Genomic DNA, 72,089 nt, shown 5'->3' with positions numbered 1-72,089 from the left:
CTCTTTGAATGCGCTTATCAATAGTAACAACCACGTGTATATAGTAAGATTAAAATTTCAGTGAGAGAAATAAAATTTTTGTCTTATTTCAAAAGTATATCGTTGAAAATTAACTATATGGTGTGTGTAAAAGAATTATATTCAATCATGCAATATACGATTTAAAAATTCTGAATTTTTTACATTTCTATAAAAAAAATTATTATTTCTATTATCGTAGAATATATTTAGCAAAAACGATTATATAACAATAATAGATAATATTTTTTGCAATAAATTATTTACAATTCTTAAGATGTTTATTAGCATAAAAAAATTATTAAATTGCTTGTCAATTTAACATGTGATATTACTACTCTAGTTCTATTCGTGACTGCGTTTTAAGACCAAAAAAGATGTCATCATAAGATCTTATGTAATACTTAACTGTTTCAGAATGAATTTATATCCAATTCTGCAAACGCGCGTCCGACATCTTTTTCGGTAAATAATTTGAAGCAATTCGCTGCTGCTATTAATCGAGATATATATATATATATATATTAATAGCAGCAGCGAATTGCTTCAAATTATTTACGACGTAATCATGTATGCAGACTTACAGCGAGAAACATCCCTTCTTTTGGATGCGACTTTAAAAACGCAACTTATCGTAGTACTGTGCGGTGTTAAAAATTTCAGCATTTTTGCATATTAATGATCTTCGCCCGAAACAGACGCTTACAATTCCGAATACCCCACTCAAATATGACGTTGTCTGTACATCGTGTAAACGTTACTAAATTCTTGAAAGAGATATAAAAGCAAAGATATGGAAGCATCACGAAGATGATACTATCAGGTCGGTCTTCTTGGAAGCTTGCGTGCCTGTTTGCGGTTGGCATGAATTATCAGAAGCTTTGTACAAGGTACGTATCGGAACAAGGTATTAATTTGATGCGGTTGATAATTACACAAAAAAGCATAATCAATGATGGAAAACACGAGGGAATCGCGTTTTTGACGGCTTCTATATCGAAGCACGATGCTCGAACAGCAATCGCTAAGAGAGCTGATGCTATCTAAAAGTGAAATCCATACCGCATTAATTCTGAATTAAAGGAGTCAATGTATTTCAGAAGAACGTAGTACAGAGCAATGGTTTAAATGTCATAAATAACTTAAATAACGATGGGAGATACGCGTAATAGTTAATCAACTCAATAGAACTTACTCAGAAGTTTATGAAAGTCAACGATATAATCGTATTAACGAGCAATTGGCATAAGAAAATGACAAATAGCTATAAACTAATTTGTTTTTTTTTTTTGTATATTATATAACTACGTAACAAATCCAGTTAGACGGACACCTATCATTGATAATTCACAGGCTTGCCATGAGGTAGTGTTTATTATGTGGCAACAAGTCGATTACTTGGAGCGTGAAATTGTAAGACGTGAACAATATGTGGTCGCAAAGGCTATAATTAATGGCACATAAAACACGAAACTGTATCTGCTCAGTAACATTTCTGGTTACTTTATCTACAATTATTTTATCTACAATGTAACATTTTATGTGATGTTATATAATGTATACTGTTTTTATTTTTTGTCGATAAAGTATTTATTGGATTAATGCACACGTAAAATTCTGAATTTACTAAATACATTTGTATATTGTTATAGTATTCCAATATTTACGTAGAATTTCGACCGTAAAATAACAGAAAGTAACTTCCGCGGAAAAACCTTTTAAACACAGAAGAACGAAAAAAAAATATCAAATCCCTTTCTAGCCCGACGCGTTCTGCGTCTTTCTTGTGGGATTCAATTTATAGGGTTTTTTTCTTCTGAACCTACGCCTTTATTCGTCGATTTTGACTGGTAGTCCTGCGCGAGGAAGCTATAGGGCGCAAACGGCGCTATGGGGAAAGAAGACGAACAAGAAGTCGGATAAGCTCTTCTCTTCAGAACAGAGAGCTTGCGCTTTATTATTTCGTTTTACGCGCGTTCATTTCGTCCCGAGTGTCCGAGAACCTCAACATCCATACGAACAGTCCAACACGAGGTTCGTTGAACGTCATAGTGTATTTCCTGTATATTTTTGCAGACGTTTCGCGGGACATATGGATCGTAGAGCGCGACAGGTCTCGCAGTTATAACAGATATGACCGCAGCATATTTAAATCAGAAGCAAAATTTTACAGACCGAGATAGATTTATCTCAATTATCCTTGAAATCACGGAGGAACATACATAAAATCGAACGTTAATATATGTTTAAAATGTTTAAAGAGAAAAGTTTATCTGATCGTGTAATCAAACTTGCGCGACAACCTATGGCACTTTTATTTAATGATAACAATCCTGCAATAATTCTCTTCGAGATGAATAATTTAAAAGTATATAAAGATATGTAAAACATATTTTCTGATAAATTATAACAAATTATATAATATCTAAAATGTAATATTAATAAAAAATTCACAGTGTTACAATGAGATATGAGAGATACTCTATTACAGCAAGGAAGAATAGCAGGAAAATTTGATTGTTGATACATTTCAATGTATTGAACAGCATGAAATCCAGACTCGTTATTTCATTTCGACGGATTATATTCGTCGCTGACTGTCCGCGACGATTCATTGGGCGCCATTACACATTTGCTATATAATTTTGTGAAGGTTTTACGGGGCGTCCATTAGATTTTGGTGCGCGATATATTTCAAAGCGGGCGAAAAATGACGCAGCGAGTGGAGTTCGTTGCAGGAGTGGATTATAGCAAACCCTAGTTGAAATAAATGTGTGATCGATGGATCATTTGCGATATATGTCGTTTTATGTCACGTAAATCGAGATAATGTTTGAACGACACATTCGTGTGTTAAAACTGACGTTTCTTAATTATACTTTATTACATGCAAGTCCATAACAAACTTTTTGATACTTAATCAAATCAGTGAACGAACTAGTTCGTGGAAGCACAACTTGCATATCGTTAAGTATATTCGCAATTTATTGCCATATATTATATTCATATTTCAATTATGTTATTTATTCAATATTTTCTTTCAAAACTTTCAACGACAGTTAGTTTCTTCTTAAAAATCAGAGACATTTATATTGATGAATGTACTCCCAAAGCAATTATTTAGTATCGAATATCGAGGAATTATTATGTACGTTCGGTAAAGTCTCCCCTTGAAACTTATCCGCGATTTTTCCATCATTCGTGCACAAAGAGCACCGAAACCGTTTGAAAGCACCACACCCTCTCCCTCTCCTGCCCCACGATAAATGCTATCGGGGGATGGCTCTATTCTTTTAGGCCACGAAGTTCTTACGATCGAAAGTAAACATCTAAGCACTCTACAAACGTACCCGAAACTGTATGAAGCGGGGGCGAGCGACCGGGAGATTTCTACTGCCTCAAAAGCGCGCCTCTTGTGCTCTCGTTCGCTTTAAAAAGGGTCTCGAGGAACCCTCTTCAAGTTCCGTCGGTCTTTTATGGTGACAAAGTGGATCGATCTCGTCAGTGTCTGTTCGCTCGTCCCGCCATTGGATATCTCGCGAAGGCCCAGATTCCCCGTTCAATCCTCCAAAAACTTTTCACTCACAGTTTCGTATCATACGAAGCTTTCTTTCGCCCTGCTTTTTCTAACCTACTCATATTAACGGTGTATATACAATTCAGAGTGCAATCTAATTATGTTACGTTAAACCGAGAGCAATAAAAGTATCTTCTCGATAAATTAAACTTTCAACTCAACTTTTCTATTCGAAAGAAAAATGCAGAAAGAGCTTTTAAGTATGCAATATAATTCGGTACATTTTAATTTTGCATTAACCTACGAGTAGTCTTGATTTCTTTTTTACGTAAACGATCACCTGGGGTACTTTTATTCCCCAATTACAATCATTTAACAACTTTATTATTAACAACATAGTATATTATTGTTTTCCGATTTATTAATATTTGAAAATATTAATATGTATTTAATCAGAATTTTCTGAAAAAAGTAAGTAAAAACCAAACAAATATTAAACAGAATAAGAACGTTAGCTTATTATGATAGAAATATAATAGTATATTTCTGATTAAAAAAAAGATTTTTTTTAATAATAAAAAAAGATTAACATAATACCGTTTATTGCGGGTTTTCGATGAAACTGCATTTAAAGATTCATGGAGAATAGTTATTAAAAAAGAAAGAGAAATATATTAAAAAGTGACCATATAAAACAATATGTTAAACAATGTTTTAATTAATTAACATTATTTTGTCGTTAAAATTATGTTTATAAAAGTACTCCAGGTAACTATTTCGGGGTAAAAGAATTCGATGTGCTCTTTGCACATTACTTAGACACAATTTTAAATTATTAATTTGTCTCAAATAAATCATTCTATTAATGTAACGAGAAGTGGACAATTCTATTTGCTCAACACACCAAATGAAATGCAGTAATAAAATTTTAACTAAACTTGGAAAACGTGTCATTATTGAGATATAATTTTAAATTATTAATTTATTTCAAATAAATCATTCTATTAATGTAATGAGACGTGAGGAAAATTCTATTTGCTCAACACACCAAATGAAACGCAGTAATAAAATTTGTAACATATATTTGAAAAACGTGTCACGATGCCGTTCCATTTTCCACAGCTTGTAAAATTATAATCAGGGATGGGAAGTAAGTAACGCCGTTATTTTTATCGTTACTTTTTATAATAACAACTTGGTAATGACGTTGTAATTTTTTATGATGGTAACAGTAACTAACTAAAAGCTAAGATTGGGAAAAAATCATTTTTTAAAGGTAACTTGTCACCATCACACATTATTTATAAAAAAAAAATGACTCATTATTTGCAACGAGTTAAAGTAAAAGTAATAAGTCGACATTAGAAATAATGAATTATTTTTTTCAATAATTAACGCAAGTAGTGACAAGTCACTTTTCAAAAGTGACTTTCCTAATTAGCTTTTAGTTAGTTATCGTCATAAAAAATTGCAACGTCGTTGCCAAATCGTTATTATAGAAAGTAACGGTGAAAGTAAAGGTTCCCATCGCTGATTATAACGCAACATTTGTTTTAAAGCTTCATATATTATAACATTGTGGTTGTGGTATAAAGCTAATGGTTGCCTAAGTGTGGAAAGCCGAGAAAAGCATTATACTCGGAGCAATAGCAGTTTATCGAGTGTTCAGAAGGTATGGGTTACGCAAATAAGAGTGCAAATACCTGTACAGCGTACGAAAGTAGATACTTCGAGTGTACGGTACCGTATGTTTATTCAGAAAATTGTACCGAGAATCTCTCTAGCCGCAAATTCGCTCAAAGTATTTCGCACTCATCGAGTAAAACGCGTCTCATTTTGTAGTCAGTAATATTCGTACACGGCATACAATACGTTAAGTATGAACATTGATGTATCAATAACAGGATGCATGGCAATTTTGTGAGCCTAATGTTCTCGACAGTCACTCTCCTCGTCTGCGAGTACGCGTTTTTCTCTTCACGGTTTCCAAATTTCGCACCGGATAAATATCTCATAATTCTCACATGAAACGTGTTGTTTGATTGTACTCGAGTGTAATTTCTGCTTGCAACTAAGCATTACCTTGAAAAGCACTCATTACGTCTTCTTTCTCAGACGGGTATTTGCACGCTATTCTAACGAGCCCCGACCGCATTCTCGCGTCAGAGAAATCATATTGCTGCCATGAAAGGACTTGAAACCCATTAGAGAGAACGTGTTTTGATATTATAACATTAAGATATCGTTGCAATGTCGTTCTAGAATAGTAATCTCAAAAAAAGCTAGACTACTAAGATAAAATTTTGCCAACACTTGCTATAAAATATCTTACTAGCGTCATTAATTGCTTATTATAATGAAAATATATGTAAAATAATTGAGCATTTAGTAATCAAAGAAAATGTATAGAATAATTTCAGAGAATAATTATAGAATGATAAATAGTAAAAAATAGGTATAGAAAAAAAAGTTTTGCTAAAGAATCTGAAAATTTAGCTAGATACAGATTTGAAAAGAATTTTATTTTAACCGTCAAAATGATTATGTAGAACGTACAAAACCAGTTGCTAGAATGTTAAAACCTCAATTAAAACCTTTTGCAGAAACCAATTCCGTCAACTCATAAATGCTTTATATAACTATTTTGACAATCCAAAATTATTTTCCAAATCATATCTAGCTAAATTTTTTAATGTTACAGTAAAACCGTTGTTTCCGTACAATAAAAAAAATGCAATTAGTATTGAATGCCCAAAAAAAATATCCAGTTAAAAATGGAACAAACAAACCAAAAAATCAATGATTATATCAATCAAAATTTCGGTTACCACAACTAGAATTCTACTAGAATTAACCAGAAAATTCTGATTCGTCCATTTTTAACTAGAATTCCAATTAATTCAACCAAATATTTTTCTCAATATAAGATCTTTTGAATGAAAAATAGCATTGATACTGTAAGACGCAATAAAAGATCTCGCATGATATCCCTTGAAAATCGTTCCCTCTTCAAATAAGCCTTTAAATGCTCGCTCTCAAGAAGCCGCGTGTGTACTTGATAGGCCACTGACCGACCGATCGACCGACCGATCAATCGACCGACAGGCCGACCGATCGGCTATTATTTCAGATTCGAAAATTGCACGCGGCTCGCCGTCGCGCCGAGCCGCGGCGATTCGCGTTTCCCGCCGCGTCGTAATTGATCTCCAGGTCCCGCGGTCGGAACGAGCTTCGCCTCCCGGGTAGAAAGCTAACGCGTTATAACGACAAGCAAAGCGCTACGCGCACGAAATCAGATGTTAATAGCGTTTCCGTGCTAGGTGAATTACACAGTGCCCGGCGTAATTGCAGACGTTCGCGTATCGCATACGTGTACGTCATACTTAACAACTCGAAGTGAACTCGCGGCAAGGACGCGAGTTTATGTCGCGCCGCGCCGCAACGAAACGAAACTCCGTCTCAATTTGGCGAGCACGATGTTGCGTCGCGTCGCGTCGCGGCCAACACACGCTTCGGCTAATTCGTTGCAACGCGAACTGCATTAGCCAACCCGAGTAGAAGACGCCACTCGGAAGCGTGTTACCTTATCTCCACTCTTTTAAACTTCGGAGAACGCCTGCCGAAGTTGCGAGCAAACGCCCGCCGTCTGCAGGAGGCCTGTCAGAATCGTGCCGATAAACTTAAGTAGAGGCGTCTGGCGTTCCGCGGACGCACTTCAAACGCGCTAAATCGACGGCGTGGCCTTAAATCTGAACTTTCCACACGCGACCCCGACTACGGCCGATCTCGTGTGCGTCAGTTTCGTTTCGTGGAATCAATCGGCGCGAAAGGCTTTGCCCTTTTTAATTTTACACGCTCGATGAAAGAATCAGATAACATTTCGATGAGTACGAATTTAACTGGAAAAGTATGGGATATGAGATCGCAGGGATATTCGAAAAATACGGAGAAACGTATATCAACAAAATTGTTTACGTAACTTTTGATAAATAAAATACTATGAAAATTACTGTATTTATTGAAAGTGTATGACGCATGCAAATTTGATGTGCCAAAAAAATTTGTCACAAAAGTTATCATCAAATATACCTGAGATATTCTACACAGTAAAGATAAATATTGACATTAAATTAACGAATAACAAGCAATAAATAATCTAGATATTTATAGTTTATTCAAAATTTATCGATAAACGGCTATCTCATGTCTTTCTCATGCACAAGTGATGAAAAGTAGAAGGCAACATGTGTCGAGTAAAAAGCATATTTCGACATTCACGTTGAAAAATAAACCGTTATTTTACTTTTTAATTTTTTAGGTGGAACATAAAAATCATAACAATATCATGAGAACGTCATCACAATCTTATTTATCACTTATAACATTTTATAAGTTTATTTTTAAGTTTACTTATAAAGTGCGGAAAGGATGATTTTGCTGTCTAATAATTTAGATAGCTAGAGATCAGAAAATAATTTTGTCGGACCATTAAAACAAACGAAGAAATTCAAGTATGAGTAATGTTGAAAAAAATTTTGATATTCTAGCAACCAGCTCGAGTATTTTACATAATTATTTTGATAATCCAACAAAATTTTATCTTCAGATCCTTATCTAGCTAAATTTTTTTAGATACTCTGGCAAAACGTTCTTCCTGTGTGACAAATGAAATGACAGATGATGACGTTCTCTCTCTTTCTGGTATTATAATTATAATTCTATCATTATTCTTTGTTTTACTTGGATAAAATAACTAGAATATATCACTCTCATGTTCCTTATGATAATTCTATGATAATTTGGCATTTCATAAAAAAACTGTCATATTCGTTTATTACCGTCACATCAGGGTAAACACAAATGCCGGCGACATTACTCACAAAACTACAGTCCAGCAGCAAGCAAGCCTTCGCGAGTTGTTGAGAAACTGCATTTGCATATCGCAAAGACTCATGATCTCGATCAACAAAATCTCCGATTCACGAGCACATGTTACAGCTGCACTTCGAAATGCGATTACACGACGTCACGCCAAATTTACAGGTTATGAAATCGAGAGCACGCCTCGAGCATCGGGCATCGTAAGACGAATTTCATGTGTGGTCGAAATTGTTTACCACCGACGAGATACGTATTCAAATTTCCATAACGCTCACATATCTACTCACCGATCGAGCCGGCGATGTCACTTTTCCCGCCGAGTGCTCGAATCCTTCTGCAGTTCCGGCAGTCGGAGCAAAATCCCACGGAACGGAGAGACGAACTGAGGCCAAGGGGAGAAGAAAGGAAAGCCGATCACCACCTCGTCATTTCGTAGCCCGATCCCGATCAGACAAATATACGAATAATGGGATCCACCGCGCCTCGTACGCTCGAACCGTGATAAGAGTCAACCGCGCTGCGCCGTTACGTACAACCGTCCAACTCGGTGTCTCGCGCTCAACTGGTCTCCGTACTCTCCGTTCGTTGGCGCGGATTTCTCGCCGGCCAATCGGAGTCGAGACTGCGCGGCGCGGCACGACGCGCCGTAACTCCGCTCTCCGCGTGCTGTATACCGTGCCTTAGGTTTAACCCCCGTCAGAGGGGGACTGTACTGTACGCTCAACGCTCATCCCCTTTCGCTCGCGCACGCGAAACCTCTCTCGATTGTCCCGCTTGCACTCGCGCTCGCTTTACGAGGGACGGGAGGGGAATGAAGCGAACTGGCGTGCGAGCGAGCGAGCGAGCGAATGGACGGACGAGGGTCGTTGGCACGGCGCGTGTTGTGCGCGTCGCCGTTACCTCAGGTGCGAATTTCAAGACGGATTTGAATGACCTCGCGCGTCGCGTTCGCGCGCTGGCGTAAACACGACGTTTGTTTAGCCGCGAGATTACGGCGTGTCGCTCTCTCATGCACGCGTTGCATTTTGATTGCCGCGGTATTAAGGATGTTCCCCGTCGTCGCGGGAGAGTCGCGCGACTGCGTACGTCAATCAAGGGTTAAAGAATCGAAAGAGCCTAAAATCTGACAATGAGATATAATTGAAAAGCAATAGGAATAGGAAATAATAAGAGTACGGTTTTTAATAGGTTGAAAGAAGGGTGTTACGAAAAACTGTTTTCGCTCGGCTCGGGAAAAGTAAAGGAAACATCATTTCTTATAGTTTTTGGAGCGAGGAATCCGATGGTGTTAGTTAAAATTACGTCGCGACGGAACATGTAGAAAATTGAGTTAAATCGGGTAAACGCTTCTCTCCCCTCAACAATGATTACCACCCGAGATCTATAGTTATAGAGAGATATGTGTTCACATATTTTTATACCAATTTATGACAATAACACAGGACTCTTTCTGAGTTTATTTTTAATATAATAATGTTTTAATAAGACAAAGAGACAGACTGATTTTAATAATACATTGTAAAAAGAATGAAAGTTATTAAAACATTATTACATTAAAAATGAATTCAGAAAGTCTTGCGTTATCGTTGTAAATTGACACATAAAAAAATATGTGAACACTGTAGATCTCGGGCGCTAGTCATTAAGTCGGAGAAGTCAACGCGTGAATATGTTCGCGCAAGTATAGGAACTTTCTGCGTCTGACGTTTTCGTTATTAAATGCAGCATTTTTATAAAATATTCTACATTTTTCATAAAATATGATATATCATAGTACGTGCTATCCATACACGTAGCGTAGCGTCATATCTCGCGAATGATTGCGACGCCACACGTTTTCTCGATTTAAACTTGATTTTCTGTATGTTCTCGTCATGTGACGTAATTTTAACCATTATCGGATTCCTCGCTTCAAAAATTATAAGAAACGTTACCTTTACTTGGTCTGAGTTAGGGTGCTATTCTGTACACGCTTACCGATAGTTGCCGGTGTCGTTATATGTCTCGCGCAGATATTTTGTATGATAAAGAAGCTGTGCACGACACATAACGACACCGACAACTGTCGGTAGACGTGTACAGAATAGAGTCTCTGAGCAAAAAGCCTTTTCGTAACACCCTTCTTTGTTTTTCCCTGCAGTTCCTATTGCCTGTGTTTTTCAATTGTGTATTAGGCTTAATGCACAATTAAAAGGTACAAGCATCAAGAACAGGGAGAGAGAGAGAGAATAAAAAATTTTAATCTGTCAGGATACCGTGTACATATATTATATTACTCTAAAACTTTTAGAGTGAATCTCAGTCTGAAAAGTGTCACTCTTAAAGGTTGATAATTTAGCCACTTTTTATCAAGACTGACTCAATTTTCACTCTTTAGAGTGAAATTTCACTTTAAAAAAATGTAGAGAACAGAATACACGGTTTCTTACAGGTTGAAATTTACTATTCGCCTGTTCCTATATCGCTTGTGCTTTTCATCGTCTTAAGTTTGAAGTAACACAAATCAGTGGAACACGGATTGACGCATGTTCAATTCAACTGCGACTGTTCCAGTTATTGTTTCAGATTTTACTTTAGAACTTGGTTATTTCTGCACGCGTGTTTATTAAGTATAAGTACGAAAAACGTGGTTGTTAAAAAGTTTTGTCAGTTTACGATTGCTGCCAGGACCACACTGAGTGCTATTCTTCGACTCTGCACGAAATAATATTGGTATACGTATTCCGGTTTGTCTCCCTTGCGTGTAGGTCACGCGACAAAAATCCGCTCTCGGTTGCATCTGAAAGGAATACAACGGTACCATATTTAAACAGAAATATATTAGCGTGCCGCAGTGGAACCGACGTTACAAATTGTAGTTTAAAGTCACTACCCTACATTCTCTCTCTCTCTCTCTCTCTCTCTCTCTCTCTCTCTTCCGAAATAATAAACTCGCAGTCCCGCGCAATCTTCGCAAGCCATTTTATGAGGCTAGAATTCTAGGCGCATAAAGAGTGTACTGTACGGCGTTGCGGAATTTACACGCTGGTAAACACGAGGACACGAAAAATATAGAATATATTTCATTTGCGTGTAGTAGTATTTATCGCACACCATCCGCATACACTTATCGTTTCCCTTCGTTCCCGTTTTTTCCTCGACACTCCCTTACTCCCTCTCTGCTACCTTCCCTGATAATTCCACCGGGAGCTCAACATAAAGCTTTTTTCACCCCGCACTGCGACAGCCTCTAATATCTGTACGCAGCCTTCCCGCCCCGAGTGATGTGAATTTTTCCCGGAAACGACTTTCCATTCGACCGCATGTATCCGCAAGGTATCCCCCAAGGCGCCCACTCGCGAATTATTCGAGTAACCGGGGTAATTCCGCTGGGAATCGTATTGCATAATGTTAAGAAAACGCGGCAAAAGCACCCGCTACGTTTCTTCGATACGCTTCTATATATAGTAATAGCATCTCTTCATTATTACATTGTTTCTTACCCGTCTCTCTTTCATCTGCTGTGTCAATATATTATAATTCGAGTATCTTCCTTTTCTAAGGTCTATGAACATTTGCATCTGAGAACGCGCGCGTATTTTTCAATATTTTCATAAAATTTCCAAAAACCGATATCAGAGAAGAAAGGAAACATTTGACGAAAATTGCGAGAAGCGTTTCAAGGCGTGTTTCTTTAAATAACTGCAACGATTCAAGATATCGCGAATTCGCTATCGGAAAATACGTCAACGACAGTTAAACTCGCGTGAAGTGAAGCTCGGGCGTTATCGACCTAAGTTGGGGCTCCCAGTAACTTCCGTGTACGCTACGGGAACAAGTGGAAACGCATTCCATGCATAACAAAAAGTAAGGCACCGGGAAAGAGAGAGAGAGAGAGAGAGAGAGAGACATCCCGGAATGCAGCGCAACCACCTCCGACGCTTGGAAACTTGGTACTGCGATGTCCTGCGTTTCCAGCGAACGCGACGCACTTACGGACGCCGGGATTGTTCCTGGCAAGTAGGATTTAAGTAAGTTCTTAACGAGCGTCTGGTCGTTGTTATCTAGCAACCCGGAGTGGCGCTAATACGGTCGCGTTCGTCCATTCCGACCCGATAGACTCGGATAGACCACCGCGGGGAGCAGCCGGATGGCTTATCAGATCGCCGAAATAGAGTTTTAGATTAGATTCAGAGACCGGTTCGCAGACGCCTCGGCCGGCCTGTGCATAAGGACTTTTTAATGCATTCGCCGTTAAGAACTCGATTCAAACTCCCTAAACGAGTTACGGCAAAGTTCTTCTCTCTCTTTTGCGCGCGTAGCCGCGGACGGTCGCCTTTAGATCGTTTCTTTCTTTTTATCGGGCGATCTCGCGTTTCCTGTTCTCTTTCTCTCCGTGTGCTACCTCCTACTCTCCGTGTTTCTCCGTAAAAAAAAAAGAAGCACCGGAAGCCATGGCGAATCAACTGGCCGTTGTCGCTGATTCCGAGACTATTAAGGCCTTTCGGCGCGAGATGTACCCGCTTGTTAAAAGGCCAGTGAGTTTATCTTCGATAAACGCCAATAATGTTACAACGAAATTTCAACTCGTTGTCGAAATAAGGTACAAAGTTCCATTAAAATAATATTGCGTTAACAAATTTACATTTCCAAATTGTTAGATAAACTGTATTGTATAACCGTAACTTTTGGACTTCCATAATACGCATATCATGACAATAAATTTTATGATATTTGGGATATAAGTGTTTATAAAGAATCAAGCGATTATAAGTTTATTACGTTAAACTTATTTCTATAATACATTAAATTTGAACTATTTTTAAATAGCCAATAATTCTTTTTATCAAAATTTTTTTCTTTTGTTTATACAAATTGCTGTAAACTATACGCTTATCTGATAAGCTACAATTATAAATACAGTTTGTATAATAATTTTAAGCATTTCTCTTTGAATAAAAAAAAATTATGCCTTCATTTGTTGCATAATAACTTGCACATTAACACAATTTTAAATTTATTGCATTGCTACATGCAAAACTCGTTTTCATCGCATATGCATATGCTTGGAAACAGCGATCGATTTCCATTTCTGCGAAGAAACGCTTCGCTTCGTCGAAACGCATTTCTAAAAGGCGAATTCGAAACGTCGACGATTCAAATTTAGCGTTAAAAATGAGTTCATATCATGGAAAAGGATTTCCTACCGTTCCTGATCTATTTGCCAGTAAAGAGCCTCGATCATGTCCTGTAAATGCAGCAGGATTGGCCGTTGACATTCTGCATTTTACAGATCTAAAATATAGCTGGCGGTTATTCTGTATTGCAGCGTAACATATTTGTACGCATTAGGGAAAGCACGGGTTTTCGATATTACAAAACGTCCTCTGATAACATTGTACAGCGATTCATGTGAAACGTTTGTCAAACGTGCCGCATATTCGTTTTGATTCCCGCTCGTGCGATATTTCTTTTCGCCACCATATTTGCTCTCCACGATTATTAAACGCACCAACGATTTTTCGCTAAAATTAAAATTGATATTGAATTCTGTGGAATGTCAATCCTCATCGAGAGAACACAATCGCTTCATACTAAAATATCAGGATTATTTATAAAAGTTATTGAGAGAGAATTTAGAATTGTAGTTATATAAAAATCTAATGTTACTAAATTTAAATTATCATAAATTATTTTCTATGGAAACGTTTAATTACGTTATAAAATATTTTTGAAAAAGAATGAAAGAAAACATGACAGATATAAAAATAATTCTAGATGTATTCATCGAAGAACCGTTTATCTTTCCTTCTCGTTAAATAATTTCTGTCAATGACTGAAATCAATTGCAAATACATCTTTGTCAGACTTGAATGGTAAACTGCACGCGACAAAAACAGAACGACGGCCGCTGTCTCGATCGGATAAGGCCCGAACGCATTTCGCCTCGGGACGTCGCGATCCATTTCCTGCGCGTAGCTTAAACGCTGCCGATCTCCGTTGTGACCTTATTTCGCAAAGACGAAGCAGGAAGTGGAGTAGGAGAGGTATAGGAGGAAGAGAAGGGGAGAAAAGAAGAATAACAAAGAGAGAGAGAGAGAGAGAGAGAGAGAAGAGCGCAAGTTCGCGTGCCCTTCGCTAAGTCGTGACACGACAGAGCGACCGGGAGTCGTTCAATGCTCATACCGAGACGATCCCGTCACCTCGTCGGTCGTCACGATTCCACCAAGGCTCTTTGACGATCAGGCAGGAAAAAGATTGGAGAGTGACGAGGCGAAGCCATGAAAGAGGAACTCGAAAAACACTCGGCCATTGATATAACGAACGTGACCGCCGCGCCTCCGACACTATTATTCGCACCTCGAGAAAGGCACGAGTGCCGTCCCACGCGTCCGCAGCTCCGGTCGCGATAAATCGACGTTAAGTCGAAATTACGATCGTATCGGTCGGTTGGTAGCGACGGTGCGTGCCCGAGCAAACCGTGCGGGGCTTATAAGTCCCGTTTGGGCCACCATCTGGACCGGCCGGACGATCGCACGTCGCGTAGCGTACACGTACGCTCTTGTATTGATGATAATTGCGCGTCGACGAGACCATTCGTCCACTTTTTCTTTTCACGTGAGCCCCGTTGCCCCTCTGACGGCGGATGTGTCATATTCCGTTTTATTTCACACGACCCAAGTGAGCGAGGTTGGCTATGAGTTTCGTTGTAATGCTGCAATATAGTCGTTAAATGAAATAGGTTTTTTTTCTTTGTTGTATATGTATATATATTTTTTCCGTTGGAAAATATTTTTAGGAAATCTTTTGTAATTAAACTTGAAAATTAATTATTATCTTGTTTTATTTTTCGATATTTCTTGTTTATTACGAAAGTTATAATTACTAATGTACACCCCGAGAAAGGTTTTTTCGATTCAAAGAAATGTGTCTTTGCTATACGGTGAAAGAAAAAATTTCTTTGATTTGAACGTCATTTCTTTTTTTATTTGATTTAAAAAAATTATTTTCAAATCAAAGAAATTTTTTCTTTAACCGTATAGCAAAGAAACATTTCTTTGAATCGAAAAAACCTTTCTCTGGGTGTAATGTTATTTGATAACAAAAAATTAATGTTACAAAAGCTTTTGAGATATATTTTTTAAATTAATTTTTTATATATTTGCAAAAATTGTAGAGAAAACATTTCCTAATGGCTTTGACAGTTTATAGGATAGATCTTTATCTATATAGTTATCATAAAGTAGCTTTGCAACTTTTCACTTTGCGTTTTCTATCCTTCATGTGTTTTATTAATTAAATGTGATTTATATATCCTTATTGAATGGTTATTATTTAAAATTATTTATCGCTTTCAGGAATATTTGCTTGTGGAAATTATTTCGATGATTATCTTACATATTAGACATCTTATATATTAGATAATATGTAATATAAAATAGACAACCTGTTAAAATCTATATTAAATTAATGGATAAGAGGAAAAATAAAAAAAGGTTTAATTAAAATGCGCTACTTAATTTAATTCTCGTTTATATAATCCACTTCAATAGCATAATTGATCGCTATCGCAATTCTGCGATATGTGATACTTGCAATATAAATCAAGTATAGACATTTGGGGTATATAAATATCATATTTGTCAAACTTACTGTTTAATTAATAAACGTGACCGCGCACCGATATGTTGTATGTCAATAAGTGTCGCTATGATTTTACAAACTCGTGAGATAAAGCCTTTCACGTTCAATCATTTCGTCACAGTTGTTCTGTAAACTATCTGTGGAATACTGTGTACTTGTAATATAAACATTTTTTAATCGAGAACAAGTTCGAATGCCAGTTGAAAATTATTTTTATATCTAATGAATTTTTATTAGAAATACATAACGCTGTCTTCAATTGTTGTAGAAGTTTATTGTTTTCTCTAAATTTTTTTTATTTAAAAATTAACTACAAATTAGAGAGAAAAATGTCAATAAAGCCACGTTACATTGGACGACTAATTCAGAGATAAATCTTTTTTTAGTATTTGAAAACACGAAAAAAAAAACTTTCTTATGCGCTTATGTCGCACGCATGTCGTGTACAGTGTCACTTATGCTAATTTCAAAACCTTTTGAATCCCGACGTAGGGTTCCGAGGGTACGAATTGTTCCTACGGATCTTCGTGTCACCGTCTCGTCACTGTCACGAGGGATTAAAATCCGGTTTTCGATTCATGCTGCACCCTGCCAATGAAAATAATAACGTTGGGCGCGCGCACGACGTGTTTGGCGCACACGCGGCACGGTGAGCGTATTGTAGGCCGAGCGCGATATATTCGTCATTGGTAGAATGACGCGCGCACTTTCGTTCGCTTTGTGTCGCCAATTTGCCATAGGACAAATACGGCGCTTGCCGTATCACTGTCGATTTAATTGCAATTTCCCAAAACGCGAGTGAAAATTGCCCACCCGGATTCACATTCGAGCCCTCAGGGATAGAAATGATGCTTCTTCCCTCAAGCCGAAAGCGCGTTACCGTCCGCGTCACTAGTGCACCGTTTTGCGTGATAAACGAATATTAACGTTTCAAATACTAAACGAGGACATAAATGTGTTTTAATTTTAAATATCGCTATTTACATTGTACACATATAATTATATATATTGTGTATACTTTAATATATCTATTAACATGTTTAGTTGTGGAATTGTTAATGTGACTTGATTACCGATAATGGTATAAATATTGACACACACACACACACACATATTATACATAAAAGTTCTATAGATATTTTATATACAATAATGAATAAAATATGAAATAATATTTATTCAATATATATAATTTATACGTATACATGTATAAATGTTTTCTGTTCTCTCTCTTTTGTTATCTATTTATATGTATGTATCTATTTGATAAGACATAGGAGAATTACATTTCAGTAAATAAAATAAACATTTTTTTAAATAATGATACAAGCTTTAAATATTTTTTATATTATATATGATATTTAAAATAAATAGAATACACCTCGTTTAATAAAAAAATGTGAATGACTGTTTTTCTTCCTTTATGGAACGTTTGGTTTGTATCTCCGACATATTTTCAACGAACTTTATGTGCTGTATAATTAACGGACCAAAATACATAGACTATGCACAGAGAATTCATAATTACCGAGAATGCCGATTGAAATTTCACTTGCTGTATAAAGAGTTAAATACAGCCGAATTCGACTGCTCTTCAGTAAATATACGCTGTACATTGTACGCCGTTTTGAAATCATTTTAATTGCACACGCATTTGGTCGCGTACGATTGTTATTGGTCAATAATCATCATCAGCCAGCTTACATAACGCTGTCATATATCGATCGACATTCTCGGCAATTATGAAGTCTGTATATGCGTTATTGTATAGTCTACATATTTTGATTTGTTAATCGTTGAGCACACAAAGTTTGGGGAAAATATGTCGGAGACACAAGTCAAATATTGCACAAAAGAAGAAAAACAGTCATTCATATTTTTTATTAAAAGAAATATTCCATTTAATTTAAATGATATTTTTATCATTGTTGTAAATTTTAAAGAACACAATAGAGGTAATTGGATCTCGCATTGCGTATCAAAATTTTACCAAAATTTGAAATTGTACGTTATTCATAAAATAATAATAATAATAATAATAATAGTATCAAGCCATGTGAAGATCGCAATTCCACATTAGTTGAACGCGGCGAGCGTTGTTATAAACAGCATCATTATCGTTCTCATGAATGCCAAATAACAGCGTTAAACCATCACGAAAATGCAACATTAGCAGTAGCGTTGCATTTATTAAAAATGACTGAATTTATTAAAAAATTATTAAAAATTTTTTTTATTATCTCTCTTTAATGTAATATAAGTATTCCAATTTGAAAAGTGATATAAAAATTGTCTAGTATAAACTTTTAAACACTTAGAAATAAAACTTACTATATTATTAATATGCAGTTTGTATTTCATATACGCAAGTTATACGATCCTCTTTCCTCTTTACGTTTTTTCTCGTAAATTTATATGCCATTCCACGAAGTACCATCCAATATATAATCACAAATATGGTTATTTCCTCAAAAGAGAGTGCGTTAGTCCAACAGCGAACAGTATGCGAAGATTAAAAGACGGCACGTTTCTTGTAACATCATAAATGAATAGAGGTCCTAAAAAAGAATTTCGTGTATAATTTGTGTCGTAAAATTTATAATCGAAGACAGTTATAAATTTTACGACAAGTAATTTAACTGACTATCTTAAAAAACAGTTTGTTAGCATGCAATAAAAGATGTTCAAAAATATATTAGTCATCTGTTATGTTGGCAAGAATAACATAAAAGAGAAAGAAGAAAATTTTTAGTTCTAAAATATTATATAGTTTCTGCTAAAATTTTTAGATAAGGGACTAATTTATTAGTAATTAGTATATGTACAATATCAATTAGATTTTAATTTTTTGTTAAAAATTAAGTTATAAAATAGATGTTAAATTTAAAATATTGGAATATTGTTTTTATATTTTTTATTTATTTATTACAAGGGAGAAAAAAAGAACTTCATTACATCGGGATCCTGAAAACGTACTCACTTTGTAAAAATTTATTAAATATATGAAAAGATTAATTACTTATTAAATGTTATTACATAAAATATAAATTATATTATATGTACGTGATTTCTCTATTAATTTGTATATCGAAATTAATGAAACATTTATAAGAGGATACTTGCGCCACCTTTCCATTGAATAACGTACTTTTTTCAAACTTGAGCATGTAAAATATCATTATTAGATTAGATAATATACATGTCAGAGAATTTTATTAATAACTGTCAAGATAATTTTGCATTTTTAAATTTTATTTATAACAAAAATGTATTTAAGAGCGAACATGCCTATGTTATAGATAGAACCCGTTTACTAGCGCCTCTATGTGCACAAAGCGTGTAAATTGAACTATGTAACCATTGATATTTCCGGTGGGTAACACATTCATATTCGATTTTGTATGTGTGTGTTATATATATTTTAATTTAATACATACATTGCTCTATTCCGCGTTATATCCACAGAATATAATTGCGCAACAATAATGCATTATAAAAATAATAATTAAAAACTGAAATTAATTAGATCTAAAAAATATATTAAAAATGTAAAAAAAACGTCAATTATATTTTAATGGTACATACTTTTATGCAAAATATATAAAAAATCGGAATGGAATAAATCGAATATAATACTATTGCTTTATTACAGAAAGATGTACAAGCAGTTTGAACTTTTTAGACTGTTTCGTTTTGAACCGAATATAATAAAAACTTTGACTAAATTTGGAATTTTTTATACAAATTAAAATTTTTAATTTATGAATTCAAATAAAGTATAATTTGGTAAAAACGGATGATCAATCTTGGCTCTCCTATTCCCTTCCTCTTCAGTAATAAAGAATCAGAGCGTTCATTGAGCTGTTTTATCTGAATATTCAAATTCATATTCGCATTGTAAGATAAATAAACACTGAAGATAAATAATATTCTGTTAAATAATTTCTTACAGTTCAATGAATGGATTATCACACACTTTACGATTTATTTTGCGAACTCGTTCTCAGCGATTAATTCCATTGGATTAAGAGAGCTTTGGAAATATATATTTTATAACTTGTATTCTAATTCGATGAATATGCAATTTGATTAATATTTGTATAAATATGTGTAATAGTAAATTTTACAACGCATTAATATTAAATTTTACAGGTAATCCATTTTTAATTCTTTTTTTAGATAAAACTTTCAATGGTTAGTTAAATTCATCAAATATTCATTTAAAAAAAAATTATTAAATTTACTATTTATATTAATATCTATATAATAGAAGAATAAAATTTAAATCCATTTGGATAAAAAATGTTCTTGTGCAAATTAATTTATTATTAGCGTTTCTAATATTATCTAAGAGGAATAAAATTGCATAATTAATTTAAGAAATCAAGAATTCTAATTTTAATTTTAAAGCAATTTGGTGTCTTAATATTATAATTAATTTTTTTTATTTATTTTTAATAAAATTTATTATTAATATATATAATTTAATTTTACAAATTTATACATGTATCAATTAAATACTATATTTATTCAAATTAATACAAGTTGTAAGGTTCTCTCATCAGAGAGAAACCTGAGAGAGGACATGAGGGCCTTTTTTCTGTAATCGCAAAATGCCCTCGCATACTACTGCCCTCTGAAGAAGTGGATATAGACTACAATATCTATTTTTTTCGATGCTTCTGATGAAAATAAATCACTGAAATCGTTGAAATCTCTATTAATTTGATAGATTTATTTCCATCACAAGTACCGCAAAAAGTGGATATTGTAAATCATACAGGGTGTTCCAAAAGTAATGATAAATCTTTCTCACAGGGGCAGAATGGAAACTAAACTGAGAAGAAAAGTCCTCTACCATTTTACAATTTTCGCAATAGTTAACAAGATATTAATTATTAAATATTGTCGAAAATTGGTCTTCAATAATTTTTTACTCCAACTTTACAAAAAAACTACAAGAAACAAAAATTGTTTTTTTCCTCTTATAGAGCTCTAAAAATTTTTTCAGAATTTTTTATCAACTTTTCAGTACTGCATTTTCTTATTTTTACCAACATGAAAAAATATGGTATCAAAAAATTCTAAAAAAATTCTTAGAGCTCTATGAGAAGAAAATAAACAATTTTTGTCTCTCTTGCAGTTTTTTTGTGAAGTTGATAGTATTTGGGTAAAAAATTATTGAAGACCAATTTTCGGAAATTTTTAGCAATTAATATCTCGTTAATTATTGCGAAAATTGTAAAATAGTAAAGGACTTTTCTTCTCAGTTTAATTCATTCTGTCCCTGTGCGAAAGATTTATTGTTACTTTTGGAATGTATATATTTAAATTTCCCTGTATATTTAAATTCACAATGCAATATGCGAAATTTGTTGAATTTTAAGTTCCATACAGCACAAAAATTCGCAGCAATATCGCTACAAAATCTATGCAATATTGCTGTAACATGCAATGTTACTGCAATGTTGTAGCAGTGTTACTGCAACTTTTGTGCAACTTTGTGCTGTAAGGATACTAAGTTAAAATATGATATTTATTGAAATAAACTAGTGATTTGTAATTCCTGTATTCTATATGTCTATTGACGAATTCGGCACCCGCACACATGCACTGATTCTGCTCTAGTGTTGCCCTGACATGATGCGAGTGCAGAACCACTTTGGTACTTACGCTATGCCATGCCAAATTGCACTGTCAGAAACGTCGGTGCAATGCAACATTTCTTGAATCCGTTAAGTTCATTCGGTTGGTCCGAATATAAATTCAGCACTACACTGTGGGTCAGTTTTCATTTGCCGAATACGACAATCTTAATGCACTGATACAGTGCGCACAAGCCGAATGCGTGACACTGAAAAAGTTCGCACTCAGTGCGCACCAGGGGTGCTATTCTGTAACTCGTTATGCAGTCGTTATGCACTGCACTGGGAAAATTTACACTCAGTGTAATAAAATTACACTAGTGCAAGCGACCGAATTCGCTATAAGTAAGGAATTTATAATTAAATAAAGCAATAAAGCCTATACACCAGAGAATATAAAAAATATAACGAATAGATTATTTTACTTTTTTTGTAATATGCATTAATATTTCAACAATTAGACGGTTGGCGCACAGCCTTCAGGTTTGTTTTGACGTGGTAGGACGGACGGGCGACGCGTCATGTTTACGCAGTTTACGCGCAGTTTACGACACCGTTCAACGCGTAGTCATTCACTTACCGACGCTCGTGTAGGCAGGTAGCCGTGCCGCTCTTCTTCACATAATTCTTTTTGAAACATATTTGTGACAAATATACTGTACCAGATAGGCCCGTTTTTTATTATCTGGTTAACTTGTGATTAAACTTAATCTGATGTTTCATCTAATAGGTTTCATCCATGACATCATCACAGATGAAGCTCATTGGATAAAACATTGGATTAAGCCTAACCACAAGTTAACCAGGTAATGAAAAACCAGGCCATAGTGTTGCCAACTGACCGGTAATGAACCGGCCTGCCGGTATTTTCATTCTCTGGCCGGTTGCCGGTAGATGTATTTTATTGAGTATATGAATTAGTTTATCAACTAATGTGCTGACAAAAGGTAAGAGGTAAAAAGTGGTTTGTTAGCATGATTTTCTAAAATAATTGCTCACGTAAAGTGTTTCTGACATCCCAACATTAGGTATTCCTCAATTTTTATTGCTCTCTTTAATGATTTATAATTAAATAAAAATTGATAATATATTATACATTCTTTAAATAAAGATAAATGCAAACATCTTTTTTAAATTATGAAACAATTTGAACTAAATAGAATAATACATATGAATAGCATTCGTATACATTTAGCGAGAAATAATTTAAATATAATTTACCTATTACATTTTCCGAATTAAGAATGCTAAATATAAGACACGAGATTGACAGAATTAAACGATTCGAAAGTAACAAAAAGCCGCAAGGCATCAATCTTTTATTAAAAACATTGTATACGCGGATTTCGTGTAATAAAAAGTTATTACAAACTAATAATAGCTTATCGTAACACAATTAAAATATCTAAAATATTCGTGAGCTGAGTATGTGCGTGACGAATGTAAGAAATAAAGCAAAAATCGTGTAATAAAGCAAAAATATATTTTGCTGATCTAGCTAGAATTATAGCTGTTTTTTTGTATCTGATAGAAAATTATGTATCATACGTATAGAATTTATAGCACAAATCTAAATTCTATTTTTGTCATCTATATAATTAGATGCAATTATACATATCTAATATCGCAATGCTTGTTAGAAATTTATCTATTTTAATTATTTTTCACTTAGATTATTATCGCTGTAACTGTAAGATCACTTTTTTAAGTGCTTATTCATCGGAGAATATTAAAAATGTAAAGGATATATTATTTTGTAAAATACGCGTTAATATTTCGACAGTTAGATGATCGCGTCATGTTTACGCGCAGTTACCGAGCGGTCATTCCATTACCGAGGCTCGTATAGTCAGGTAGCCGTGTCGTGTGCCGCTCTTCTTCACATTTCTTTTTAAAACGTAATCGTGAAAAATGCTAGATATCATACGAAACATTGTATTTTATCAATACTCACAGTATACGAATACTAGCTTACATGATTATCCAGACAGCACAAAATACTAAAAGATAACGAAAAGAGATCTTTCTTAAGTTGTCTTTTCGACAAAGCGAAAAGATGTCTGAAAAATGACGAAACGACATCGTTTTTAGATTGTCTTTTGAGCAAGACGAAAAGATGTCTTACAAGACATCATTTAGTTTTGTCGAAAAGATAACTTAAAAAAGACGTCTTTTCGTCATCTTTCTATGGTTGTCATTTTCGCAAAGCAAAAAGTCAACTAAAAGATATCTTTTCGTATTGCCGAAAAGATAACATGAAAAAAATATCTTTCCGTTATTTTGGTACTTTTTATCACTTATTCGCGAGCAATACGCGGGATCGCCACCAGATGGACGTGGTGGAGTTCAGTTTCTCGTGTTTGAAAATCATACAAGATAGAATAAAAGGTGCATTATGAGAAATTTTACTCGTGTTCTAATGAACACTAATAAAATATTTTTTTGAAATCGAGTCCCCTAAAGGAGGAGACTATGATGAAAGATAGTGGCTCTTGCACATATAGGACACGGCAAACATCGCAGGACCCAGAAATGGGATGTATATTGTCAGTCATGCAATTTCATTTCGTTTTGTGTAAAAATTACTTTAGGAATTCGATGTTATTAAACGTTATGTGCCAAAATATAAAAACTAAAAGAAGTATGTACGTGAAACGAAATTGGTGACCGTGATTGTACGTATTAGCCATGATGGAAGACATACGGATGCACTCGCATATATTTCTAATAGCCAATGAGAACGTGATATCATTTATTATGGTTGCTACGGTCCACTTGATGCTATAAATGCTTCGAAGCATTTTTTTGAGCAATTAGATTGGCCAATTAGTAAAATTCTTTCTTCCGATTGATCGATCAAACGCTCGCATTTGTAGCGCCAAATGGATCGCACCCCTACACTGTTAAATCTATAGTGTCCAATTTAACTTAGTGTGAGTCGCCACTGATCCTACTAAATATATCGTTATTTTTTACTAATACGATAATTAAATTTGACACTATATCGTGTCAATTTGATACTATGTAATGTCAAATATAACTATTGTTTTAGTATAAAATAATGATATCATTGAGTAAGAGCAGTAGTGACACTCACACTAATTGTAAGTTAAATTTGACACTTAGATTTAACAGCATAATATGTTATAAATTGCATTGTATACGCTATACGCATAAAACACTAAAATTATTAAAGATATACATGTAAACAAAAATATTAACGATGAATTTATATTTTTTTAAAAAAACAGTATAATGATATTGATGATAGAACAACAATATACAATATCAGTTATTAAATTATTTAATATTATTAAGATCTATATACATATGTTTCATTTGTTGAGTGTAATGGTATTCCTTACACATATAAAAGATACTTCCAAATTTCTGTTACATTGCAAGTACGTTATCGTTTAAATTATATTACAAAAATATTTTTGAGTATGTGTATTATAGTTGTTCAACATATAATTTACTACTGTATAATAAATACAATTATACTTCTTTCTAAGTAGCACTTACTCAGCCTTCGGTTAAAGTTTCGAAATGCGTTATTGAATAATTCTCTCGAAAGTATAAAAACGATCGAAACTGTGCACAGCCTTAAGACATTTGTCAGCATCGTGTTATGGAATTAATAATAACACGATGACCGAAACATATTTATCAAGAAACATTCACAGCGACTTTTGGTAAGGCAGGTTGCGATATTAACATTGCCATGCCTTATACAGACTGAGTTGCGTGAATACATTTTGCATTGCGTATTTTCGAAAATTATCCAAACGTAGATCAATGTTAAAGTTGAAACTCCACGTGTATCATTTAGAATTCATCTTAGTATTAAGCCTTGAAATGAAGTCCATCGCTTGATTGTCTCCTTTTCGGTGTTCCAATGCACGAATGATGTCTGTATCTTTAAATTAATATAAAATTATATTTTATAGAGATCACACACACACACAATTTACATGAATAATAGGATATTTATACTTATATAATAATAGGATATTTATACTTATATAAATATTCGATAAATATAATTAATATAATTAATATAAAATCATATTTTATAGGTCATTTACATGAATAATTTATAATAGGATATTTATTTTTATATAAATATTCGATAAATATAAGTCCGTATTCAAAACACGCTTATAATCATATTAGCGCATATTTAATATACAGTTTATATTACATATTATAGAATTTCAGAAATAAAAGCACACATTTATCGATAAAAGCATGTTCTGAGTACGGACCATATTCTGTATTATTTTCAAATTAAGAAATTAAGCTGTACACTGAAAGAAAGGATTAGCTGAATATGGCATAATATTTTTAATTGATTGCAGCAGCTAATTCTTGGTTGCGTTAATCTATCGAAATCTTATACTGACATTGTGGATAGGCAACCAAAAATTGGCTGCTGCAGCCAATTAAAAATGCTATGCCATATTTTACCATCTAATTTGCTGCAGAAGCCAATCTTTTCTTTTAGTGTAAGAATATGATATTATATTATTATCACAAAAAGTGTGATCCGATAATTTTCTGAAACATAATAAAAGCTTATTTATTATTTTATACCATTATTACATACCTTTTTTGGTCGGACGAGAAAGCTTTAAATGAATTTGATTTAAAATTGCGAAGCTAGTTTCTGGTTCAGTGTCAGGAATCTCATTAAATGTTAGGAAAGCTTCAGCCATAAATCTTGCTCTAAGAAAGTCCTTGTCTTTTAATTCAAATGCTACTATAGCGTTCTCTACGGCTCTTTGTTCCGGAGTAAGAGGACTGTAAATGTTAGAATTATTTCATAGTATTTTATTCTATCTTCTACTTTTACTTTATATCTGTAATAATTTTAAACAGTCATAATTGGCTACTAACATGTTAAACGTTTCGTCGAAAAGGGGAAACTGTGTTTCCTTCTGCACATGCGTCTTAGGCGTTTTAACTTCGGCAAATTTCTCCTCGGGTAATAATCTGATCTTCACATAGGAATCGCATTTACCTGTAATAGACATAGAAAAATTATATTTTTTGTATAACACGATTTATAACATTTGAAGAAACCCACTGTGAAACTATTCATGCACGGTGATGATGATTATCAATGCTGACGCAATACATATATTCTCATCGGTAAGGTTCATTAACACAAATTTAATTATGTAGAAATAATTGAATTTAATTATAAAAATGTAAATTATATTTTTCAGATATATAGTAATAATAATAATTTTAGAGAACCTCATAGATAAGAAATTACAAATAATCAAGATAAACAATATTCCCCATAACAATCTCCAATCTTTTTAAGTCAGGAAGACCACTATATTCATTAGAGATCATTTTTCTACTTTTATAAAACATTAAAATTTGTTCGTGCCATGCATTCCCAAAATGCTATTTTCGCGGTTGCAAGCAATTTGATAGAGAATTATATACAATTGATGAGGAAGAATTCCACTTTGTATTCTACACTTTTACATACTTGTCTTCCCTTCTTTGACTTTTTGTTTAGATTTTGAATGTAGTTTACGCTCGAGAGTAGACAGCTTGCTTATAAAATTGCCTATAAAATCGAAAAAAAAATTGTCATTTTTCCTTCTAAATTTCGCGATTTTTTTTTACCAGCGATTGAATTTATCAGAACTGATACCTATCATATTTTCCACCAAAAAGACACATAAATGTTTTATTTATTATTACAGTTAATTAGTTTGTGTGAAATATCTGTTTCGTATTATTTGATTTTACTTATATCATCAGAACTTCTATTTATCAGATAATATCTTCTTCTCGTAACTGTAAAACTTCATCTTGTGTTTATTTAAGTTATTTATTAATTTTCGTCTAACAACACTTTTATTGTTTTTGCAAACATTAATTTTATACGAGTACGTAAAAAAATTCTGTTAACTTTTTATTTTATATGTTATAAAAACTTTTAATTTGCTTACCATTGCTATCCATACATCGGAGATTTCTGGCATTTAGAATCTGGATGTTCAACGAATTATCAACAAAATATGCTTTGATGCTGACAAGACCATAAACAGGTTCTTCCATTTTCTTCTGTTCCTCCATGCGTTCTTGATGATAACGATGTATGAGCTCAGCAGTCTCGAGTCCATGTAATTGTAAGAGACGTTCTATTTTTTCCAAAACCTGGATGTTTGCTGTTTCATCAGCACCGAGATTAAAGAATCGAATGAGCGTGTGAAGAGTTTTATGCAAATTCGAGTAAAATGCTGGTGGTCGTCGTTTCTGTAAGCAACAATTTTATTATTTTATGAAATAATTGAAACTCTTTATGATAAGCAAAGAATGTGATTGTGTTCTTGAGTGATTGTGTGCATTTACCTCTAAATTAGTGTTGACTAGATCATACAACGTTTGTGATATGATTTCCCAAATCACATGGAGAACTCTGTTAAAGTTGTCCTCGTTGAGATTATCATGCAAAGTTGCTAGATTACTGTCTAAATACTGTAGCAGACGATCCATCGCGTTGCTGGTTGTGTCAATTAATTCGGCACCCTCCATGAGATATCTGAAAATACAAGCAAATTACTTATTAAGATATTTTAAAAAGTAAATAAATTTAAAAAAATTAGTTACCTGTACCTTTTATAAAATTTCTTATAAATTGTTACAAATTAAGGGTATTTTAATTGAAAGAAAATGATACATTTTTAATTATATTTACGTACCTATTCATTGCAGGAGCCATTTTATTGGCTACAATTTCCAATAACTCTATGATCTTGTTCTTCACAGTATCTGTGGCATTGTTAATGATAAGCTGAAGAGTCTGTCGACAACGATCAGCCTCTTCATGAGTCTTGTGCTCTCCTAAAGCATTTATAATATCCTGTAATCCCAAGTCCTGAGCCAGTGGTGCAATCGATGTTCTGATATAATCGATATTATTAATAGCAAAGCACCATGCTGTTGATATTGTAAATCTTTTTTCATACACGCTGCTCTGAGAAAGTTGTTCTAATTCCGTTGTTATCTCCGCTTTTTCTGCCATTTTATCAGCATATGCCATGGAACATTTACAAATATCCTACAAAACGATTATTTTATTATAAATTTTTTAAAGTTATCTTTAATATAATTTCAATTTTATCTATTTGTCTATAATATATCACAATTTTCTTATTAATGACAATACACACTATACGTCAATTATTATTTAAATACGTCCGAATTTTCAAACTTACATCAATAATTCTTGCTATGAACGTATAAGAACCTTCAATATCGGGCCACGCTAGCTGCGTCCAAAAAACTTTAATTTGATAGAATGTTGTTAATGTATCTACAGCGCTTGAACTATACTGAACGCTACTGTCGACTGCTTGCAAAGTATCAATTTCGACTGCTCTATCGATGCGTTTAAGTGCTTTATATACTGCAATTTCCAGCCAATGCGCGACACCGCCCTTAAACCAATCGTAATAATTCTGTATCTTCATATTCTCTAGCTGTCCTTCGGCACAAAGTACTTGGCCAAGTCTGTAAATTGTATGTAGAAATAAGCGAAATGTTTAAAATTAGCGAAATGTTTAAATGCTTAAGTAGATAAATTTTTCAGAATTATGTGAACTCACGTGGCATATCTTTGAAGTATAAGATAAAGCTCGAATAGAGTCGTGCCTAGGCTCAATTCCGCATTATCAGTGCTATCAACTTCAATTCGTTTCAATCTGGCACACACGTCCTCTATAATGATCATGCACATATCACTGATTCTCTTTTCATACGCATAATACATCATTCTTGCATATGGAATATTGATTTTCCTAAAATTTGTAATTAATACTTACATATCGTTTATTGAATAATTATACCCTGCGAGCATATAATATCTATAAGATAGATCGACTTACTTTATGAATATTTTGTCATAATAATCAATAGCTCTCTGTAAATCTGCTCTAATCAGTTGAACTACTTTAATATGATACCTAAGCGCGTCTTCATCAGATTCTGTTTCAGGCGAATTATTGCTTAATATATGTTCAAACCTAGAACATAAAGTGTATACTTAGACTGCGTTCCACTTAACGCTCACAACGCTCGTGGAATCATTTCATCCTTGTCGTTTATTGAATGTTAAACAAGGACAAACGATGCTCGCGAACGTTGCGAGCGTCAAGTGGAACGCAGCCTTAGTATAGCTTATTACAGCAAAAGAATAAAAAATGTTATATTTATGCATTCTGTTTCGCTTACCATTCAGCACAACTTTGTGTAATAGTGTATTCTAAACCTTGGAGTATATCTATTTTCAAATTTTCAGATTCAGGAAACCAAAAGTACATTTTGGCGGGAAAGAAGTCAACATCTTCAGGAACTTTCAAAGAGGATATGGATGATAATACCCTAAAATGATTGAAATTTTTTTTTAAGAATTTGATTTCAATGATTCGAAGCATTCCTTTCTATATTAAAGATCATTAAGACATCCTCATTAATACAATCACGTATTATGAAGTTAACAAAATTGCAAGAATATAAGTAATTACCTTAAGATGGAAGTTAATTGTATTATCGTATTTTGGTTCCCTAAAATCAATTTTCTAATTTTTCGTATAGTGTTTAGGCATGAAAATACAATTTTCTTTGTGGCTTTCCAAAAGAGTTTTGTTTCATCAACGGAAAACAGACCACTGTCCATTGGTCTAAGCAAATTGATTATAAGTTCATTAAAGATTGTGAAACTTAATGGATGTTCCTCGTGGATCCTTGCATATTCAATCCATTGTGCCAAAGCGAGATTTCTGGCTAGTAAGCCACGTTGCGCGCTATGTTGAAGAATGAGTGCTTCGGCTGGTCCCGACCAACGACCACACCAACAATACTTTTCAATTTTTTCCATTTCAATCTCATGAAGCAGCAACACTCTTAGCAGGTGTCGGTGTTCTTGTGCGGCCACTTGTGCATTATGTTCTGCACTGAAGGCCAATCGGAGCTTTACAACGCCACGACGTTTGGACTTATTTTTCTTGTCTAGAGCGTACCACATAGTATGACCCGTTGTAGGTATATCCTAAAAAAACAAATAATATAAACATAACATATATTTGACATATTTATTTAATATCAAAAATATAAATAGAATGTTAATGTAATGTAATATATTTATAAAATAAAATCTATGTACGGAAATATGCTTTAATCCTTTAAATAAAATTTTATATTACCTTCAAGGATATCCGACATCGACCAATAAATTCATTATTATGACTACCAGTTGTAGCTGTTACTGCAATTTCTTTGGCTAATTTAACTAAGCCACGAACACCTTTAATATCTTTAACTTTACTCATTTTTTCAGGCACAGTTTCGGCAGCATCAAAATCCCTAGGAAATGCATAAAATAAGATTAATTAATAATTAATAATAATTATCATTATATAGGGAGCGATGTGTATGACTTATGACTTACCATACTTCAAGATATAAAATGTCATTTTCAGGGTCCTCCAGCGGCCTAAATAATAACATGTATAGTATGAAATAGATACGATATTATAATTACATCTAATAGTTATTTTTAAATTATAAAATAAACTTAGATCTTGGCTCTAACACAGTATTTAATTATTTATATAAAATTAATTATTAAAATTAACTACTAATATATTAAAATATTTAATATATTTATGTCCTCTTTTAGATATTTTAAAAAAAGGTTAATAAAATATTTTAATTAACCTTTTGTGGACAGACGCGCCTATTTTGGCATAATCTCTTTTATTTTGTAAACTGCTCACTTGATTTTATAAAATTTAGTCAATAGGGTAATTTAATAATTTATTTGAATCTGAGATCAAAAAAATTAAAAATGACAGATCTAATATGACGGATAGAATTCTTTTAAAATAATCTGATTATCTTAAAACTCGATTTTACTGAATTTTTAATTACAAAATAATATCAAATTTTTAGTTTCGAAGCTCATCACTGATACATAAATAATGGGTTCTGATTTCTATATTAATTTGACTTTCAAACTCCGATTATGAGAAGCTAGATTTTCCTTCATTGAAAACTATTGCTCTTTCGAAATTCGACATTTTCAGACTACATTTAAATTCAATGATGACCAAAAACCTATCCCTAAACTGAGTTTCACGGTATCAGATTATGTTTTTTAATTAGAATTTTAGAATTCTAAAGGCCAGAATTGAATTCAGTGATCCTAAAAATCCTTAAAAAGTGAGATCTTCTTTTAAATTTCTTTGTTAGAAAGCTTTCGTCCACAAAGAGTTAAAAAATATAACGTAATATATTAAAATGAAAATTCTTTTATAAAAGTAGAAAAATATATATTTTGCTTACAGTTCAAAGTGTTCTTCCCAGATTGGACTTAATGTACATGTTTTTACGGCAGTATTGTATCTTCTGGTAGGCGCTGATTCGAGATAAAGGGCGCAGAAAGGATCACTTTTACCATTCGAATCTTTGGGGACTAATTCTTTGGCTTCGATTACTTCAATGTTAAGATGCAGTTCTGGTGGCTAAATATGAGCAAATGTGACAAAATTTTTTAATTATATATATGGTAAAATTACAATGCTATGTTATTTGATATATGTAAAATAATTGTAAAAATAAATTACCTCAAGATTTTGCGTTTGTTCCAATACTCTCTCGTGTGTTTTATTATCAATTTTGAAGGCACTTTGTAAATGGTTCAAAAGAGTTTCTTGGTTACATTCTTTAGAAACGTCGAAGCCAATTTGATGTTGTGTCATATACACTAGCGCAGCATAAAGCTCTTCGATCTGTAGACAATACATTACAATAAATAATGTTTTAAAAACTTTTCTAGAAATACGTATGTAAGTACAATGACTCACGGAACTCTGATTAAATCGTACCATTGTTACAAATTTCTTTTGGAAATTTGTGAACGAAGATATCTGTAGTATAATACCATAGATATTTGTTTAGTTAAATGTTATATTGATATTGAAAGATTGTTTTTACCGCGCGCGCGCGATTACTTTCTTCGAATCAATTAATTATAGATAATTGTTAGTACATTTGGTTATTTCCGTAAATCATTGTATACGTATAATGACAATATAAATTTTATCAGTTAATATTAATTAATTAATATTTTACGTATTTTGTTTTGTTTAATTTAAATCTAAGGTAGTGCTTTTAATTGCCTAATTATTCTTAAAATAATAGTTTACCAATGATATTAAATAGTTTTGAGGGAATTTTCAAGTCTTTGTTGAGGGTATTATTCGTAAATCGGAGAATATAAAGTTTTTAATCGAAATATCTATGTACATCATCTAACTTATACATAAATAAAACATTTCATTATTTTGCAAAATTCAACATTACATTGTAAAAAGAATTTATTAAATTTTAATAAATATTTTTTAAATAATTCTAGTGGAATATTTATTTTACTTACGACAAATAAATATTTAGATAGATGAAAAAAATGATAGTTAAATAAAACTAATGGTTCTTGTATTTAATAAATATGTGTTTATATCTTAATAAGTATATTCCTACTATTAAAAAAAATATTTATTAAAATTTAGTAAATTTTTTGTCAATATATTTTTGGGACAATTATTATGTTCAGATAGTGAAAATGATACATGATATAAATTGTAAAATTAGAGAACGATAGTAGAATTTATTGTAAATATAATATGTATATTTATTATAAATATGTATATATACATATATATATATAATAAATACAAACATAAATATACAATAAATACAGAATAAAACACAATTTTTCTAATCACTAATCAAAATTAAAATTTACAGTTTAAAATTAAATTATATTATTAATTTGCATATTAATATTTTTTCAGAATAAAGAAATTAAAATATTTTAGAAAAATAAAATTATGCAATTAAATAAATATGCAATGTTTAAAAAGAAAAAAAGTATAAAAATCAATAAAACACTAATGTAATTTTCAATAGAAGTACAAATATTTATATTTTTTCGAGTAAATGATTTTATAAATGTTTTATTAATCACAACCGTCTGTAATGTTCAGACTCACCGTCATGGATTGTAAAAGCGCATTAGTCCTACGTTCAATTTCAGCCTTTGGTATTCCACAAAATGTATTTCTCTTACGGTTGAGGGTGTTTGTCCCTATGGGCGGATTTGTGCTCACCATATTAAACCTCATTTAATTATTCACTTGTCGATTTAGAAACAATAACCACACAGACTGTCATATAATTATTGGGTTATACATTCTACACTTTTCATGTAGTTCTCCTGTGATTCGCACTATTTGTGTCCAACGCAATCATTATTAAATTTATTTAGCCGAATCATAATTCTTTTACTTTAAGCGGTGCACCGACAATTTTCTTAGACGATTCGTTTCGAACAGCTGTGACGACGATAACGGACAGAAGATCTAGCGAAAAGAAATCTAGAACAGCACGACAATGACCCGTGGAGATGCAAGACAGAAGATCATGTTGTTCGGCAAGAACAATGACGTTCATGCACCAGTGGTCCTGGTTTCAATTAGACGTTGGACCTGCTCGCGCAACACATTCGGACCTTGCGTGAGGACAAAGAATTCCGCGCACTGACCCCTGTACACTCACATTCGATGGAAGAGAGAAGAGGGGCAATAAAAATTATTGCTTTAGCTAATAGCTAAAGATAATTTTCCAAAAGTATTTTATGCGTTATTAACGACAGAGAGAGGATACTAATTTATCGCATGCACGATCGATGAATTTCGTTGCGGTATTAAACTCACAGCCAAAGATGAACTTTCACGATGGCCACGACCTTTCTTATCGACAATATACTGAGTCGTTGCATATTCAATCGTTTGTATACATAATTAACGATTGCCATCAATCGTAGCACGCATAAATCGTGATATTACACAATTACATCTTACACAGTTGACATCTACAATAATGGTCTATGATATAAGCATGCACGAGTATGCCAACTGATATGAGAATGAAAGACAAGAGTAAGAGTATCGTTATTGAAATTTTCATTATACCATATCTTGTAATTTTATTTGTGCACAACAGTCGAGAATAAATTACTTTTTTATTTTTAGCATACCTATGTAATATTAAAATGTGAAATTTTCTTGAAGATAATTTTTAGACATTTCTAGATAAAAGAATTCATTATCGAATCAGCGTAAAAACATGTTATTAAAAGCTTATGTTCTTTAAGAAAACAGATAAATTTTAACAACGCTGTGACAAATTTTGGATTGTTAGCAAACACTGAAGATTACCTACATCAATATGTACTTTAGTAACTAAAAGTTAAGAAACACGTGAAAAAGACAAATTTTATCATAATATAATTGGATCTTACATTGCTGCTTTAATCGTGATTTTTAGTAATTCTTCAATGTTTTTAGCAGAAAGATTGGTAATATATATATGCTTAAAATAGCTAGTTTTAAATCATCGATTTTAAATAGATATTTTCTAAATAAACTATTTGTACACACGTGCTATAATATTTTTTAAAATAATATAATATTATGAATTTTAGAATTAATATAGATGATTTACGTAAAATTATTAAAATTCGAAATTATAATTTTTACGAATTAAATAAAACTGTTCAATTAAACATTTCTAAGAAACTATATATTAACTTATTATAGATATATATTTATTATATTTTTGATTATTTTAATAGAGGCATACATCACATGTCATTATATCGAATTGTTGAAATTTTCTTGTTTGAAATTAGAGTAATTTTTTATTTACTTTACATGTTTTGCTGTTCACATATAGGAACTTTTAATTTCTAATCAAGATTATCAAATTAAGAATTTTGTACGACAAAACCAGAATTAGGACACCTTCAATATCAATGTTTACTGGCAAATACAGTTGCCAAGAGCAAATGTGTGTGTCTGACAGTGAGATTAAATTTATACTACGTCTGAAATATATACTAATAAAACGAAATCTTCTAAAATTATAAATATTTAATATGTTTAATAATTCTATATTAATTTTTATTACACGTGTCATTTCTGTCGCGCTAATATTTTTTTGCTGTGTGTTATAAAGACAGAGTGTGTGAGGAATGAGCATCATGCGTTTGCGTGCATAAATAGTCTGAAAACAATCGGCGAATCTGGACATGAAAGAACTATGTCGTATCCCGTTTAGAGTGACCCACAGAACAAGTGCAACCACAATGCGTTCATACGTTCGCACAATTACGTCCAATGAAAGTTGATATACTAACAATTAGTTCATTGGCCATCAAGGCACATCGAGATACTCGTTGTATGATAATGGATTGTTTGAATGTATCAAGATACTTTCGTCCTTCGTATTCCGTCCTCATTTAATTTTCATAGAATTAAGCAATTTTGAGACGGTCCAACTCCTTACGCCCACTTCAATACCAATTCTATTTTTCGACGAGGATGAGTTCGTTTAAGACGTTAGTTACTTTGTATTGTTATAATGATCATAATTATTCTTCACAATACTAATAAAATAATTTATAATGTATTATTTTTATGTGCAAACTATGTTATGATAGATAAGAAATTTATTGATGCTTAGAATTTAGAATTGTTTAGTAGAAATATCTTGTAATCAAATAATCACAGAAAGCATTAATTTATGTTCGAAGAGATCTGTTAATAATAAAAATAAGAAAATTATATTATAAAAATAAGAAAACTATAGATATTCAAAGACAGATGATACTGTGTTACAATTTGTTTCATTTTTAAACTGTGTCCCTGACAATTTGCCAATTTTTCAAGAGGCTATCGAACAGAAAAAGAAAGTATTTTAGCCTGGTTTTCTGAGTGGTGATTTATTTTTATAACTTAGCAAATTCCAAATATTGAATTGTTGTAATTTGTAACTGTGTTAAATTTAATAAATTATAAAAAATTATTCTTGTGTTACGTATAGTTCAAATTATTATTATATTAATTGGCATTTATTAACAATTTTTTCTATTATTTAAATAATTCTCTGATTTATACTAAAGTTTTTTTTAAGTTTTTGTTACAGTTTAATTTTATTTTTTAATATATACATATATGCAATTATTTATTAAATCATGTGTATAAAATACAGTTTAATTTTATTTTTTAATATATACATATATGCAATTATTTATTAAATCTTTTGTTTAAACATAATTTAATTTTAAATTAAAATTAATTTATAATATAATGAAAATATCACACATATTTCATCAGTAAAATATTTGGAATTGTCTTGACAATACACATTTACTTTTCTAAAGGGGCACATTCATACCACAGTAAGTCAAATTGTTTTTCACTTAATCAGAGTACACATTTCTTACATAACTCACCGAAAGTTTTAAATATTAAAACTCTCTCTTTCTGCTAATTTAAATTTAAACGGATTAATTGAAGGAAAACTCACTACCCTCTTAATTAATTAAATCACTCATTAATTGTATGTAGAAATATATAAATAACTTCACTGTGTTTCATTCTTCTAGAATATATCTCTTGACATAAATATATTTTGAGAATTGATTATTAATTGAACGACAATTAGCGATGAAGCTAAAGAAGATGGTCAGGATAATCAGCGTGAGAAGACAAGACAGGAACTTTACGAAGGCGAGCACCATACTGCCAGGAATAGATGGACCAACAGATCAGAGTCGTCGTACGTCGACTAGACGACTTTGTATTAGTGCATTTGCTAACGCACGAACACGTGGATCTCATTTCAGATGGAGTTTAACTGCTCGATTAAGCGTAAAGCATAACACCCTAGTGTACAGAGAGTGTACAAACGGGTATTATACAGAGAAAATTGCTATCGATTTTGTATCAAAGTCTGACTTTGAACCTTCAGAATAAGTGATTGTTCTTGAATTAATAAAAATTTATTGAATCATTTTATTGCGCACACATGACATCATGCAGAATAAAATATATGAAAGAGTATATTCACTATAAATTAATGAATTTCTTGTGACGAAACTATTTGTGATTACAGAATACAAAAATAAAATATTATTCTGCAAATATAAGACTATGATTTATATAAATTAAATCAATATTTTTATACTTAATATTGATTACAGTGTAAATAAACATAATGTGTTAATAAATAATTTAATATATTTCATGTCAGACTTACACATTTTTCTTCTTTTATGTCCATTTTAGGAAAAAGTGGTTTGTTGACTTCGGTCAAGTGTATTATTTTAAAATAAGCCGAATTAAAGATAAAACTGAACAAAGAAAATTATAACAGCGGTTCGCATGGCAACGTAAGGGAGCGTCTAACTTCGACTAGCTTCCCTGCCAGACTGAGACCTTTGGTAAAATCAATATTGTTACCGGTCATTCAATTGTGGTAGGACATACAACACCATACTGAAAATATGAAGTTTCGATCCCACGAACAGAAGCATAAATGATGAATGCATATTGTAAATACAAAAAATTAACTATATTATGCAGTAATAATCCAGAAAATATACGCTTAACGTAAAATCACGCATAATAACAGGTTTATAAAATATTGTTTATTAATTTATAAGTGTTCTAAATCTATCAAATTTTAATGTTTAAATTCCTCTAATATGTTGTAATAAATAGTCTTTACACATACAAGAAATGATTTTGTTAAAGTGTCTAAAAATATTTAGCCTGATACAGAGATAATACTAAAAACAATTTTATTCAACTATCAAAATAATTATGTAGGATGCTCAAACTGATTGCTAGAATGTCGAAACTTTTTACATCATTGCGCATTATGCTTAAGTGTCCTACATAATTATTTTAACAATTTTATAAATTTTTTTTTATAATTATTTTCGTATTTGTATTTAGCTGAATTTTTTTACTTTATAAAAAATCGTCCTTTTTATGTAAAACTTTTTTCCAACGTTTCGTTTGTTAGAGATATAGATTAACGATAAGATAAGTTTTAAGAATTTAATTTTATTTAAAAAAAATTAATGCAATTATTATTCTAAGTTACTTTCCCATGACAACGAATCTGTTTCAAATTAAACGGTGTATAATGTATTATATAAAAGTTCTTCAGAATTATAAGCAAAGTTGTTTTGATTTTGAACAGACTACCAGTTATCTATTGACGTAGGTGAAGCGGTATGGAGCTACTCGAAATATTTTCAGGCAACACTTCACATACCGTTAACATGTGAGAATTCATTCTCTTATCGAAAGTAGTCATTAATATTCTAGAAGTAAGATGCTGAAATAATCTATCTAGACTTAGAATCACAAAATAGAACGCTATTATCTCTAATAGAAGATCTATCATACTTTTGATTTTGACAGTGCATTATTAATTTCAAACTTTGTACTTGAATTGGAAATTTAAAAGAAAATTCCCAGATAGCAAACTGACATAATTTGGACGTCTTTAATATCATTTTGACATCAAAATGATGACAATAATGTCAGCTTGTTACTTGGATTGCAGTGTGATATTTTATCATTATTTAAATAAAAATTTGTCTATGGACTAAAATTTATAATTTATCTCATGTGTCATATTAGTAATTAGTTCAAGATTTTATTACTTACGTTTAAGCCCATCGATTCGGCCAAAAAATTTCGAGCATGTTCATTTTCATCTCTGTCACTGTCAGTTTCTAGCAAAGCCTCAGTTGGTTCATCGATACTTCCTTCTTCATTCAAAGTGCTATCTTCTTCTTCTTCTTCTTCCTGCGTTTCAGCCTTCTTTTCTGGAAGTGAACCTTCTGCTTGTTGCTGAGCACGAGCTTTTTCTGCGAGCAGCGTGCCGAGATTTTCGAAAAAGCCGCCATCTGATTCTTGTATTCTAAAATGAGATATTATTTCAGATTAATAATGAATTAATAATTTCTGAACTTTAATTACAAAATTTCATATCTTTTAAATATTTTTATAAAATTTTTTATATCTTTAATACATTAACTAAAAAATATCCTAGGGCACATATATAATTAGAGTATATTCTAGTTTATTCTAATACATATAATGAAGTTGGTGTTTATGAGCGAATATAATATATATTTAGAAGCGTATAAATTTATACTTTTATACTACTATAACATAAAATTATGTAATATAAAATTTACATATGGTAAATAATTTAATAAACTTAAAAATAGCTTATAACGCTTTCAAACGCTATGCCCAGTGAAAAATGCTTCATTAAATTGATGTCGAATCGACGTAAAATTGATGATTACGATGATGATTTGACATTGATGTCTAATTGACGGTCATTTTTCGTTGGGTAAATCGCTGATTTTATTATTATGATTATTTAGAAATAAAATACTTGTCAGTGGGATATTCAAAACGAAATGGGTATATAAATCAGGCTTTGGGAAAGAAAAAAGGTGGAAATATGTGGGAGAAACTTTTAAAAAATATATCGGATAAGCACATACATCTATATAATTATGCAAACTAAAAAGAATAGCTTATGGCTTCAAAAAAGCCATAAAATATTGCAATATTACTGTGCTAAAACGCAGTGCAAGCTTTTCTACTAATGGACATTGCATACACATGAACATCTCGTTTTCACCTTTTGCTAATAAAGTTGAATGCCGCAAATTTCCAATAGAATCTCGCGACGGTCACTTCTTTCGCTTCCGGCTTTTGAGACATTCGCAAAGCAGCAATCGCATAGTAAGGATGATTCTCGTCCAGTTTTTCAAAATGCGCCATTTTCATTTTTTTAGTCCTTTAGCAAAAACACAACACGTCTTCTAATGAAAATTTAGGCAAGAAAAATCGCGTTATATTATTAAACAAGATTAATTCTTATTTCTTGCATTTAAATTTTATTTAAAATTTGTCTTTGACAGTATTAAATATATTACTTCGAATTGATATACTATAAAACGCAATAAAAATAATTAGATATACTTTATAAACTATATAATATCTTTTATATTAAATATTATTATCACTCCCTTATGACAACAAGATACAAAAAAATGTGCAAATTATTTAATACTATTTAATACTGTTTTAATATTATTGTCAAAAACGTGATAAAAAATATAGTTGTCTAATGTCATTGACTTTTCTGTTTAAATTAAAAATAAGTTTATTATGATAAATATAATTTTATAAAATATTAAACTGAGTTATGAAACTAATAAGCAAATCTTTTACAAAAAGTTTGAATGTTTTCTTTACACTATTCAACTGCACTTCGACAGACTTCTGTTACATAATATAACACCTCTTTTGATAAGACATAAAACAATTTATTGTGTATTAGCAAATATCACTTCCAAAGAACTTTTCCAGACAATATAACATGTAAGAATCAACTAAAATAAAACTGAAACGAATTGACGTTTATGCTCACATTTCAGTAGACTGAATTATTTTCAGGTCTAAATTATCTTCTAGAAGTTACATTCACGTTCCACGGCTTCGTTTGCACTGACTATCATAACACTACGGCTTGGTCATATAAACTGGAAACTTAATTATACAATATTTTCCTGGTACAGAGATAAGGATTCCCACATGAGTTACTTGAAATTCCCATATTCGCTAATTATAGCCTACAGATTCTATGGAATTAAATCAGCTCGTTTAGATTTACATGAATATTTTTGACAAATGCATTGATCCATGTCAGTCTACGTACTGAATAAGGATTTGAGTGGGAAACAGGTAGGTGATTTAAGTAGGAGGAACCAGGATATGAGTGGGATTTGATTACATAAATAATTAGCAAAGACGTAGTTGAAATACGTTATTTGCAATGGTTCGAACGGACTTATAATTATAATTATTACCTATCATAATAATAATGATAATATTTATATGTAACTGACAAAAAATAATTGTGATTCGAGGATTTACAACAATATTTAGTTGCATGAAGTTATGGTATTATGTAATATTTACTGCTGTCTATATGAACTATCAATTTTTAATAGTATTTCTTTAACATTCTTTTAGGAACTTAAAAATACATTATATAATTAAATTTAAACACTTATAATTACAAATGCATTATGTAATTAAATTTAAACGGTTACACATAACCATTCAAATTTAATTACATAATGCATTTGTAAGTTCCTAAAAGAATTAAAAAAAACAATTGAATAAGATAACTTGAGAGATATACTCGAATTTATAACGTACGCTAAATAACTATTAAGCTCGGCACGTTTAATTTACAGTTCTTTGTGTTTACCGCTCATTCCAATCAATTTCAAAGAATAGTTTATGCATATGCATAAGAAAACAAAAAACAAAACAATTAACTGAATGACTTTGATCATACGTATGTATGACACAATCGTATGTCCTTTTTAGAAAAAAAAGCATAAAACAGTAAAACATAATGAAGAAATTTAATTTCTTTTTAATTAACAACTGTATGTAAACATTAAGAACATATTGTCATATAAGTTTTGTGACTTGTAAACAGTTTACGAAGACGAAACAGAAATACGTTCTCAAATTACGAAGCAAGAAGAACAAGAAATAGATGTTCGTTGACTTGCGTCACTGCTGCATTCCTTTTTTTCTTAAAGCAAAGCATTGCATCCTTCTGAGCCTCTTTTATTCTTAACTCAAGAACGAAATGATTCATGGTATCGCATGCCACTTGAGTATTTTGCGATCGACCAACGTTTGAAAAATGTAGACTTATTCGATCTTGTTTTATATTTTTATCATCTACTTTTAATTTCTTACGGCATGAAAATTTAGAAGGCTAGATGATCCAGCGGAATTGTCTTTCTAATCAATAATCGATTTTAATCTAAACTGGTCTTGAACGAACCATAAATTGTTTTACACTTGATGCTAATTTATGGTTTATTTATGTAAAATTGATGAATCTGTTATACGAATATATATTTTTAGAAATTTATTTAAAAATTATACGTTATTATATTTTTTTGTATTATTCAATATGTAAATGTGTTTGGATTCAATTACTTTGATTACTTTATTTAGATATGTTTGACTTAAAATAGTATTTTGCATTTCAAGTTTATCCATATAATAAGGATAAAGTCTATTGTGATATAAACTATGGCTTTCAATAAGTTGAACGACTTCGAAATAATACAGCCAGACGTACGTTCGTGTTTTCAATCTCAAATTTATCAATACAATATATTACCTGTGACGTAAGTATGTGATGATGTATATATTATTTTACCACGAGATAAAATAATCATTTAGATTAAACGTTTTTAAAGTAATTTGTCGAATTCAATTTTGTTAAAAACATTTAAAAAGTGTTTTGTGTTTTTGGTATTTCATAAATATATGACATTTAAAATCTTATAATAAATTTAAAATGTTACGAGTTTACAAAATTCCAACAGCACAATGTTACATAATATGTATAATACAATTAACGTGTACAAAACATATTTATTGGAAAAAAAAGTCATTACTTCAACCTCGAAGCACTCGTCAATCACTTTAGCAAACTTCAGCAACTGCTTGATGTATGTATTGATGATATCATAAAAACTTCGAAGGTTTCAATTATAAGATGCTATCTGAAAAACAATCTAACTTTCAACAATTCTCGCAGGTCATTCACCTAAAGCAATGATCTAAGATGCCTTTCCACTTCTTCCTCATCAATTTACCCATCGAGGAAACCCAGGGAATTCCCTCGACCACTTGTGACGTGCGTGCTATTTCGCGCTGCATGACATTAAATTATGTGAGAACCATGGAAAACGCAATAAAAATAGAAACAGACGCGACATTATGTTTTCTAAGAGAATGGATCATCATAGAATATAGTATACGTTTATAACTTTTTTGTCTTGTTCTAATTAATTTTGTTCTTACAAAATTTTATTTTTATTATAACAGCATTTTATGGTAATTAAATATGTTTTATACAATAAAAAAATATGTGCATTAAGTATGTATCATCTTTACATACATATTATTTTGCTTAAATTACAATTACAATTACAATAAAAATTAAGTATGTTAATTATACGTATATAAATATACATACATATATATATATGTACATATAATAAATATGCGTATATAATAAGTATATGACATGTAGTTATGAGTGAGCAATACAATTAGTAAACTTAGAAGTGCTTAAAAATATATTTCAGCTACCGGATACAAATTGCAATGCGTGCGTTATAATAAGTTATTTTTATTAATATAATCAGATTACACCTGACCAAATTCCTTCACAGATGGTTGATTTCATGTTCCTCACGTAACGTCAGTAATTAAGTATCTTTTATAAAGACGTCATAGGAGAGGTAACTATGAATCATATAACGTTGTACCGACCTTGGACACCAGATCTCGTGGAACAGCCGCACGTATATATAGATACACCTATACGTTTTGCCTACAGGTATAGAACTCAGACCTGTTAGTCGCCGCGTAGTCCCTCCTCCGAACTCTCAATGTTAGTCTCATTCTATTAATAGATCCTACATACACGCCTAGTTACAGACAATTTAATTTGAGGTTTTACCAAGTGTCAAGAGCACATCTTGTTTATCATAAAGCATTATCATTAATCATGAAGTTTATGAATATGCAGGGCTCATCGTTATCGACGCTCCAGTTTCGTGCCAAAAATAAGTCATACTTTATAACTTCACGTTGCTTTTCTTGATGTTATAATTTAATATTATTTTCAAATATCTTAATAATTTGAACGTAGATAAAAATTTTATATTGTCCATTTAATCTGTTAATTATTGTAACATGTTAAAAACAAATTGTATCAATAACTTTTTGAATATATTTTTCCTTTATTTGAAAAGATTAATATTTCTTATATTAGAAGTTTTTTATATACTTTATTCATAAATGTAAGACAAAGTATTACAAAATAATAATGCATACTATGTATAAATATTATTTTATTCTTATAAATATGCGTTATTTCAAGTCAAATATTGTTATAAATACAGACATTTAATTTTTGTATAAGATTATTTTATTAATAAATAATTTTTAACATTTATAGAATTATTTAACAGTGTTCTATTACTTTATTACTTTTACTTTATTACTATAATATATTTAATAATTTAAGTACATTCTTTCTCGTTCAATAAACAATATAAAATTTTCTGTAGAAATTTTACAGTGTTTTCCGTCAAAATATGTGAAATACAAAATAATTAAAAGTCAACATAAATAATGATCGAAATGCACTGAAATCCCTTTACCTTATCTCGTGCTCCGATTTCTCTTTCTTTTCGTTTTCCTCTGCTAATTTCTCTTCCACGATCTTGTGGTAAAAATTTTTCCACATAGCTTCTTCATCCATCTTCGCTCGATCTTTTATCACCCAATGAATCAGAACGCACTTATACGCGATTTAGTATTTTCCAAGAACTTCACCGTTATTTCAAGCATTCGATTCTTAACTATAATTGCCGAACTTGCAGAAAATTGTATACCTACATTAATCGTGCACTCACAGAAACATTCCTTGTCAAATATTGACCCCTTGTACGTAGGAAATTTAAGTATATTTTGCAACGGAAATATGCCGGCTGGAGTTATAAGCTTGGTATAAGTGCAACTAGTAAGTGTTCCGTTTATTCTTGAATGGAACATTCAACCATTCACTTTACTTCTTGGTCGCCCGATAGATGGCACCTATTATCAAGAAAGTATTCTCAGTTCTTTTACCCGTTATGTATGTTTTACAAAACGTTTTTGTATTTAAACAATTTTGATTTTACAATATTATTTTGTCTAAGAATATTTTTCATTTATTTGGAAATATAAACTTTTTTTAAATAATGACACGGTGTAGAGGATTTATTTCTCATATAAACTGAGTTATGTTTAAAATTAATTTATATTAATTTATTAAATGGAATATATATTTATCTATAAGTGTTTTGCTGGTATTTCCTATGTAATTTAATTTTTTGACTCTTTACTTTTTTGTGTGTTTCAAGCAAAAAACGACAAAGGATTAACTAACTAGTTATATGATTGATATTTAAAGAAATCAATCCTAGAAAATTAGTAAATATCTACAAAAGGTTAAAATTGATTCCATGTTAATTCTTCTTAGCTAACATTTAAATAAAAATTAAGTAATTAGCGGAAGAAATTTTCACTCGGTTTATTTCATCTGTGATTTATCTGTTGTAAATGTGATGTCAGATTAATTAAGTAATCATCTGAAACGCGCAGTTGTGTAAGTGACTCAACATTCGTGGAGTTTGTTTTGTCATCTCGATGATATCATCTATTATGCAGGTGATCTATTTGTAGGCATATATAAGATTAATATCGAAGAATCACGGACGCAGAAATGCATTTCTTACATTCAACATTACGTAGGATATTGTGTTACTTCTCAACCAAAATTTACCCCAGCAAGATAATTAATTTAATTAAAAATATAAAAATAAATAAGAAATACAAATAAGAAATATAAATATAAATAAGAAATATTTTTTATTGATAACACTGACATAACAGTATATTCAATCAGTCAGTACACTTTATAAAAAACAAAAAAATTTTTTTAAATATATAGTATCACTTTTATCATTAATAATTCAATGACTATCTAAATAGTTCTATTTATATCTTTTGCGATTTTATTTTATCGTAGACACTAAAAGACAGTAACGCAAACGCACTCCATTACTAATTCTAGGCCAGTACCTGTGCAAGAATTGATTCCTGGTAAAAGCTGCCATCCAGACTGACGACGCGATCGTTGCGATTCTTGAACGCAGGCGCCACGCGCCATTTCGCTATACATACATACATACATACACTACGAATCCGTTGAAGCAAACATCAATAATGTTTCTGCAGTATTATTGCACGAAAATACTAGCGTTGATCTTTATCAGACATTAATTTATTTTTTCATAAAAATTATAAATATATTGGTTATTGTTCTGTAATCTCGAAAATAAACTTTGTATTATCATTATTGCATCATGTTATATATGAGGCAGCATTAACGTCCGTTTAAATGAAAGCATAAATTTTCTATTTTTATAATATGCATCAATGGATAGTTTGCAACGAGATAAGTTTAACTGAACGTACAAGAAATATTTTTTATTGTCCACGATAAATTGCATGACGTTCGTTTGAAAAAATCTACATAAAAGCGAACCAGTTATCTGCAAACATAGTTAGCTCAAACATGAGTTGCAAATTGATTATTTTGTTTCTATACTTTGGTAGTGTATTATTTTTAATTTCATATCACAATAACAAATAAATGTACAATCAATAATCAATGTTCTTTTCTTTCTATAATTTTTTTTCAGAGATTAATGTATTTTGTGTGATGACGGAAAGTATTTATCATAATGAAACGTTTTCCACGTTGACAGTATCTCGAAGGAATCAACCGAATATTGTATCATTTGTTTTGGTAAATCCAAAACAGATTCAACATGCAAAAATAATAATAAAACATTTCTTAGCGAGATTAACTGGGTCATTCGCTCAGCCAATAACCCTGAGATTGTCGTCTTCCGATGGAGGCAGTTTGGCAAGCACAATTAGTGAAATAAGCAAGATTATACGTGCAAAAATTATGGAATTCGCGCAAATTAGCGGCCTAACTGCATCAATTCGTGAATATAAACAAATATTATGGAACTCTACAATTTCTAAAAATTGGTTTACCGAAAGTCTTGTTCAGGGATCGCTGCTATTATACGATCTGATTGGAATAGGAGAAGAGATTGGATTTGCGATCAATCATTATTTCAAAACATATAATATGACTTTATACGAGGATAAGGTAAGCTCGAAAATATCAAAAGAGAGATTATTTTAGAAGTTTAAAGAAATTATAGTTAAGAGGTATAAGTATATGTGTAAATAGATTATAGCTTTAAAAGCAACCATTTAATTATCGTCGATGGTATCGAGAAGAAAAGTTTGGGCAATCTATTTATGAATTAGGACAATTATATAAATAACACAATCTATTAATATTTATTTCAGGACTTATCACTATGCAAAAAGACGAAGAGTTTCAAGTTTTTCAGTACTATAAATGACGCCGCCAGTTTTAGCGAAAAATTATTTGAATGTTTGTTGCCGGTAACAAACAGGAGGAATCCAACATCATCTTTTAATCTCGATCGAGCTCTTGTAAATTTAGCGAAAGATTCACCCGACAATACTGTGAAATTGTTTAAGTTTCGCTTAGATCAAGCATTCATCCGTTCTGCACCAAGTAACGGCACAACCAGTGAACAATTGCACATGTTGCTATGTCATTCACTTGTTGAAAAGATCAGTTATTACAGTGTTTGTATCAAAGAATTACGACGTTTCATGACTTGCATGTCTTCATCAAGAGATCAAGACTCGTACGAAGCAATCGGTCATCATAGATTTCTTATCAAACCATGGTTAACCGTTATTGAAAATTTAAGTGGATGTAAGATTAATATCGGCAATGCGAGCATTAACTGCCAGTTCTATCGAAGACTGCCAAAGTCTACAACGCAGCAAGTGAAATATATTTACGAAAAAATTTTAGATCAACGGATATCTAGACGATCACCTCTTTATCGTATCGCGAATAAACTCGGGAATATTCTTTCGAGAAACGAATGGGGAAGACAATTAACGTATGATGTGTGTCAGTATTTTGCAATTTTTCAGGAAGGTCACAGGAAGTTAAACACGCTTTCGAAAAATGCCGCTAAGGACAAGAGAGTGGCTATGAGGTTAATAATATTTTAATAACTCATGTATTTATTAATCTTTATTATAGTGCACGATATAACTTCTTAGAATTTTATACTATTAACATTAAAAATGCATAACTAAAATAGTATTTATTTAAAAATTTATATAAATAATTGTTTTAGATATAAAAAATTATCTGTATCATTAAATATATATAAAAATGGCGTATTAAGGGAAACGATACTTGCTATTAGAAATTTTCATCGTTTTGTATTAAAAATGCAACAATTTCTTATTCATGGTATTAGAAGTTCTTTCAAAGAATTATGGCAGAATCATTATAACATTCTCTCCTGCCTATCTAAATGGATGATGAAACTTTTGGAATTATTTGGATGTGCAAATTTAAGTGATACAGACATCGAAACGTCAACTTCTACTGATATTTCGTTAGTTAATATAACAGATTCAGATAGTGTAAGTGAGGAGGAACTTGACGAAAATAATCAAATGAGATATCTCGTGAAATATTCTAAGAGAGATCGTAAGTGTTTATATTAATACATATGAGAAAGATAATATTTCAACATACTAATTAATAATTTTTTGGTTTAATTTTTTTAAATTGTTTCAAAATTGTTAAAAAAATATTTTACTTTGATATCGAAGCAATTTCAGTAAATAATATTTTTATTTTCTTTTGGAATCGAGTTCTGTTAATTAATTCTAAATTAATTAAAAGAATTTGGAATTAGAATAATTTGTGCACGATAGTAGAGTTAATTTTATAAATAAACTGTATATTTTTATTTTTGCAGAAATAAGAAAGGAGGCCGATAATATTTTCGGAAAACTAATGCGTTTAATGAATCATGTAAGTAAAGTGCGAAGTCGAAATCACAGGAGCACTTTAGCATGTTTGGCAAATAACTTGCTATTAGTCACTATGTTCATGGAAACAATTAGTTTTGTTTCTACATTATTTTGTTTGGGAGAACATAAAGATGAATCTAACCTCGAAGAAATGACGGAATCCACCTGGACGTAAACGCGTAGATCATTGTTTTTCAAAAATTTTTTAGAAATTTCGACAATATCTATAATGAAAACAAAATTCTATTCAAAATATATACAAATGTAACAAATAGTTTTTATGGTTTAAACTTTAATGAAAGCTATTTTAAGAAGCAATGAACAATTTTCGATTTATCGATGTTAAAATAATTTAATTAAATTTATATTTAAATTTATATTAATAATTTAATTAAATTATATATGCATATATAATTAATTAATTTTTCTGCTGTAAGAAAAAATTTCTCAGAAATCAATGATATCTACGGTAAAGACTAAATTCTATTCAAAACATGTTTAAAATGTAACAAATGATTCTTATGATTTAAACTTTAATAAAAGATATTCTATTTTAAGAAGCAATGAATAATTTGCGATTTATTAACGTTAAAACAGTGTAATATATGTATATATAACGTGATACGTGTGTTTTGTACAGAAATGTCTCTTTCCTGGGAGTTATTTACGAGATCATTTTATATGGTTTTACAAAAATTCTGTCACTGTATATGTGTGTTGACGAATCGATTTCAAAATTGCATTGAGCATGTATCTGATATCACTACGAGCACCTCGTGACCTTGCGTGCGTATTTTGTTTATTTCTAGTCATACATTACTCGGCTGTTAACTCCGTTTCTTCGAAAACTACAAATTTAACAAATTTTTATGTAAATAATGTATAAATATATAGTATGCATAAACGAGTGCTGAAAGTGTTTATAACAGCAGGTGAATTCATTTCTGTGCAAAATACATGTATCACGTTTATCCTTTACAGAGAAATCAATAAATTTGGAGACGTATTGAAATTAATGAGTGGTAATTGCACATTAAACGCAATTGCAATTTTCATGTTTTTAAGATAATAACTATGGTATTTTAATCGGTTCTTACATCAAGACTGTCTTAAGTGATATCTTAAAATGCTAAACGTCTTAGATTGGTTTACGTATGTCATCTTAAGATTGTACTTAAGATATTCTTAAAGATATAAGAATTGTGTGTGACTATGAATGTCGGCCTAGGAATCTTTACAATAATTTCATTGCTAATAAATATTTGACTCGTTGCGACAAGGTATGATAAATTTCAAATTATCACTTTACTTATGGCACTTACATAAATCACGTTCAATCTTGGTACTATTGTGATGCTGTAATTGCGATAGTATCATCATTTGTTGCTGTTAAACGTTCGCGAAATATATCTTGTCTGACATTTACAACCACGGCGAAATAGATCGTCGCATTTTACATATGCTAGATCTCATTGTATGATGACACAGTCAGCAAAAATGCGCGGAGCAGTCATTGTTCTTTATTTTGCCGGTAGGAATAATTATTTACGTTATACAATACTGTTAACAATAAAACAAAAAAATATTTATGCCTTTAGTTATAATCGTATAAAAGTATGTATAAGTTATAATATAATACACACTGTTTAAAAAAAAAGAAAAAAAATTTACTTTTGTTACATGTAATATTTAATGTTGTCAATGAAAATGAAGTTACAAGTAACTTAAATTTAATATTTACATGCATTAAACTGCAAATCTGCATAGAGTTTAATAAAAAATGTATTAAACTTCGTAAAATTTTATGAAAAGTATACTAAATTTCATGCATATGTACACAAATGTACTTTTCAGTTACAGATACATTAAATTTCTATTACACAATGTTCCCCATATATGTATACTCTAGGTTTTCTGTTAGAAGAAATAGATGGAAATGCAACATATACAGCACAACCAAAAATTATTGGAGGACAATCAATCGACATAAGATATAGACCTTTTATGGTTAAGTATTTTTTAACTGTACGTCGACGTATAGATATGATTTATTCATTTGCTAATATTTTCTAAAAATAATACTTGCAGTTGTCTTTACATAATTCACATGGATTTTTGTGCGGCGCCAGTATATTATCGAGAACATGGGCTATTACTGCTCTTCATTGTTTGTAATAAGATTTTAACATCATGATTCGTTATTATTAATTCTTTAAACATATTCTTGTTAGAGTATTAATATTTAATTGAACTTACGAACTGAGCATAGTAAATTTATTTTTAATGATTTTAATGCTTTATTTTAATACTTTATTATTTTCTAGATTCTCAGAATCGTCGCAATATTATGTACGGGCCGGATCTAATAAAATAGATAGAAGCGGATCTGTGCATAGAGTGACGAACATTCACGTATATAACGATACATATCGCTCTTGGTTCTTGGGATTATTTCATCACGACATCGTACTTCTCAAAGTGAAACCACCATTTCGTTTTTCGAGAACAGTCAGGCCAGTTCGTTTACCAAGATCGACCCACGAATTACCATTTGAACTGTTAGTCTGTGGTTGGGGATACATAAATGATAAAAAAGTAAGTAAGTTAAATTGTAACGATTTATGCAGTGCTTTTTTAAACATTTTATACTGCTTATTTGTATATTTCCTACTCATGTATAAATTGTAAAAATACAAAACGTTTAAATTATTGATAATCGAAACAACAAAATTTGAAACTGCAGGATTTCAAATATATGTATATAGAATGTATATAGAATGTTTTTATTAAATAAAAACGCCTTTCGTCGATGCCTTTTATATTTATATTCTCTCTTTGATACACTTCTCAAATTTTTTATTATCTATTAATTTATTATTAGAAATTAAAAGAAATAAAAAAAGCATATAATTTAATTAAAATAATTTATAGAAAGAGAATGCTGAATCTCTAATGGGCGTTTACGTTCAGCACGTTCCGTATGAAACCTGTATTAATATTACATCTTCATACGCGACACTCATCAAAGACGACTATCATTTGTGTTACGGAATCCAAGGAAAAGACGCTTGTTTCGGAGACTCCGGAGGAGCATTGGCTAGTAGAAGGACAATTTACGGCATTGTGTCTTTTGGTCATGGTTGTGGAAAAGTGGCTGGCGTTTACGTCAAAGTTTCCTATTATCGAGAATGGATTAAATCTGTTATGAATTTATGATCGAACATGCAAATACACGTTTTAATGACTTTATTTCTTCTGATTACTTTCTACATTTTAATTTTTTCTATTTCTTTACTCATTTACTATTAAAAATTAATAATAAAGAAATGAAGATTTGATTAAAGTGGTGTAACAAATAAATATGATTTGTAAATTAATTAATATTATTTTAGAAATTAACATTAAGAAACTAGCATTTTATTATGTCTCTATCATATTTGCTACGAGTTTTAGTTTGTAAATAGATAATGTTTAGTAAAATTACATATTTTACAATTTTTCTTCTTTTGTATTCATGCTGATGAAAACACGAATAAAACTGAGAAGCGACTTTGTCGACACATCATGCCACTAAAAGCCTCGTGTTCTTATCCGCACAGGTTGAAAGTATGTTTTCGAGAGAATAGGCACAAAAGGCATATCGAATCACAGAGTCATGAACCCTCCTGCGTTCAGGTTCGGTGCGTGCAGGAAATCCACTACATACACGTGCTGTGCAAGAGTGTCGCGCACGCCTGCACGCGGCACACGTAGCGCTCACTGTGCAATACTGAATAAAAGGTGTACGTGACTACGTAATATACGTAATGAATATTTAGTTTTACGTGATAATGATATTTCTTAATGATTTTGGTTATTTATATACTGATCATTAAAAATTAACAGAATGGTACTAAATTAAATATGAAATATAACGCTTGTCTGGCTAATGTATGTATAGATTTTTACAATGATATGATGGAAAGGTGGTCAGTTATGAACAAAAAAAAGATTTTTCGAGTAATATTACATGTATAAAATGTTTATAACTCTTTTATATTTAGCGTAAAGTCATTAAAATATCAGAATTTGATTTTTAAATTATTTTACAATTTAAAATCATTTGCATCTTAACAATCGCAATATTAACATGAACCATATAAAAATAATATTTATGAATTTGTCAAAAAATACGATAATTTTTTGCGTCAAGTAAACGTGTCGGCGAGATACGGTAATTATATATATAAAATAAATTAAATTATTAAAAATTTATATTTATTTGCTCATAATACAATAGATAGATATATGGTATATACATATGATAAACGATAAAAATGATAAAAATCATGAGATAGAGACAACAGCACACAGCACTTGTATTCTCCCGCTATTTGCTGTTTATTTGGTCATGCATGCATGCTTGTTACTTTCAAGCTACTATTTACTGGTATGACTCATCCACGCGTGTTTCCCTGCGAGAAGCGAACCTCTGCCAGGTTTTCTGTTCGCGCTTCTAAGGGTCTTTAAACTCCCCTGCCACGTGCAAACTATTGAGTGTCTCCGTAAAAGACCGTGAGAAGTGCATTATCGTAACGGGACATCCGTCACATTTAGATGTGAACAGACAGACTGCTTTTACATACGGATATTGCGCTATTAATTCCGATCGAGATATACCCTAATGATAATAATAAACTTCTGGGAATGATGATGTATTGCTAATTGATAACAGGAACGAATCAGCATTGTGAATAGATTTTCATGTAGTGATATGTATTATTGTATTAAATATGATAATATCGTATTATGTATAGTATAATAATTGTATGCGTGTATGTGTATTTAAAAGTAAATCTACTAAACGTTTATGTAGCATGTATAATGTTATCTTGAATCACAATAGTGATCTATGTATGACAATCCTATATCCGCAAAATATGGATATCAATGCTTTGTGTTGTCCAATTCAAAATGCGCTTATCGGTCATAATCGATAAATTTCTCTTGGTTATATACTCTTTTTCACATATTGCAGACGATTTTTTTTATCTCTACAATATTTGTTTTGTTATCTTTTGTGCGACATTGTTTCTTGCAATAAATTTGAAATGCGTATATATCCTATTGTATAAAATCTTGCGGTTTTATTATTAGAGATTAAGATAATTCTTTGAAATTACTTATTAAAATAATTATAATATTTGTGTGCGTCATATTAAGATAAAAGTAATTATATTATTTTTGTAATTGTTATCTCAATATGATTATTAAGTTATTTTCTAGCAAGGCAAGATATTTATCGTAGTTATTATACATATTTTATTTTACTTGATATCAAATTATAATGTAGTTATAAATAATTTAATTTATATAGAAAAAAGATTATCGATAGTTTTATTATTTAAGAAAAAATAAAAGAATTTTTTTTTCACTCACCCATTCGTCACATACAGCATAGGATAAACTTTATTACGACAGTTCTTAAAAATCTCGCGACGGATTTTTAGAAACCAAGCGCTACTGCATTTGGGACTACAATATTTTTTTTTAGTACTATTATTTTGTATACTTTCAGTGATATCGTGATTGTCTACGAATTCCCAATTTGTATCATTCGAAACAATAGGTTCTTCTTCACATGTTATCAGAACATACGAGTTCTGTGAACTCATACTGGAAGAATTTGATGTTCCAGCATCGATGTGTTCCTTGTGCTGCAGACAAACATTGTCTGTGACATCCGATTCAAGATGCCTATCAGTCATAATCGATAAATTTCTGTTGGTTGAATACTCTTTTTCACAAATTGCAGACGATTTTTTTATCTCTTCAATATTTGTTTTGTTATCTTTTCTGTGACTTTGCTTCTTGCAATAAAATTTGAATTTTACGTGATTGCTCAACATGACTGTATTTGTGAATTATTTTGAATTTATCCTTGCAAATCTTCAAATTATGAATTTCTCTTGAAGCACAAATTTTTATAAAACCATAAACTACACATATTTTCACATACATATACTACTTTATAATAGATTTTATCTTAATATTATCACATTACTTTACATAATTTGCAAATACGCGATATGATTACGATTTATTAACTAGAAAGTCCTGGACTAATGTCGTTCATTTAGTACGCGACCCTTGTGAAGGAAAAAGTGGCACTGAACAGTCTCTATGGCATCAAGTATCCACGTTCACTGGGGATCCCAACTGATTGTGCACGCGTATGCGAAGAGAAGGGGTGTACGCGTTTACTTACTCACGCTTTTTTTCTTCGTTAATGTAGAATAGTAAAAAATATATTTGTTGTTATATTTTTTGTGTTAGATTTTGCATTATAATTTTAACTCGATTTATTTTGCAAAATTATTTTCTACACATTAAATATTTTTATGTATTTTATAACTGCTTATATATAAAAAGTACCTTATTAAAAAATATTGCAATAATAATATATTTATTATATATTATTAAAATATTAGATGTTATTTTCTTGAAGGACAAATTTTTGAAGGTCAGAAAACATTATTTTATTTGATGTTTCAAATCTATTTATTTGAAATATGTTAAAGCAAATATGAAACTAGGATCTATTTAATTTCTTTTTATTTTTACTATTTCCTACGGAAGATTTGTTCTCAATAGTACTATGTTGTATATTATTAAACAGTCAAACGTTAGGTAAAACTAAACGATGTGTCGGTATTCCTCAAGAGGTTAAAATAGTATACAAGTCACTTTAAATTCTTTAATTTTTTAATGCAGAAAAATATTGAGAAGTCTTTATTATGTACTACTTTAAATTATGAGTTTTTATTTCAGAATTTGTACAAGGATATTCTTCCTAAAAATCTTTTTTTTTTATATAATACGTATTATCAGTTAATTAATAAATAGTATCCGTTTTTTACTGGGATAAAAAAATTGAATTAAATATAATTTCAATGCTGCAATTATATTATATTTCGTAGATAATTAATATTACTGTTGAATTATTCTATTGAAATTAATAATGTTTATCGGAGTGTTGTTTTTAATTTCATATTACATATGCATTTGCGAGATTGAAAATAAATCTGGGAGTTCCCGTGAAATATGCGTGAAAGATAAAGGGAGTTTCCAAGGCTAATGATATTGTAGTTTCCGGTTTAGTGGTATTTATGTCACATATCAATTACGCATGACTATGAGCACGTCAATGCAGACATTAAAATAAATAGATATGATAAAATATGATAAATACTTTCTATATATATCTTATTTTAATTCATAATTTCATGTTTAATTCTCAGTTTTTTGTATTTACACGCACGTATATTACTTCTTAAATGTAAGGATTGTAGAAATAAATCTGTGCAATAGATTCAATAATTTGACAATTATACCGTTAATTTTATTTAATTACTAGCCTACGTTGTTACTTGCAAATAACAAGATCAATTATATTTTATTTTCATATATGAATCGTATGTTAGATAATTACTAGTCATTTGAATATCAAATTGCATGGCAACATTCCGTGCGATTATTAGATTAGAACATTTACATGTGTAAGTACGTATTACATATTTTTCAAATAGAATAATTTGTTTTATTTTACATTTTTAAATATAATTAATGCATGTACTTATTTATATTGTTACCATATAACTTGTTTTTCATGTGTGATTTGTGTTTGTTAAATTATTTATACATATTTTACAACATATTTATGTTAGATATTTTCTGGATAGATATTACAATAATAAACAAAGAGTTATTTACTAATTTTATTTAATTAAATAGATCATTTTTACTATTGCAAATTGATATTTGTTATAAACATAATAATTCTTTTTCATCAAATATCAAATCTGTGAAAATAAATTATTGTACATAATATCACTGTAAAAAGAAATATGTTTTATTCCTGCCTCTATTTTTTAAACACTTAAAGATAGTTTTAAACTTTTTCAATAGACAAAACACTACGTGTTTGGATTTAAAACACATAGTGTTTTCTATTGAAAAAGTTTAAAACTAAAACATCTTTAAGTGTTTAAAAAATGGAGAAGAATACAATATTTTAATATTTTTAAATTAAGCATTCTTTTTTCAGTGATATAGATAAATATTATTACAAATTTATTTTATTTAATAAAAGGAAACACAGTAATAATATCTTAGCTTCAGTATATGATAATGTTATCTGTATTGTCGTGTAAAGACATTGAAATAATATTATAATACGCCAAAGAGTATTTCGGAGAAAATAAATACTAATTATGTTCATGGAACTACAAGTTAAATACAGGTTCGCATATCGCTGTTACGGAGAAATTTAATTAACCTTACTTGACTCCGTAAAAGTCAACCCACACATATAACATACAATATAATGTATAAGCAATCTAAATATTCAGTACTACTATTAGTTTATGAATTATATTTTTTCTAGCAAGCAATAAATAAAAACAATTTAATTTAATTATTAAAAAAATTTAATTTACTTTTTATTCTGATAATTGTGAATTCATATATAATTTCTTAATATTTTAATAAGATATGATTTAAAAAACTTCAAGGTAATACTTACTCAATGCTGGACAGAGCTAGTAATGCTCGCATCGATTTTGTCGGTGGATTTTGACGTCTTCTGACATAATTTTGTTCTTCGTTATTTTCGGTACGTCTCCATGGAATCCAAGAAAGCATTTGATGGATGATATCTGATCGCGGAACAAGGAGTTTTCCACTACAATCTTGCAGTATTCTGCACTGTCAATAGAGAAACATGAATGTCAGAAAATTGATCTTACCCGTCACGCAAATGTATGGATACTGACAACGTAAAGCATTGAGCTTATGCAGAAATATGAAGTCCGCAACTGTGTAGAACGATAATTACTCGTGTAGTGCGCGTTAGTATACAGAAGTTAATCGCTGATCTCGAACGTAACAAAAAACGTCGTAGTCATCAGTTATGGACAATTTAGAAACATAAATACTTTTTGATAAAATCACTTAGTACTGTAAATGAAAATATAATATTATGAAAATAAAATATAATGTTTTTTTATGTTTTTTTAAAAATTTTATAATATATTTTGTATTAAAAATAATTAACCAATAAAAATAGTATTAGTAAAATTAACTAGTATTATAGCGTAATTAGTAATAAAACTAATATTATAACGGAACAGATAATTTTACTTGACATAAACACATGTTAATAGATAGTAATATGATAATTAATTAGGTAACGTATTTAATTTCACAAAAAAGTTTTTATTTATAATTTGCTGTATTGCTACATTTTCTATCATCTCTTTATCTTCTCATATCAAGTTTTATACTTTCTAGATTTTCTTTTTTTTTATTTTATCTGGTAAAATTTTTATTACGACCCTTTTAGTTGATGAAAGTTTGAAACTTCCTTTTATTTTCTCTCATCTAATGTTACAAATATTCGTTATGCAATTTTGTGATTTATATCATAAAAACAATTACAACAATAATTAGTAATAATAACAGTAATCGAAACGGAGGATTAATTGAGGTTGAAGAATTATATCGCATATATATTGACTGTTGACTCATTAATTAAAATGTTTTTTTGTATGATATGCGGAATATAGTTATTGATGATTTGGAGTTATAAGTATTAAATTATTGTAAATTTTTTAAAAATTTCTTATGTTTTTAAAATAATTTTCTATTGTTGAGAAAATTTTTTTTTATTTGGATGCCAGATAATCGTTACCAATATTATTTCAATAAAAATTTCATTTTTAAGAATATGTAAACTTTTCATATTTTATATTTCATATAAAGCGCATTATGTGTGAGAATTATAATAATTAGTCATTCAAATAATTTTGAGATGTCTAATTATTGATCTATTCACGTTTCTAAATATGTTTAGAACGAACAATTCTCTCATTGTCCTCTCACGCTGTTCTTCGTAAACCAGCGCATAATTTTCATCCACGTAATGAAACGTTAACTACTACATCATTAAAAACGAGCACACGCTTACCGTCTTTCTTGCTCGATGACGCTATCATCTGTCCGAAATTATCTCCTTCACGCTTAAGGAGTTTGACCCATCTCGCGCTCTGGAAACATCCGGTATATCCTTGCCGCTTGCGTTTTCACCCTCGTTTTCAGTGGATTCCGGGCGGAAAGCTCGGTCGGTCGGATTCATGGGGGTGGATTGAGACATGCCGGGGTGTGGCCGGGCCCAGGGATTAACCCCTGCTGACAGCCAATCATATCCGAGACAGCCCCACCAGGCGGATGACTACGAAACCCGGCTGAAACTGTCGCACTCCCTCGCCGTCCCTCGCAACAACCCCCACCGCTAATTGCCTTGGCTTTAATATCGCATGTGGAATGAAAGCCAGAGGAGGAAGATGAGGAGGAGGTAGAGGAGGAGGCAGCAAGGGTAACCAAGGCGGTGAAGAGGGACCAGGGAGGATAGTAGCGTTGGTTGTAAGGCAACAGAATGCTGTAGAGTCCAGGAAGGGAGAGACTGCTTTGTATGTGTCGATCGCAATACCTACGTTCCTGGGCTGTTCAGGGTGGAAGGATGGAAAGGGGATGCGTATGGCATTATGCGCTCGTGAATTTTATACGTGCGTCCACGCCTGTGCGGCAGCGATTGCATGGTTGCAGATCATTCTTGATACGGATTCAATTTGAGAACAATAGATAGCGTGGCTACTATTTACCATCGAAATTGATATTTAGTTAGTTAATGATCCTCTCCATGCCACGATCAGCAGGTATTGTAAATTCGGTTAGTTTCCGCAGTTGGTAGATTTATTGAACCGATCAATGATTGATGCAAACATCGTTAATTTTATAGATTCATGGATGCGACAGTCAAATTTAGTCATGACTAGAATAATGACATTTAAGAATGTACAATGTGATTTTTGAAATCATTAATGCAATGTAAAATCGATTGGATTTGTACATTGCTTATACAATATCAACTGTGTTTAATTGGACTCCTTGATTTTAATTCTTTAATTTGAATATTTCTGAAATCAATCAGTTTATCTATCGCATAATATAAATAAATGGATAATTTTTTCCCTTTATTTGTAAATCTTCTTATCAGTTCAAAATTTGCATAAAAAATATATAGATGTTTTTTAAAAGTACTTTAATAGAAACTATGTTGTAAAATAAAGAATTAAAAAGATCTTGTTGGTTTGATTTGTTTTATCAAAGATTTGTTTAATCTATCTGCATATCGAACTAATTTTGTTAAAGTGAATAGAAGTTTTGCCTGAGATCTTCTTTGTCTTATAATATTGGCTCGTAAGGGTAGCTCTTATAAAGCGGAGCAATTATCCGGGTAAAATACTCCACGAAATTTCCGTGATAAATTTCAGGCCGTAATAAGGGTGAGTCGCAAGTCATTTGGGCGGCGATCAAGAGGGTGGGTATCGAGCTTCAATAGAAATTCTTTTGGACCCCCACTACGGTACGAGCTACCATTTAATTTATTCATTTGTCGCCAATTTCACTCGACCCTGCTTCTGTCTTCCCTCGCGCGCACACACACACATACATATACTATCTAAAAACTGATCATTATCAGACTAGCACGCATTGTGAAAATAAGACAGCGAAGAAATTAACTTAACGATGCACAAGTTCTTTCTTTTCTAAAAATTTTACGTATATGTAATTTTTATTTTTCAAAAGAAATCACTATATGAATTGCGTAAAATATGAATAAATTGTTACTAAACAACAAATTTCTTTATGCATGTAAATATGTTTTTATATATATATAAATGTTTATATAAAAACATATAAATATAGTTATTTACATTTTAGCAAAATAATTAAAAAATCTTTTAACTCTCTCTATAATTCTTTTAATTTAACTTAAAATATACAAATGTAAAAATATATATGCATGATATAACAATTCACAGAAGATTTAGATTCTTTATTTGATAAATAAAAATTTGGAACTAAAAGGATTAGATTATCGGTGCTACAATGATCCCTTATAGTAAAGCAATTTATAGCAAAGTTTACGTAATAAGAAATATACGATGCAATTATGAACTGTTTGTAAAATAGAGAATAGCTTAAAGTTGTGTGTAAATTTTAAATTTATAGCTCAATCTTAACTTCATAATGGCTTTTCGAGCGTAAAACTTTTATTAGAGATGTTATTCGTGCGTATGGGTACATTATAAAAGTTGAAATACGTGAATTTATTAATAACACGCATTATATTGTATATTTAGATATTACAAGTAGAACTCTGCAACATTTTTTATATGCGTGAAAATATAGTTTTCACATAGAGAAATACATGTTAAAAATATTGTGTAATTATGAAATATCCAAAAAGATTTTACTCTCTTGTACTATACTATATTAGTCACAATGACGGATTGCAAGAAAAATATAATTAACATAAAATTTTTTTAATTCGGTTAAATCAGTTCTTCTCTTTCACTTTAAAGCACCGTATATTATTAAGATGATATTTGTTGTCATTAACAAAAAGATAAGGCTGTGCGTGCATGAAGTCGATATGATGTAAAACCTCGACATAATTAAGCTCTTGCCCTCGAGTGTAACCTCCTTAGAGGTTTTCCAAGGTACTGAAATTCCCGCGTACCCGTCAACGTCTAATGAGGGGATTGTGGATGAAGTTTCAGATTGGCATGAAGCAATTAAGGAGGACTTATTTACCTCGACATCTTTAGAATATATTAATAACGATGGTCACTGTTTTAGTCTTAATTTAGTTATATAAAAACTGTAGACAAATATATGCATTATAGTTAGCAATTTTTTTTCTCTTTACTGATGTGTGTGTGTGTGTGTGTGTGTGTGTTTGAAAATTATATATTTTTTTTTACATTAATATTTTAGAATTCAATTCTTTACTATAAAAAGGAAAGTAAATGTTTCTCATAATAATATATCTTTAAACATAATTTTTATCAATTATATTTCTAATAAGTAAAAATAAATTACGAAAACAAAGATTTATTTTTATTTCGTGTAATAAATGTAGATATACCTTACGTGCAAAAATTCTATCTATAAATATTTCGAAAAATATGTCAACAATATTCTAAACATCTTCTTTTGATAACAGTTTTTTATAATTAATTTATGTTCATTATAATATTACCATCTTTGTGTAATTAGCTCAAGAATTCCCCGAGTCAGCGCGAAATTTCGTAAGATAAATTGCGCGAAATTCCTCCCAATAATCCATAGCGAGTGAACTCTTCGATGTTAAAGACTATCTCAATCCAAGACGAGATAAGAAAGATCATCCGAACAAAATTAAACTACCTCATCATCATTAGGACCTAATTACCGGAAGGTCTTGGACGCGGATGACATCGCTGACGAGCGGCCGAAGCAAGGCGCTAACTACGTTCACGCACGCGCTCATCTTCGTCTCCACAGATACGGCTTTCTGAGAAGCTTGGTGTCGGTATCAGCATCTTCAAGTAAGCTAGTTGGTCTAGGCGAAAGCTTATTAATGGGTGCCTGCTAGGTGGGACGGAGGAGGTTTTCGCAGAACGACGGTGAGGAAGAACGGGTTGTGAGTCGACGGAGGTGGATGCTGGCTGGATAGCTCGAGATAGAGGGTAGAAAAAAGTAACAGACTCCCCGCAAATAACCCCCACGATGTTCGCGGTAGGCGTGTCCTGGACACGGGGTGATGGCAGAATCCGACCAACCAGGATTCGGCGACGACGTGCGCCCCGGCCTTCTCTCGTCGAATGAAAAAATATTGACCGTACGAGGGGGTATCCTGCGGTCCATTTGGGGGTTGCGGAGGTGAAACATAACGGTCGACTGATTGTTAGGGATGGCGGGCGGGCAAGGAGGGTTACGAGGCGGCGGGTGAATACCCTCCTCGTCACGTACGGGATCATTAGCTGGATATCCTTGGTCCCGTTGGCCAACCCTATCCGATAGCGGTGATCCTCGTGCTTGACATCATTATCCTTGGATGCTGCAGAGCGCCAACGCGGTCCGATCATACTTCGTCGAAGGCGCCTTCGTAGTTCGGTCTTCCGAATACTGCTACTGTTTCTTCTCGTACTTTTGCCACTTCTTTGCTTTTATTTCCGTTTCGTTTGTATTTATTCATCAATTTATTCACCATTTGACAATCTGAACAACTTACAGTTATTCAATGAATCTGCAAAAATTGTGACAGTGCGCGAATTTGTTGTTTATGATGGGATAATAATTAATCGATAATAAACATTGCTGTGATGATAATCTAATGACTTTCGATTTTGACATTGTGTGTTTTGAAGATTTATGAATGGCAAGTTAATGTGACTAAAAAATGGTACAATCTGTTTAATGAAAAATACGTGATAAATTACTATTTCTGATTATAACTCTGACAGTGAATAATTGATGACCATGGTGAAGAAGAAAAATTAATTGGATACATTTAATCGACCGCCATTTCTACAGAAAGAATTTGTGATAAATGTTTATGCAACATATTCTAAACATTCTAAAAAAAACTCGAATTTTTTTGTGTGATTCTTTATCGAATTTGATTGTATTCTTTGAAGTCAAATTCAAATTAACATTTGTGTTAAGTAACGAAAAACATTAATAAACGTTTAATGCTAACTGTGGCTATATGATCGAAACATATTATCAAGAAAATATTGAAGTAAAATAACAGTTTCAAAAACATTTAAAAATGGAGACGAGTGATCCGTCGGGTAGACTAACGGCGGAAGATTTATCGGATTGCATAAGTGACAGCAGCCATTCGGAATCTCAATTAAGAGCTTTTCAAAGTTATGAGCGCATCAAAGAGTTGAATCTGTCTATTGATAAAACTAAAGAAGATACATCGACGGAACCGAAAGATTTTCATCTTAGTCTTGAAGGTGGCGATAGGACGTCTCTCCGATTCAATGAATTTCCATGCGAAAACCCGACCAGAAATTTGACTATGACGTTAAATAAAGCCAAAGATTTCGGTTACTCCGCTAATAATTTGACTGAAATTAATTATCCGTTGGAAAGATTGAACGAGAATGAGGAATCGACTGATGCCGCAACGCTTTGCAGACCAAAAAATTCCAGCGCTAAAAACGTGCTGTTTAATTTGCGCGAGACGAAACAAAGGAGTCCCCATGCGTCGTTATCTTCCTTAGATAGGTATAGCAAGGATCTTAACTTCGTGGTAGAAAAGGAAATAAAGGACTTCGGTCTGCTCAAGAACTACAATCTCGATCGCATGAAAGAGTTCAATTTTTCCCTAGATAGAATGAGGGATACTCACATTAGCAGTTTGACCATTGAAAGATTGCGTGGTGGTGCTGATTTACTAGAAAATTCGAGCATGTTAAATCACAAGGAATTTAGGAACTTGCAAGTACAACCGAGGAATCCCGATCTTGAAGCTATAGCTTTGGAGCGTATGAGACGCTCGCATCTACTTGGTACAGAACTATCCGCGCAAAATTTGTCAACGCAAGTGCCGCATCCGCATTCGATTACGCATATGCAACATTCTCAACAACAGCAACAGCAACAAGCGAAGTCCTTCACCATCGACGCGATCTTGGGCTTAAGGAACAATCAGCGAGAAAAACGAAATCAACAGCAACAATACAGAAAACACCAGGGTATTTAGAATATATTTTCTATTAATTATTTGTGTTAATTTATCTGTTAATTCTGACTGTTATTAATTATACCTTTTTCGTCTGTACAGCCTCATTAAATAAAAAACGAGAGATACACAGAAATTCAAATTACAATTAATTACTGAATAATTTCTTCTTACGCAATGTTGAAGCAGTATATTTTTGGAATTATTTAATTAATCCTTATAACGCACATTAAATTCTTATAGGATATTACTTATTTGTCATAATATTTATTAGTTACTATATAATAAAAATATTCTATGTTATAAAGTAAGCATGTAAGAAAAAAATGTTTCAAATATTTCAAAGAAAATTAAACATTTAAATTTACTTATTGTAAATAAATAAATATTAGTAGAAATTATTATTTCTATAATATATTATTTCTATAATATATTATTTCTATAGTATATTATATCTATAATAGTACTAACTACTAAACTATAATAGTATTAGTAGATATTATTTTTATATAAAACTCAAAGCTTTAATTATTAAAATTAGAATCGCAATTAAGAAAGTAATTATAATTAAAAGTCAAAATAAAATTATTTTTAAACAAAAATATTTTAAAAAATTGAAACTTGTAAAAAAACGATAATATTTTGCTCCAAATACAAGAAATGCATTTAACATTTTAACAGACTACTATGTGCAATATATGTATTATTTAATTGAATAAGAAACAATTGAAATGTGCTATTATATGTACTGTATGATAATCGAAAGCGTATAACTAACTTCAGATAAATTTATTAGTTTCTACTAGAATGAACGTGTCAAATATCTAAATTTTCAACGTCGAAAAGAAAGCAATAGTATTCAAAATTTCTTTATTTCAAATACAGGTATGATATTTTTTTTGTAAAATCTTCTAAGATATCTACATAATATATCTTCGCGAATTTCTTAATGGATTATGCTCAAATGCACATGTGCAACTTAACCTTATTACATACTCTTTTATTACTCACGTTGGGTGTCCAGGACACCTTAGATTTATAAATTTATTAAATGTATGAATGCTCTGTTTACACGTTATCATATTTAGCACAAATTATTTCATAATTTAAAAACAATTTTTACATGTTTTTATCTAAAAGGTGTATAAATATTATCCATCTTTACTTAATTGTAAATCATTAAAAAGAACAATAAAAATTGAGATATAATATTCGGATACAGAAACATAGCACGCGAGTAATTATATTAAAAAAGACACAGTATAATGTAAGATTATATTAAAATGCATATATTGCATTTTAGTATAGTTTTTTACTAGCTTTATTATTGTTTAACTTTTGTTACAGAGGATGTAATTAAATGTTCCTTGTTATTCTATACGTTTGCTTGCTATTTTCTCAGGTCAGGAAAGCTCAACAAAGAACAGCAGTTCGAGTTCTGGTTCTGGTGGAGGAGGCAAAGTGAAGAGGGTACGAACAATTTTTACAGCGGAACAATTGGAACGACTGGAAGGTGAATTTGCACGTCAACAATACATGGTGGGCCCCGAAAGATTGTACTTGGCTCACGCACTTCGACTGACTGAGGCCCAAGTTAAAGTCTGGTTCCAAAATCGTCGCATAAAGTGGCGAAAGTTGCATCACGAGCAACAAAGTCAAAGAGTGCACGAGTTCCAGCGCACGTTGAATTCTTCGCTGGAACACGAAGACAGCAACGAAACTGACAAATGGTGAAACAGAAAATCACGATCTATGCGTTCCTAGATCGTGACTGTCACCTTGTTCCTTCTTCTTTAACTACGCCGCTCTATCCTTTTCATTTCGTTATCCTAGGAAGCCGAGAAGTTATTCTACGCGGATGTAGTTGCAGATGAAATTTCGAACGTGCAATTGTCAATCTCCTGAAGAAGTATAATTTTATATAACTTCTTGTAAAATATCCACGTCACATCTTTCTTTTGTCACTCTCATCTCTGTGCTAATCATCTTGCCAGCTCTTAATATTGCACCATAAAATTCAAGCGTTCTTTGAAGAAATTATATTACAAATTGTGACGAAGAGAACTGTATATTACAAAAAGATATTAATATTATAGATTGTGCTAAAGTGAGTTTCCTATTTCTTAAAACATTTCTTTCATACTTTAGCTTATAAAATTGCCAAAATAAACCGATACGACATATTATATTATACGATAAATATGACAAGATTTATCGTGTCCTTAAAAAATTGTAAAAATATTCGTGATCAGCAAATTGCTATGATTAGAAGTGCAAATTACTTGAGCAAAATTTAAACAAACAGAATATATAAAATAATAATAAAGAATTGTGCCAAAAGCAAACAGTGAAAATAGAAATATAATAAACAATGAGGAACAAAATTTGAAGAAGGTGGAATAAAATGTTTGAGAATTAAGAAATTACAAATGTAAAAGTTCATTTTTGACAACGTTTAAATATCTATACAAGCTTTCTGATGAGAATGGAGCAAATTGGAAGATCTAAGACAAAGTACATTTCACCACATACATCTACGTGGTCTGCTAATCAAACCATTAATGGTAGAGTTCCATCTGATGCATATTGGAAATATACACAAAGAAGCAATCAAGATACCCTTGATAAGAGTGCCAGGTAATTTTTAATAAATGACAAAACTTAAAGAAATGTCCCATATAAATCCTTTTACATACATATTGAAAATATTTAATTAAAAATTTTTGCAACGAATATAACTCATACATTATTCAAAGATTTAATACTTAAATTTATGTTAAATTTTGAACTTAAATGCATAACTTTATCAAAAGTATAATTTTAACTCTTTTTGGCATATAACGCCAGGAAAAAAATTCAATATCTCTCATAAATAGATAAAATCTTATAAAAGTGAATCAAATGCAGTTTCATGATTTTTAGACGTCAACAAAGTCCTATGCCAGAATCGGTGAACTATTATTCTTCTGCAAATTCTTACAAGACTTTAAAACATAACGCTTATCCATACTCAACACATCCGAAACAATCTTCTGCTCTTCACGCGGAAGTACCACAGCGATACCAACAGATTACTACGAAATCTGCTAGAAATAAAGATCGTATTGATAATGTTGATGTCATAAACAAAGATCGGTATAAGACTCAACAAGAAGATGAGAATAATACAGAATACATCGATGACGAACTAGGAAATTTTACGGAAGATAATTTAGAAGAAGATGCTGAAGAGGAAGGTATAAAATGTAAATGTTATTTAATTTATCTTTTTTTTTTTTACATAAAACTCCATTACGTTTAAAAAATTATTGGTAAGAAAATATTAATAAATCCATAATATATTATTAATAGTTCAAACATATTTTTTAAAGAATATGAAAGAACTGATCTAAGCAATTTTAATTATTATTACATTTATAAACAGACAAAAGATGGAAGAAACACAAAAGAGATTAATAATAACATTGAGAAATAATATTGGGAAAAAAATACGTTTTTTTAATAAAATAAGCTATATTTATTTATAGAATATTTAGATATATATTCAAAATGATTAAAAGAGTCATAATTATTGAGACTGCATTTAATTTCTTAAAATAAAATGTTCCTACAGCGGAGAATAATCGATCTCTTCGAAATGACAAAAGAGTCGAGGAGTCCATCAATAAGGAGTACGATGAGCAGGAAGCAGATGATGAAATAGATGAAGAATCTGATGCACCTGCCGAAACACAAGCTATACAACGCAATGCAGTTAAGAAAGATGCATTGTTGCGAGCACAGCGAATGCGAATGATTAATCAGCAACAAGATTTACATAGAATTCGTTATTCTCAACAAGTACCAAAACTGTATCCAGCTTATCATTTACCAACAAGGTTTGTAATATAAATTCTTAAACACGAAAAGTTGTTTTACAAAATTATTTATTTTATAACCGATGAGTTTAATGTTTTTAATTAGAGAAAATATAATTTCTTATTATCTATATTTACTAAGATCAGAAACTTATAAAAATATATTTTACTATGCTCTCTCTCTTGCTTCATCTAATTTAGTTAATTCTAATTATTCCTCAATTTATGCTAGTTTAATCGCACTATTGCGTGGACAGTCCATTCAAAGCTAATGAAGAACTAAATGGATTGTGCATGACAAAGTAACATGAATCGCTAGAAATTAGAGACATAAACGCACGTTAAACAGAATACATTGTAATTAAACAGCTTAATGATAAATTATCTGCATTATGCTTTTGGTTTGATATTCTCTTTAATCATACATATTCTATCATCGATACGTCAAATTTCTGCGAGGTGCCTGTATGATTAGGTACTACCACAACGCACATGAGCATGATATCCATGAAACGTTGTCGGAAGAAGATCTATATACGGCTCAAGCAATAAAAAATTCTCCTCGAAGATTATCTATGGGCTATCATCAAAATTGGATTCCGCAAAGGAGTTCAACAGATCAATATGACACAATGGCCTCGCTAACTCAACCGAGTCGCCGAGCACGGACAAGACCAGAAATAAAGTCATTTACGGAGGCAGAACTTGCTGATAGGAGAAAGTGTAGCCGTTGCGGTACTATCTCAACCAGGAAACCATCAACTTCAAGAAGGAATAATTGTAGGTTCCAGGATAATCCTAATTTTTCGACTCGTTTTGGTAAGCAAGCAACATTTAAAAAAGTACAGTAATATTAACAATAAACTGTAATTACTTATTAATAAATAATCAAAATCATTACCTTTTTTAATTAATTTTTAAATTTATTTTTATATTCATTACCTTGAATTCATCATTAAATTTTTGTATAAATATTAATGTTTATATTATTCTTGAATTTTCTTACTTTTTTCAGGCGATGATGCAGAGATACTCGATCAATCTTGGTGCAGCCATTGTAAGCCGAAACATCATTTTGAAGGAAATATAAGGCCTTGTGAAATTCCACCCTCAGCTTTATATTCAATGAAATCACGACGTTCCAGGAATACTAATATACCAATGCACGAAACGTTAGAAGAAAAACATCCAATGGATGAGATATCGCATGAGTTCGCACGGATGTCATCCAGATATACCAAAGATACGCCTTTACGAGATAGAACCAGACATTCCGCGCAGACAGCACAAGGCGCAATTAGAATATCTACTCGTTATGATCCTTAAATATTTTCCTAAATTTTATCACTTTTATAAGTCATTGTCAAAGATTAAGAAAATTAATATTTTACGGATGTAAAACATTAATTTTGATTAATTGATGAACATACATGAATTTGTCTTCTGGAATTCTGTTGTCTTTTAAAATTTTGATATTTTTAGAAAATAATGAAATTTGTTTTGTGTCTACTAAAATAACATCTTTTAAAATAAAGCTTTTGGAATAATTTTAATAAATAAATTACTGCGTGTCATAATATGGAATAGTCCGACTACGATTTATTAAAAATTAACTATTTTGTTATGAGTAGAAAATAGATTTACAAATATGGATGTTCTTAAAGTAAACATTGCGCTATTTTCAAACTATCTGTCACTGAATATAGTGTCACATGCTAAACGAGAAACGTGATGAAATATAAAATTATCGATAACTGAGAGAAATATAGAACAATGAAAAATGACATTGCACTTTGTAACACAATCACAGATGCTACTTCTATTCACAATCAGTTCTCTTCTACCGTTTGTCTAATATATATTTTTGTAACTGTCTTTCAAATCGTGTAAATGTATTCTGTGTAGTGTAATTAAAAAGTTGTGCCACAAAGGCATGAAAAATTAGTTTCACAATGTATCATACAAACTGAATAAAATCGATAGAGCTGATAAAGCGATTTAACATTCTTTCTCATTGTAATTTTGAAGAGATAAACGTCACTTTATGTCTTTTGGCACTGGCGCACAAAATCTACTGTAAATACGTGATACTATTATATAATTAATTATACGATAGACGTACGCATACATGTTAAACCGAGAATAAACTCTCAATCTGTACATTAAACATAAATGGTATGTTTAATTGATCCCAAATTAATATCCATACCTAAACTAATATTTATATTATTTTTATTAACTATTTTCTACATAATTAATCTAGATTTTTTTCTTATGTACATTGTCAAAAAGTAAAATAAGTTATAAACACGACAAATATTATTCAACAGCATTTTAATATTGCTAAAAAATTAAAATTAGATTAAAGTCTTTTGAATCGTGTGCAGATGTATTTTGTATAGTGTAATAAAAAAGTTATGCTATATGAAGGCATAAATTATTATGAGATTTTATGATTACGAAATATGGACATTTTAAATTTCATGGATAACAAGAGAATTACTCTACATTTTGTATGAGTTTTCAAATAATTTTTATTCCGCTCGTGGTCAAAGTCAGAAAAAAGGAAATACTTCTTTATATAACTACTAGCCGAGCGTAAAAGAGAAGCTTTGACTGAAGCTTTTATTTAAATATTAATAACGCTCTGTCATATTTATACTGAAAAATTATATTTTATTTAATTATAAACTTAATATTTTTATTATTCTATCAGAAGTAGATGTTGTTTGTTGTAAAAGAGGTGCAGTAAAAAAAATTTAGATTTTTACAAAATATAATTAATTATTGTATGCAATAGATAAACAAATTTTTCATCTGTAAAAAGATGCAATTAAATCTGGAATATATAATATATTTTATTTTATAAAATATATGAAGTATTATTAAATACTATATGAAGATATTATATGAAAAATTAGATTTTATTGTTAATAAAAAAATTTACAAAGATGATGTATGTGTTAAAAATAAAAAACTTGATAGAGTTATTGACATACATAAATCTTAATCTTTAATAATCTTAAAATATTAGCAGTTTCAAAAAGTAAAATATTTGCCTTGTTATAAAATTTATGAAAGACTATAGTAATACACACATAAATTGCATCACGCGTACTATTCCCCTATATAAAAATTTGACATGGATGATGGTTAGTAACTAATATTCGCTCGTTACGTGGAAGCCTCATTGTCACCGTGATAAATTAGCATAGGACCCGTGTCAAAGCATCACAAAAAGCCCTTGATGCACAATCATGTAGACTTCGCCATTACGGAGATACGGAGAAAGATATCAATCAATTCGTAATGTACCATTTTGTCACAAAT

The 72,089-nt window shown here is 31.1% G+C and overlaps 5 protein-coding genes across 12 annotated transcripts; 4 read left to right on the top strand and 1 right to left on the bottom strand.

The window, feature by feature from the left end:
- Positions 1-25,080: 25,080 nt before the first annotated feature.
- stac (C2 and C2B_Munc13-like domain-containing protein staccato) lies at positions 25,081-57,996 on the bottom strand. Of its 6 annotated transcripts, none has more exons than XM_018458086.1 (19): positions 44,933-45,310; positions 40,294-40,452; positions 39,300-39,555; positions 32,337-32,501; positions 32,056-32,234; positions 31,160-31,204; positions 30,915-31,074; positions 30,237-30,760; positions 29,944-30,093; positions 29,598-29,735; positions 29,319-29,510; positions 28,929-29,223; positions 28,413-28,771; positions 28,063-28,252; positions 27,660-27,966; positions 27,191-27,271; positions 26,584-26,707; positions 26,294-26,487; positions 25,081-25,603 (listed from the first exon to the last, which is right to left on the bottom strand). In XM_018458086.1, exons 1-19 carry the CDS (start codon positions 45,031-45,033, stop codon positions 25,509-25,511), a joined length of 3,714 nt encoding a protein of 1,237 aa, XP_018313588.1. In that variant the 5' UTR covers positions 45,034-45,310; the 3' UTR covers positions 25,081-25,508. The 6 variants fall into 6 exon arrangements, with proteins under 6 accessions (XP_018313588.1, XP_018313590.1, XP_018313591.1 ...); XM_018458088.1 differs by lacking the exon at positions 44,933-45,310 and adding an exon at positions 41,089-41,352; XM_018458089.1 differs by lacking the exons at positions 40,294-40,452; positions 44,933-45,310 and adding an exon at positions 57,841-57,996.
- Positions 47,036-49,482, top strand: LOC108729126 (uncharacterized). Its single transcript, XM_018458093.1, has 4 exons — positions 47,036-47,502; positions 47,709-48,442; positions 48,587-48,948; positions 49,223-49,482. The coding sequence occupies exons 1-4, from the start codon at positions 47,041-47,043 to the stop codon at positions 49,450-49,452; spliced, it is 1,788 nt and encodes a 595-aa protein (XP_018313595.1). The 5' UTR covers positions 47,036-47,040; the 3' UTR covers positions 49,453-49,482.
- Positions 50,775-52,494, top strand: LOC108729127 (trypsin epsilon). Its single transcript, XM_018458094.1, has 5 exons — positions 50,775-50,808; positions 51,187-51,284; positions 51,366-51,448; positions 51,602-51,876; positions 52,213-52,494. Exons 1-5 carry the CDS (start codon positions 50,775-50,777, stop codon positions 52,491-52,493), a joined length of 771 nt encoding a protein of 256 aa, XP_018313596.1. The 3' UTR covers position 52,494.
- Positions 57,997-63,978: 5,982 nt separating the features above from the next.
- Positions 63,979-64,923, top strand: LOC108729050 (uncharacterized). The gene has a single exon (XM_018457966.1). It carries the CDS (start codon positions 63,979-63,981, stop codon positions 64,921-64,923), a length of 945 nt encoding a protein of 314 aa, XP_018313468.1.
- Positions 64,924-65,668: 745 nt separating this feature from the next.
- Positions 65,669-70,113, top strand: LOC108729066 (uncharacterized). Of its 3 annotated transcripts, XM_018457987.1 has the most exons (8): positions 65,669-65,787; positions 66,305-66,415; positions 66,736-66,811; positions 67,375-67,539; positions 67,825-68,138; positions 68,516-68,780; positions 69,235-69,578; positions 69,775-70,113. In XM_018457987.1, the coding sequence occupies exons 4-8, from the start codon at positions 67,382-67,384 to the stop codon at positions 70,083-70,085; spliced, it is 1,392 nt and encodes a 463-aa protein (XP_018313489.1). In that variant the 5' UTR covers positions 65,669-65,787; positions 66,305-66,415; positions 66,736-66,811; positions 67,375-67,381; the 3' UTR covers positions 70,086-70,113. The 3 variants fall into 3 exon arrangements, with proteins under 3 accessions (XP_018313489.1, XP_018313488.1, XP_018313490.1); XM_018457986.1 differs by lacking the exons at positions 65,669-65,787; positions 66,736-66,811 and adding an exon at positions 65,925-65,955; XM_018457988.1 differs by lacking the exons at positions 65,669-65,787; positions 66,305-66,415; positions 66,736-66,811 and adding an exon at positions 66,981-67,009.
- The last annotated feature ends 1,976 nt before the right edge of the window (positions 70,114-72,089 follow it).

The sequence above is a fragment of the Mycetomoellerius zeteki genome, unplaced genomic scaffold, assembly GCF_001594055.1.
Source record: "Mycetomoellerius zeteki isolate Tzet28-1 unplaced genomic scaffold, Tzet1.0 scaffold70, whole genome shotgun sequence".
NCBI lineage: Eukaryota > Metazoa > Arthropoda > Insecta > Hymenoptera > Formicidae > Mycetomoellerius > Mycetomoellerius zeteki.
This window is presented reverse-complemented; position numbering and strand designations above follow the sequence as displayed.

Excerpts from the sequence above, each read along its gene's own strand:
- stac (XM_018458086.1), bottom strand. The coding sequence starts at position 45,033 with ATGGATGAAGAAGCTATGTGGAAAAATTTTTACCACAAGATCGTGGAA. Across the intron at positions 39,556-40,293 it reads TTCAACTTTATTAGCAAAAG|AATACAAGAATCAGATGGCG; the intron begins GTGAAAACGAGA and ends ATCTCATTTTAG. Across the intron at positions 31,205-32,055 it reads TGGGAAGAACACTTTGAACT|GCCGCTGGAGGACCCTGAAA; the intron begins GTAAGCAAAATA and ends GTTATTATTTAG.
- LOC108729126 (XM_018458093.1), top strand. The coding sequence starts at position 47,041 with ATGACGGAAAGTATTTATCATAATGAAACGTTTTCCACGTTGACAGTA. Across the intron at positions 47,503-47,708 it reads TGACTTTATACGAGGATAAG|GACTTATCACTATGCAAAAA; the intron begins GTAAGCTCGAAA and ends TATTTATTTCAG. Across the intron at positions 48,949-49,222 it reads GAAATATTCTAAGAGAGATC|AAATAAGAAAGGAGGCCGAT; the intron begins GTAAGTGTTTAT and ends TTATTTTTGCAG.
- LOC108729127 (XM_018458094.1), top strand. The coding sequence starts at position 50,775 with ATGCGCGGAGCAGTCATTGTTCTTTATTTTGCCG. Across the intron at positions 51,449-51,601 it reads ATTACTGCTCTTCATTGTTT|ATTCTCAGAATCGTCGCAAT; the intron begins GTAATAAGATTT and ends ATTATTTTCTAG. Across the intron at positions 51,877-52,212 it reads CATAAATGATAAAAAAGTAA|AGAATGCTGAATCTCTAATG; the intron begins GTAAGTTAAATT and ends ATTTATAGAAAG.
- LOC108729050 (XM_018457966.1), top strand. The coding sequence starts at position 63,979 with ATGGAGACGAGTGATCCGTCGGGTAGACTAACGGCGGAAGATTTATCG.
- LOC108729066 (XM_018457986.1), top strand. Across the intron at positions 66,416-67,374 it reads ACAATTGGAACGACTGGAAG|CTTTCTGATGAGAATGGAGC; the intron begins GTGAATTTGCAC and ends TATCTATACAAG. Across the intron at positions 67,540-67,824 it reads ACCCTTGATAAGAGTGCCAG|ACGTCAACAAAGTCCTATGC; the intron begins GTAATTTTTAAT and ends CATGATTTTTAG.